General features: G+C 40.5%; 1 protein-coding gene across 1 annotated transcript; it reads right to left on the reverse strand.

Annotated features, from left to right (window-relative positions):
• Window positions 1–16937: 16937 nt before the first annotated feature.
• Window positions 16938–17879, reverse strand: LOC109080957 (olfactory receptor 146-like). Its single transcript, XM_042711509.1, has 2 exons — window positions 17534–17879; window positions 16938–17404 (listed from the first exon to the last, which is right to left on the reverse strand). Exons 1-2 carry the CDS (start codon window positions 17877–17879, stop codon window positions 16938–16940), a joined length of 813 nt encoding a protein of 270 aa, XP_042567443.1.
• Between the last annotated feature and the right edge of the window lie 54210 nt (window positions 17880–72089).

Here is a 72089-nt window from a genome sequence, read left to right on the forward strand (position 1 = left end):
TGAACATAATTTATTTTCATCATCAATTATCATAGTAGAACAGCTTTCTCAAGCAGTTTGTTATGCATTTTGGAAACAGGAGATGAGCCCCTGGTCTAATGCGCCACCTGGCTTAAGAAATAGGCTTACTTTTAGTCAATATTTGGGTAGCACACATATTCTTAATGCCTTCAGCAGAATTCAAATGAGCCATTTTAATCTAGATTAATCTAGATTAATTCCAAGATTACAGTGAGATTAATCTAGATTAAAAAAATGAATCTATGCCCACCACTAGTATATTGTTACACTTGGAGTAAGACTGGAGTAATGATGCTGAAAATTTAGCTTTGATCACAGGAATAAATGACATTTTTAAATATATTCAAATAGAAAGCAGTTATTTTAAGTAGTAAAAATATTTCACAATATTACTGCTTTAGAAAATGCAACTTCCTGTATTTTGGATCAAATAAATGCAGGTTCATGTGTCATGTTGAAATATATAAATGAACGTCACATACCTGGCATTTCCAAAATGTATATTGTTTATGTGCTCTGAAGGACATACTTTTTTGAAGAGACGTTGAAGAGATGGGAGTGTGTGCCTCGCTTGGTCTTAGCTGTGTTCCAGGGCTGCTTATTTGCATTGGCTCGCTTTGCAACAGGTTATTATTTATCTGAAATAAAAAAAGAAAGCATGCTGTTTACGCAAATAAACTGCATTATTAACATAATTATGATGGTCACTGATACTATTAGTAATTTATAGGAAAAAAAAGAACACAATTACCACATAGCACATTTATTGTCAGTGATATTTACAGCTTACTTGATACACTTTTTTTTCAGACACTTGCAAACACCAATGACGGGGTATAACACATTAAAAATATTTACACCAGAGCAGATATTCATGAACAGAAGCTTAGTTACATTCTTGAAAACACAAGCATGCTTTGTATGAAGGCCTACACAGTATACAGTTATAAACATATATGGCTATATTCGTGAACAGAGAATAGCCTATCACAGTAAAGTTTTGTCTAATCATTCTTACTGACATTAAGCTACCAACATTATAACTCATATTACTTTTATATCGTATTGCTGTCTATGTTATAGAACAAAAAAAAAAGAACAAAAAAAAAACATCCTGGCATCGTCAAACATTGAGATGATGTAAATGAAACTTCATAATGTTTCACCTGATTATACATTTAGTCAGGAATTATAGTCTGGAAAAAGTCTAACTAGTAAAATGTTTACAAGTTATATGAAAACGAATACAAGTAGATTAATAATAAAAAAGACTTACTCATGTTTATCTCTGCTGCGTCAAGCCGCTTCGTTCTTCTTTCTGAGGTAATCCAAATCTTATTCCTCTCAGCGGTCTTATTGAGGTGAATTATGTCTTATTCCTCTCAGCGAGAAGCGAACAGTAACATTTAAAAAAACGTGAAGTACAGTCTTGCTGCTTTGTTTGCTCTGATGAGGGCGGTTACCCACAAGTTTCAAGTGGATGATTATAAACTCACGCTTGGTGCGTGAGCGTGGTTGCATTAGATATAATGAAGGGAGACGTGAAAGACGGACATCATGTAGTTTTCATATGGATTACTTTATCACAGAATATTTGTTTTTGGTAGCACTTGCCTAGTTTAAAAGTAGACATGTCAAGCTTTCTATAGATATATCTCTCATGTCTCTGTGTTGAGTATTTTCTGAGTTACAGTTCATTTTAATGACGTGTTTAGAAATGAAGATCACCGCAGACCAAGGCTGCAGACAGCGCACCTTGTTTGTTTTCTTTATTTTATTTTTGATATTATGTGTGGATACAAATAAAAGTAGACCCTTTACAGATACAACCTATACATATCCGATTGATGTATTGCTGTTATCTGTACGATCAAAACTGAAAGTGTAAGTTAAGTTCTTTTCAGGGGTTATCAGGAGAAAATGCCTCAACACGCGTATACACGGGCATCGACTCCAGAGGGTTAACCACTGATTTCTAGTGGTGTCCTCTTTTGGAAGGCCAAACAAAGTAGTTCGCTTTCACAACGAAACACACAGAGACTCCACAATATGGCAGCAGAGAGCCGTTTTAGGGGGGTGTGGTTGGTTCTTAACTTTTATAAAGAATATCTCTTTGGATTTGAGACTTTAGTCTTTGCAACTGTACAGACCTTCTTTATGCACCAAGAGCTTGTAACACTCCAAAGAGAAAGGAAAAAATTAAATCACATCATATGACCCCTTTAATCTAGATTTAAACTGACAGAGTGTATCTGCCTCCCGAACAGTGTTAGGTAGATTATTCCAGAGTTTGGGCGTTAAATATGAAAAGGATCTGCCACAAGCAGTTGATTTTGATATTCTAGATATTATCAAATTTCCAGAGTTTTGAGAGCACAGCGGATGTGAAGGACTATTCTACGATAAGTGCATGCTAAAGTACTGAGGTGCTAAACCATTCAGGGCTTAATAAGTAATTAGTAGGATTTTAAAATCTATATGATGTTTAATAGGGAGCCAGTGCAGTGTTGCAGAACCGGGCTAATATGCACACACTTCCTGGTAAGAACTCTAGCTGCTGCATTTTGGACCAGCTGGAGTATGTTTATTAAGCGTGCAGAACAACCACCCGCATTACAATAATCTAACATTGAGGTCATGAATGCATGAATTAGCATTTTTGCATTTGACATTGATAGCCATTTCAAGTCAGATGGTCACTGCAGTCACCCGGATCCAGTATGTATCCAGCCCAGATGGTGGATTAGCACCTAGAAAGGACCTCTACAGCCCTGAAAGACAGCGGAGACCAGGACTAGAGCCCCAGAGACAGATCCCCTGTAAAGACCTTGTCTCAGACGACCACTGGGACAAGACCACAGGAAACAGATGATTCTTCTGCACAACCTGACTTTGCTGCAGCCTGGAATTGAACTGCTGGTTTCATCTGGTCAGAGGAGGCCTCTGCCCCCCAACTGAGCCTGGTTTCTCCCAAGGTTTTTTCTCCATTCTGTCACCGATGGAGTTTTGGTTCCTTGCCGCTGTCGCCTCTGGCTTGCTTAGTTGGGGACACTTCATTTACAGCGATATCGTTGACTTGATTGCAAACTATTGCACAGATACCATTTAAACTGAACTGAGCTGCATGATGACATCACTGAATTCAATGATGAACTGCCTTTAACTGTCATTTTGTATTATTGACACACTGTTTTCCTAATTAATGTTGTTCAGTTGCTTTGACGCAATTGTTTTGTTTAAAGCACTATATAAATAAAGATGACTTGACTTGACAGCATAGTTCGCAATTTAGATATATTTTTGAGATGGAAAAATGCAGTTTTACAAATGCTAGAAAAGTAGCTTTCGAAGGAAAGTTTGCTATCAAATAGCATACCTAGGGGCAGCTGTGGCCTAATGGTTAGAGATTTGGACTTGTAACCAGAAGGTCGCAGGTTCGAATCTCGGTGCTGGCAGGAGTTGTAGGTGGGAGGGAGTAAATGAACAGTGCTCTCTTCCACCCTCAATACCCATGGCTTAAGTGCCCTTGAGGCACTGAACCCCCAGTTGCTCCCCGGGCGCTGGATATAGCTGCCCACTGCTCCGGGTGTGTGTTCACGGTGTGTTCACTTCTCACTGCTGTGTGTGTGCACTTGGATGGGTTAAATGCAGAGGACCAATTTCGAGTATGGGTTACCATACTTGACAAATGTCACGACTTTCAATAGGTTCCTAACTGATGATGAAGAATTGACAGAGCAGCCATCAAGTGTAGACATTGTTCTAGGTTATTACATGCCAAGGTTTTAGCTCCAATAATTTAGTAGTAAGAAATTACTTGTCATCCAGTTTTTTTATATCGACTATGCATTCTGTTAGTTTTTCAAATTGGTATGTTTAACCGGGCCGTGAATAAATATAGAGCTGAGTGTCATCAGCATAACATTGAAAGCCAACACCATTTTTCCTGATGATATCTCCAAAGGGTAACATGTAATGCGTGAAAAGTAATGGCCCTAGTACTGAGCCTTGATGTACTCCATACTGCACTTGTGATCGATATGATACCTCTTTATTCACTGCTACGAATTGATGACGGTCAGATAAGTACGATTTGAATCATGCTAATGCACTTCCACTAAAGCCAACAAAGTTTTCTAGTCTATTCAAAAGAATGTTGTGGTCGATCCAGATAAGATCCAGTAGCACTAATAGAGAGATACAACCATGATTATATGATGAGAGCAGGTCATTTGTAACTCGAATGAGAGCAGTTTCAGTACTATTCTATGGTCTAAATCCTGACTGGAAATCCTCACAGATACCATTTTTCTCTAAGAAGGAATATAGTTGTGAGGATACTACCTTTTCTAGTATCTTTGACAGAAAAGGGAGATTCGAGATCGTTCTGTAATTAACTAGATCTTTGGGGTCAAGTTGTGTTTTTTTTTTTTTTTTATGAAAGGCTTAATAACAGCCAGTTTGAAGGTTTCGGGGACATATCCTAATGACAATGAGGAATTAATAATAGTCAGAAGAGGATTTATGACTTCTGGAAGCACCTCTTTTAGGGGCATACATATTGTTGGTTTAGATGATTTAACGAGTTTATAAAATTCTTCCTCTCCTATAGTAGAATAAGTGGAATTGTTCTTCAGGGATAGTGCAGTGGCACTTGATCCTTCAGAAATCATTCTAACGTGCTGATTTGCTGCTCAAGAAACATTTCTGATTATTGTCAATGATGAAAACAGTTGTGCTGCCTAATATTTTTGTGTACACTACAGTTCAAACGGTTGGGTACACTAAGATTTGTTTTTGTTTTTCTTTGAGAAGACATTAATAGCAAGGATGCATTCAATTAATTAAAAGTGACAGTAAAGACTTTTATAATGTTATAAAAGATTTTTTTTACTTTTTAAAAAAAAAAAAAAAAAACCTTTATTTAACGTTTTGAACTTTGTATTCATAAAATGAAAAAACAAAAAAACAAAAAAAAAACAACCACAATTTACACACAAATGTTAAGTAGCACAACCGTTTTCAACATTGATAATAATCAGTAATGTTTCTTGAGCAGCAAATCAGCATATTAGAATGATTTCTGAAGGATCATGTCATTCAGAAGACTGGAATAATGATGCTGAAAATTCGGCTTTGATCACATGAATGAAATACATTTTGAAGTGTATTAAAAATAGAATAAAAAAACGTTATTTTAAATTAAAATAATATTAACAATATTACAGTTTAATATTGTAATTTTGATCAAATAAATATAGCCTTGGTGAGCAGAAGAGATTTAAGAAAAAACATTTAAAAAGATTCCAGATTTTTGACAGGTTGTAGACATTAGCAACATTAACAAGGTAATTCTCTCTTTCAGATGCCAGAGAAGGATGATGACAGTACAGGCTCAGGATGATGAAGAGGAGGAAGAACATGTTTGACATTATTTTCTCATACCCTTTTCATGTGTTATAACGAAAACAATAAACCTGACTACAGTAATATGGTAAATTATATTAAAAGTTTCCAGTTTGCAAGGAATCTGGAGTCTCTGACTCTGCACTTGAGGAACTCTGCTGAAGAAGACCAAGTTCTGAGGAGGAGGCTCCTCATTCTACAGCAAAACACTGTATCAACCCTCCATGAAAAGATCAAGAGTGAAGTGTGACCCTCCCGTCCTTCCTGCAGAAGAGCCTGCCTCCTGCTGCTGGGGTTAGAAAGACACTCTCCCTCCTCTCTCACAGCTGTCCAGCACCTAACTCTGCTCCTCAGCACTGTCTGAAAGAGTCTTCTCCACAGCTGGGACACAGTCACGAATTAGAAATCTCAGATTCTCCTGAGAAAATCAACATGCTCATTGTCTTGAACTAAAATGGTGTATGTTTTTTGGGGTGGGCCAAATAATGCAGGAGAGATGCTGTAAATTTCTACATTGTTCTATTTACACATCTTTAATTTTTATTAATGTTGTTATTTTCTTTATTTCTGTTATCGTCTGAGAAGCTCAAGAACTGTAGTTCTTTGGTAATTGTAATATGAGACCCTGTCTGTGAAAACCCAGCTAAAGTAATTTTTTAGTGATAATGAAGTAATGACTGAATTGTTTCAATTTTTATCATGTCTTTATTTTTTGCATAAATTATGAGGAAAGTACTGATAATTAGTAATAATTTTCACTGATAAAATCATTATTTAACTATACCCATCCTTAATGAGAAACTTAAACTTTTCTAGTAATAATAATAAAACATTTCAATCAGTGGTTACATTATTCATTGATTAAATTATGTAATCTATGTATTGATTTGTTCAATTATCTGTGCTCATGACTTAGTAACACTTTACATGGTTAAAGAATAGGTGTTTTGTTCAAAATGTATTGGTTTAGTATTTGTAGAAGGTAACACTGAATAAATTCCGATTAATAAATGAATGCAGTGTGTTTTTGCCCATTTTCTATTAGAATTTAATTTTTTTGTATTGGTTTGCATTGCAGCTACTATTGAATGTACTCACTAAATATCCCCTGTAACAGTTAAAACCATTCAAATTTAGTGTTTATTTTTTTCACAGCCAGGGCTGGTTCTAGACAATTTGAGGCCCTAGGCAAAATTCATGTTGGAGGCCCCCCACCCCGAATAAAAAGCACTTGAAACAAATACGATCCCTAACCTTTTTGTTTATACAACATTTAATTTTAAATTTTTGATATTTTTACTTATACAGTACAACATTTTGGACACATTACTATTTTTAATGTTTTTAAATAAAGTCTCTTATGTAAGGAAGCCAATTCCCGCAACTTTGAGAAAAAAACTGAATTCTGTAAGTCATACTTTCTCATAATTTTGACCTAATTTGTCATATTAATGAGATACTCACATAGTTATGAATTAATATATTATAATATTCAGAGGAAAAAAATTCATACATAATGAGAAACTTTCTCGAAATAATGAGAAATTTTCTCATAATGACTTAACATCTCGTAATAATGAGGAACTTTCTCATAATGACTTAGCATCTCATAATAACGAGAAACTTTCTCAAAATAATGAGTAACTTTCTCGTAATAATGAGAAACATCTAGGTTATGTATATAACCCTCATTCCCTGAAGGGGGAATGGAGACATTATGTCAGAAAGAGACTGGTGCTTGCCAAGGGAAAGACACATGCTATGAAGAGACATACTGTGGAAATACACACATGGGATTGCCCAGAAAGGGGAATCACAACACATGTAGGCACCTAGTCCCACACAGGGCTGACCGATAGGGCATGCACGCAAGTGCTGGACATCAACAGTGCTGGAGGAACCCAGGGTTCTGAACTTAGAAACTCACCTGAGGGGAATAGCACACACATCCAGTCTGTGGAGAGGAATGGTGCAGCAAGCAGATTGACACAGAGAAGGTCCTTACTGGCCCGAAGGGGCGAGTACCCGGGAGGACACGGGCTCTACACGAAGATTATAAAATCTCACAAATGTGTTAGGTGTCGCCCAGCCCGCAGCTCTACAGATGTCTGTTAGCGAGGCACCATGCGCCAGCGCCCAGGAGGAGGCTACACTCCTAGTTAAGTGAGCTATCACCCCTAGGGGGCATGGCAGGTCTTGAGCCTGATAAGCCAGGACAATAGCATCCACTATCCAGTGGGATAACCTCTGCTTGGAGACATCCTTTCTCTTCTGCTGGCCTCCGTAACAAACAAAGAACTGGTCTGAGGTCCTAAAGCACTGAGTTCTGTCTACGTAAGTGTGGAGCGCACGTACTGGACAGAGCAGCGCCAGGGCTGGGTATGCTTCCTCCGGGGGCAGAGCTTGCAAGTTCACCACCAGATTTCTAAAAGTAGTGGTGGGAACTTTTGGCGCATATCCAGGCTGGGTTCTCAAGATAACTTGAGAGATGGCCGGCCTGAATTCCAGGCACGCTTCGTCAACTGAAAATGCCTGCAGGTCCCCGACCCTCTTAACCGAAGCCAAAGCTGTCAGGAGCGCAGTCTTGGCTCTAGGCGAGGTGATGGTAGCTACCACCTGAGGTGGCAAGGTACTTAAACCTTCCGTGACCCGTCCAGAACCCACATATGTAGGTTCCAAAGATCGGGATGCGGGTGCCAGAGGGTTCCCCGTCTCTGAGAAAGAAGGGCTTTTCTCAGCGGAATTGGCCAGGGAGGGGCTGTCGCGAGGGGTACAAGTTCGGGGAATCAGGTCCGGCCGGGCCAAAAAGGTGCAACCATGAGGACCTAGGGCTGTGCAATTAATCGCATTCGATTGTCGTGCGCATCTCGTCAGTAAAGCCGGTCCCGTGATTAGTATTAAATCACCATCACCTGCTTTCAGATTGAGTGGCTTTCACTACACAGAGTAGTACACTGACAATTAGGCAAAATCGCCCTCATAATCGCAGATGAATCGTATTCGATTTCAAGCGTGATATCGCCCAGTTTGTCAGTGTACTACGGCTCTGTGTAGTGAAAGGCGCTCAATCTGAAAGCAGGTGATGGTGATTTAATACTAATCACGGGACCGGCTTTACTGACGAGATGCACACGACAATCGAATGTGATTAACTGCACAGCCCTATGAGGACAATGTCTGTGCAAGAAGGCTCACTGGGGTAAACGCATACTTGCGTAGGCCCAGCGGTCAGCTGTGCGCCAGAGCGTCCGTGCCAAGGTCAGGGAGTAAAACAACTGGCAGTGGGAATTTTCTGGAGAGGCAAACGGTCTACGTGAGCGTCTCCGAAGTGTTCCCAAATCAGCTGAACCAACTGGGGGTGGAGTCTCCATTCCCCGGGTCGAGACTGCTGACGTGAAAGATGGTCGGCTGCACGATTGAGCCTGCCCAGGATGTGAATGGCACGAAGCGACCTCAGATGCTTCTGACTCCACAAGAGGAGATAGCGAGCAAGTAGCGACATGCAGCAGGAGCGTAGACCGCCCTGACGGTTGATGTACGCTACGGTCGCAGTGTTGTCCAGAACATGCTTGTCCTTCAGCAGGGCCCTGAAGCGGTGCAGAGCAAGCCGTACTGCTAGCATCTTAAGGCAATTGACATGCCACTGAAGTCGGGGTCCTGTCCAGGAACTTGATGCAGCATACCCGTTACACATGGCACCCCAGCGCATGGCAGAGGCATCTGTTGACACCACAACATGTCTGGACACTGGTTCTAGGGGAACACCAGCCTGTAGAAACGAGAGGTCCAACCACGGGGTGAAGGTTCAGAGGCAGGCCGGAGTGACAGTCACTCGGAGCTTGCCCTGTTGCCATGCCCATCTTGGGACTCGGTCGTGAAGCCAGTGCTGAAGCGGTCTCATATGGAGCAACCCGAGCGGTATGACTGCCGCTGCGGATGCCATATGTCCCAGGAGCCTCTGAAACAGTTTCAGTGGAACTGCACTCTTGCCCTCAAATTGACTCAGGCAATTCAGCAGTGACTGTGCGCACTCGTTCGTAAGCTGCGCGAACATGGCGACCGAGTCTATTTCCATATCGAGAAAAGAGATCCTCTGAACAGGGGAGAGTTTGCTCTTTTCCCAGTTGACCCGAAGACCCAGACGGTCGAGGTGTCTGAGCACCAGATCCCTGTGCTCGCACGACCGCACTCGAGAGTGAGCTAGAATTAGCCAGTCGTCGAGGTAGTTGAGGATATCGAAACCTGGGGGGATGCCGGGCGAACTGAATCACGTAGCCGAGCCTGATCATTCGGATGAGCCAGCGGGACGGCCTGGGGAGCTCTAGCCAGGCTCCCAGAAACTGATCCAGCGGGGTCAAGGGAACTACAAGCGTACACAAAGTGGGGCAGTGAAGCAGAACAGACAGCCCCGGCATGGGAGGCATAGCATCCCTAACCGGGGCTGAGTGCAAGCACTCATCTGATTCCAAGTGGCAAAGAGGGCATGAGAAGGCAATGCGTTCTCGAGCCGGCTCTGCTTGGGAGCTGGCAAGGGGAGAGGGGAATGAGAGTGGCGTGGAAGCACGTCGCCAACTGTCATCCGGGGCCTCTTGGGACCTGAAGGCAGAGGAAACAGCTCTTTTAATGAAGGTTTGGGTACAAAAAGAAAACGAGAACAAAGGTCCTGCTACCATCTCCTGATGAGCTGACTGCTTCTGGGCGACTGAGAACTGCTGGGCAAAATTCTCCACCGCGTCGCCGAAAAGGTCAGCATGGGAGACCGGGGAGTTGAGGAGCTGAGTCCGATCAGACTCCCTCATGTCTGCCAGGTTTAGCCATAGGTGGCGCTCCTGGACCACCAAAGTGGACATCACCTGCCCCAAGGAGCGCACAATAACCTTTGTTGCCGGAGAGTGAGTTCGGTAGCAGTGCGCGCCTCCTGCAAAACCACTGGGTCAGTACTGCCCCCGTGCAGCTCTTTGAGCACCTTGGCCTGGTAGACCTGAAGGATGGCCATGGCATGCAGGGCAGAAGCGGCCTGACCCGCAGCTCTGTAAGCCTTGAAAGCTTAAAGCACTGCTGGGCCCAAGTGAGGATTGCGGAAGGGAAGGAGCTCCAGCCAGCGCCCCACTCAACTCCTCACTTTATGGTGAAAAATGGCCTGCTTTACTGTGTTGCACAGCGTAGGGGAGAGGAAAAAACGCTACTGGTTGTCCCACGCACCAAGACGGAAGCGGTGATGGAGATAGCTCATGCACACCCTATGGCAGGCCACCTAGGGGCCTAGAACACGATCCAGCACCTCCGCGACAGTTTCCACTGGCCAAGCCTGGTGGTTGAAGTCAAACGTTTCTGTCAGGCCTGCCCAACCTGCCAACGGACCTCACCACGCTCCCCTCCCCCCAGCTCGCTGATACCGCTGCCCATCATTGAGGTGCCCTTCGAGCGGATCGGGATGGATCTGGTAGGGCCGGTGCCGAAGTCCGCCCGGGGCCACGAACACATCCTTGTCAACGTGGATTACACCACCCGCTACCCTGAGGCCACCCCCCTCCATAAGGCCACCACGAAAGCCATCACCCAGGAGCTGTTTCTGCTGTGTAGCCGGGTCGGCATCCCATCCCAGAAACTGACTGACCAGGGCACCCTGTTTATGTCCCAGATGATGGCTGACCTTTGCAAGCTCCTAAAGGTGCAACAGCTCCGCACCACAGTGTACCACCCCCAGACGAACGATTCAATCAGACCCTGAAGCAAATGCTGCGACGAGTGGCTGCCGAAGACAAGCGGGACTGGGACAAAATGCTGCCATATGTACTCTTCGGTATCCGGGAGGTCCCTCAAGCATCCACTGGGTTCACCCCGTTTGAACTCCTCTTCGGCCGACAGCCCATCGGCCTGCTTGACGTCGCCAAAGAAGCCTGGGAGCAACAACCGGTGGTACACCGAACCACGGTAGAGCATGTGCGGGAGATGCGAGAGCGGATCGACCGAGTCATGCCCATCATCCGGGAACACCTTGCCAAGGCCCAACAGGACCAGCAATGGCATTACAACCGAGCGGCCCAACCACGGGAGTTCCAGCGAGGAGACCACATTATGGTCCTGGTTCCCTCGGCCACCTGCAAGTTCCTGGCCACTTGGCAGGGGCCGTACACCATCACCTACCGTGTGCGGCAGCCAGGAAGAAGAAAAGAGGATCAGTTGTACTATTGTGAATCTCCTGAAGCGCTGGGTCGGGACCGGGCCCCAGCTCTCTGCCTTCACCAACTCACCTCCCGTGGTTGTGGACATGGACCCCCAACTCTCGGCTGCCCAGAAGACGGAGCTGCAACACCTGGTCAGTCAGCTTTCTGATGAGTTCTCCCCCCAGCCTGGGCGGACCCACATTCTGGAGCATGACGTCCGCACACCACCTGGAGTCATCATCCGGCAGCGGCCTTATCGTGTCCCGGAGGCTCGGCGACACGCCATCAAGGAAGAGGTACAGGAGATGCTGAGGTTAGGGTCATCGAACCATCACGCAGCCCATGGTCCAGCCCCATCGTCATGGTTCCAAAGCCCAACGGCACCTTCCGCTTCTGTAACGACCAAGGGCTTCTGGCAAGTCCCCCTAACGGAACAGGCCAAGCCAAAGATGGCCTTCTCAACCCCAAGTGCCTTCGGACTGCACGGGGCCCCAGCCACCTTCCAGCACCTAATGGACGTCCTCCTGCGGCCGCACCAGACCTACATGTCATTATAGACTTGGGAAGACCATCTGGAGCGGCTGCGGAAGGTGCTCTTGGAACTACGCCGGGCTGGCCTGACCGCCAACCCCCGGAAATGTCACCTGGCCCTCGCCGAAGCAAAGTACCTGGGCTACCAGGTGGGTCGCGGCCTGATCAGACCTCAAGAGAAGAAGGTGACAGCTATCCTCTCTGCGCCATGACCTGCCTCCAAGACTCAGGTACGGGCCTTTTTGGGGTTGGCGGGCTATTACCGCTGCTTTATCCCTAACTTCTCCTCCTTAGCTTCTTCCCCTGGCAGACCTGACCAGGAAGGGGCAGCCGGAGAAGATCCTTTGGAGCCCTGAGCGACCGTCGAAAGGGAGGCATTGGCCATCAAGTGGACAGTCCTGGAGCTCCGTTATTACCTCCTCGGCCGCCACTTCACCCTAGTTACCGACCACGCTCCTCTGCGGTGGATGGCCCGAGAGAAGGACACGAACGTCAGGGTGACTCGGTGGTTCCTCGCGCTCCAGGACTTCAACTTCACCGTGCAACACCGGGCGGGGACGGCCAACGCGAACGCCGATGGTCTCTTCAGGATATGGACAGCTTTCGCAGGTCTGTCAGGGTCCACTCCCCGCCCTCCCCCTATCTCCCCGCTTCTCCACAGGAACAGGACGAAGCTTGGAGAGGGGAGTGTGACACGTGTCCCTGCTCGTCACGGGCTGAGCGGCCACACCTGTGTCCCATCAAGCTACAGCTTTATAAACCGGGCAAACAAACATAGAGGTGAGACATGTCTCCACGAGACTCTGCTAATCCTACCTTCTATTGTGCCCGCAGAGAGCAGTGTGTGACCGCCAGCCCCATCACGGAAGGAGAGCACGGACCCACACAGCACAGCACACTACAAGAAGAGGAGAGAGAGAGAGAAGCCGAGCACCAAGCACCAAAACACCTCACGTTAGCCCTTTGTTTCCCCTCACCTCACCAATAAAATCCACCCTTCGGGGAACTTACCTGCATCCCCGTGTCGTGTGCTTCTTCACCCCGTCACAATATCTATGCTTCAGCATCCCACACCACTTCTTGCAGGACATGTGAATGTGAAAAAATGCTTAATGTGGCTTAAAGTACAATTACAAATTCAGGCTACAATATTACTGATCATGCATACAGGCAAGCATAAGAGCCCAGAATTTGAACACAACACCCAAAGTTGCACGTTAAGCGTTTTCCTACAGAAAACCATTATAGAAAATCCATAAGCGTTGCTGTTTTGTGTTGCATTCATATTTTGGGTCCACCTGAATTCCTGTACATACAGTATGCATGATCATTAAGTTGTCTACTGAATTTGGTTCAACCTTGTCTTTTTACTTAAAGCCAGGTTAAGCATTTTTCACGTTATGTGTTTGTCCTGCAAGATGTGGGATGCTGAAGACCAAGCAGTTGCCGTGGTAACGAACAACCATGCTTTGTGCTTTTGAAATGAGATTGCTTACTGTATGAACAATGTATGCATATACCAGAACCATATCAGCCTGCAGCCCAAGACTGGTCGCCCACTGAAGCTAAGCAGGGTTGAGCCTGCTCAGTACCTGGATGGGAGACCTCCTGGTAAAAACTAGGTTGCTGTTGGAAGAGGTGTTAGTGAGGCCAGCAGGGGGTGCTCACTCTGTGGTCTGCGTAGTTCCTATAATGCCCCAGTATAGTGATGGGGACACTATTCTGTCAAAAAAAGCACTGTCTTTTGGATGAGATGTTAAACTGAGGTCCTGACTCTCTGTGGTCATTAAAAATTCCATGGCACTTCTCGAAAAGAGTATCCCCGGTGTCCTGGCCAAATTCCCTCCACTGGCCCTTGTCAATTGTGGCCTCCTAATAATCCCCATCCACTTGATTGGCTCTGTCTCTCGCTCCTCTCCACCTATAGCTGGTGCTGGCACTGGTGAGCGCACTGGCACTGTTGTACTGTGGCTGCCGTCACACCAACCAGGTGGATGCTGCACACTGGTGGTGGTTGAGGAGAGACCCTCCACATGATTGTAAAGCACTTTGGGTGTACAGCAATACACAATAAAGCGGTATATAAATGTATCATTCATTCATGTGATGCATGAAAGTGATAGCTAATAAAACTTATAAATAATTAAAATAAACATCTATAAATTAAGTTTATATGTGTAATGGCTTTCATTTCTTCATAAAATGCATGTATTTCTTAACTGTAATATTAGTCTGGAATATTTTTTTTTTAAGCCATAACAAATATTTTTTTTGAAGTCTTTGAAGCCATAACTATCTGGCAGAGTAACTTGGTAAATGCTACAAATTAACAAATGACTAACTGAAGATAATTTATCTGAAATCACTATTAAATGACAGATTATATCATTATACACTTTAGATTACAGAACAAAGTAATGCTTGTGGTGTTCTGTAATGAGTAGTCCACTGAAGGCGAGCGTAGATGAACCCAAGTGCAGTTTATTTACAAAGTGCAATCCAAAATCCAAACATAATCCAAACAATAAACACAGACTTGACTTGAACAGACTTGATTCACCAACAGCAGGTACATATGTTAACATTAATACACGACAAGGCACAATGGCAAAAACCTGACTACTTATAACAGACAAAGATGGACACATGACATGAACAAACCAATGAGCAAACAGACACATGACTAAGACAACTAATGAGTAAACAGAACTGATAAATCACATGACAAGACAAATATACCAATCAGAACATGACACATACACAAGGCAGAGATACATGAGGGCAAGGGAAGCATGACAAACAGCATAAATCAAACTACAAAATAAAAGACATGAAAACAAGAACATGAAACAAAACCCCAAAACAGACATTACCTGTTCCTGCATGTCTTTGACCAACAGATGTCTAGCGTCCCATCAATCTTGCATTGCGCGTGCATGGATTAAGTCATTGTTTTGAGAAAGTTCCTCATTATTATGAGAACGTTTCTCATTGTTATGAAAAACTAAGTCATTATTATGAGAAAGTTTCTCATTATTAAGAGAAACTAAAGCATGTGTTATACTTTCTGCGTGCGTGAGTCCGCTAGGGTCCGCTATGGTATGTGTGACATAAAAATCGTCATTGGAGAGTGTGCGAGGACATCCGCGTGCCTCACATTTTTTACTTAGGCTACTGCACATACGCCGGCTGTGTGAAGAAGCCCGTTGCTACTCGTACCTGTACAATCCGTTGATAAAACAATATAAAGGCAGCCAGATGTGTGATAACTCTGGGCAATTGTTGTTCACATGTTTGTGTACTGTTCAGGCCGATCTACTGTGCATGTATGGAACATGTTCACGGAGTGGACCAACTGCATACGCTTTCGGTAGTATAAATACAAGTAGTCTGCATCTGCACTGTCCGTCTACATGTCCGGATTGCTCACGTAGAAAGTATAACACAGGCTTAGGTCGTTATTATGAGAAACTAAGTCATTATTATGAGAAACTAAGTCATTATTATGAAAAAGGTTCTCATTATTATGAGAAACTAAGTCATTATTATAAGAAACTAAGTCATTATTATGAAAAAGGTTCTCATTATTACGAAAAACTAAGTCATTATTTTAAGAAACTAAGTCATCAGTATGAGAAACTAAATCATTATTATGAGAAAGTTTCTCATTATTAATAATTTAGAGGTCGATATTGCATACATACAATATGGCATAACATTTGAAAGCACAACTGAATGTTTAAATTTAAACTAACGAATTTAAACAAAAAATTTACTGCAACATGACATGACATACATGTAGCTTGTGACTGCATGAAAATGATTTTTTTTTTTAATGAAAGAGAACAAATAGCCTAGAGTATGGGCTGCTTTTAGTGCTTGAATTTATTTTTCAATAATGAGGTCCATGTTAGAAGTCACAAGTGCGTGTTTTGCACTTTAATATATTTTAATGTTATAAAATAAAACAAAGCAAAGAACAAGTGTCTTATCATTTATTATAAAATGTAGCATTACATCTCTTTGTTGTCTGCGACAAACAGTTGTTCTGCCATGGTACAAGTCCTTGTGGAGTTAGAAATAATGCCAACTTCTGCTGTTCCGTTGTCATCTCTTTTTTGTAGTTTTAAATAAATTATCTGTTCTTTGATATTTATTAACTGCCGTCACGGCTGATGCTTCTCCGACAAGCTGCTTCTTCTTCAACTTTTGCCGTGGTCTGCGGGTTATACAAGCAACATGACCATGGACACTGCAGACTAGCAGTATGCATGTGTACTGCATGTCGACACGGACAACGATGCAGAAGTACAAATGAAAACCGACGCACATCAGAAGTATAAATCAGCCTTATAACTCAAAAGAGAATTGTGCTGCAGCCCATGTTGCCCATTAGGATAATGTGGCCCTGGTGATGCTTATGTATTACATATTATTTACATATTATGTATTATTTATTATCTTAATATTCCTCTTATTAAGCAACCAAATGAACATTACAAACCAAATAACAAAAAACACAGTGATTAGTCATCAGGTGGAGTGTTTATATATGTTATACATAATATATATATATATATATATATATATATATATATATATATATATATATATATATATATATATATTAATCAACTTAAATTAAGTAGTTTAATGGCTGGTAAGAAATAATCATAGTAAATTCATTTGTTATTTGCAGGTGTGACAAAATTTAAATCTGTGCCCTAACTCAGCAAAAAAATATGGTTTCAACTTAAATTTTGTTGCTACATTTTTTTTATTAATTTTTTTGCAACATGCCTCAAAAATAAGTCACAACATATTAACTTTTTTTCCCCACCACAGTTTAACAATCTTTTGTCTTATCTCTTTAGTTTGTAAACCGTATACTATAGGATTTAGTCCTGGTGGTACTATATGAAACATTATACTAGCTAGCTTCCTGTGTTCAGCGTATTCAGGAAAACGATGGAGAAAAATCATGATGGCGCAAGAAACAAACATTATTAAATAAACAGCTATGTGACTGCCACATGTTTTTATGGCTTTACTGTTGAGTGCTTTGTTTTTGCTTATTATACATACAGCAACAATCCTGATATATGTTATAAACATCAATGTCAATGATATGCTGAGTGCTGCCACAGAATAAATAATTCCAAACATGTTATTAATGGACACATTTTCACAGGACAATTTATAAAGTGAAGCGTTGTCACAGAAAGGGTTTTCAATTTTAGATCTGCAGTGAGACAGGTGTACACTGAGACCTATCATAATTGCCACTACAATTACAGGCAGCGCCCAGGCTATTGCTGATAATTTAACCACCATTTTATTGGTCATTATAGTTGTGTATAGCAATGGATTGCATATAGCCACTTGTCTGTCATAAGCCATGGTTACTAGTGCAGTGTGGCTTGCTGTTGCAAATACATGAACAAAATATGCTTGAATAACACACTCCACATATGTTATATAGCGCTCTGAGGTCTGCCTAAAAATGTCCTGCATTAAGCGTGGTAAAATGACAGTTGTCCCTATTATATCATTCACTGGAAGGTTACAGAACAGAAAATGCATAGGATGATGTAGGTTCTTCTCCATTGCAATCAGTATTATTAGTCCAATGTTACATCCCATTGCAAAGATGTAAAACAAGAAAAGCAAGATAAAAACAAGATAGGAGGCCTGAGGTGTAACTTTCAGTCCCTCCACAAGAAGAATGTTATTTGTAAATGTTCGGTTATCCATTAGTTGTTGCACATAAAACCTGCAAACAGTAAAACTCAGACTGTCATTAAATGTCTTAAATGTCTACATCTTAAATATCTTCATTATACTATAAGGAATATAAATGGACTATGTTGACAGATATTTGTGTTTTAGCAGTAAAACCTAGTTCAGTATTTCATTTTTTTGCATATAACATATGATTTTCATATGCTTTATTTGCATATAAATCTATGTATGCTGCATATTTACAAAATAACATATTATACATGGTTTGCTTTTCCCTATCATTTTCAGAGTCAACATAAATAAGCACTTTTCAAAGCATGCAGTCAGTTAAACTTATAGCACTACATAGTAATTTAAAAAACAAAAGAACCTGGAATCATATTTTTTTGCTATGAAGTTATGTAATGTCTGGTATTTGCTTTTCTAACAAAACAGAACATAATTGTACCAGAAGTATTTGAATATTACCTCAGATCAAGTTGTCTAGTAAAGAGTTACAGCCAAATCTGTGAATCACGAGTGTTACTGTAAGTACATAAATATCAACTTGCTCTTCTCTAAAGAAATCTTTGCTCATCCTTGCCTTTTAATAACTGATCCAAAGGTGTTTTCTGTACTGTCATCACCCAAGAGGGGAAACTAATTAATTTTGCTTGATGATGTGACCATAGCTAGAGATATTGTAGTATTGGTTGGCTTTTTGCTCTTGTTATCTGTAGGTGCGTAGGTGTGTGACTTTTTGTTGTTGTCAGTATGGCAAGGGCATACCATTTGCCCTGATAAGAATGATCCAGTTAGCCAATGCTAGTTAATGAAGGTACACCTACTGAGGCCCAAATCAGCAGGTTGTAGCCACCTTCAAAATTCTAGTTTTATGGGACTTGTATGTTAGAGGATAGACTGTCACACTAGCAGTTAGAGGTAATTCCACATGCTTATGGGTCTAAAGGGCATATTTCCTTGCATCTATCCACCTTCATTTTACAAAGGCTCTTTCAACATCTTTTGCAGCATTAAGTGGTGTATCAGTTTTAATTTTAATAATAATAATAATAATAATAATAATAATAATAATATTAGCATCAACAATAATAATAATAATAAAAACTGTAAGGCAGCCATATTGGCACTGAATATTACTTTCTCCATATGACAGAATTAATCTAACTCCCCTACTGATGGTTTATGCTGCAGTATTCTTTAGTAGCAGTAACACAAGCAGTATAGTATAATTATTCCTGCTTCCAATGTATGAAATTCAAGAACTGGTAAAACACTCTTATTTCTTCTCATTTAATAAAGCACCCCAACTACGGCACCACTGAACTAATTCAGAATTTCACATCTACTTATATATTCAGAAGTGACAGAGTTAAAATAGAGGGAAAACATGTTTTTTTTTAAAAATCTGTTACTGTTGCTATGTCTGACAAGCTTTTGGTTACAGCCATGGCGCTCCCACTGTCAGTTTGTGCACTCCCTGGAGAAATAGGGAATAATTTCTGGAAAATTTACAAGTTGATTTTAGACAGGAGCAGACAGATAGGTCAGAAATATGCATTCGAGGGATATATTCAGAATGTGAACATTACTTGAAATGAAGTAAACAAAATAAAGATTGAAGCTATAGCCTATAGGTCACAGGGAAAAACTGAAATACCGCATCATCAGACTGAGGATAACAGCATTAAGGAGCAACACTGTTCCTGTAAAGCTGAGTATATAGCTCTCTATTTACTATTACAATCATTAATGTCACATTCAGTACATCATCCTAGCTAGCATTAGCTAACTACCATAACATTATTAGAAAGTGAAAGTGAAGTGACATACAGCCACGTATGGTGACCCATACTCAGAATTCATGCTTTGCATTTAACCCATCCAAACTGCACACACACAGCAGTGAATACACACCCACCGTGAACACACACCCGGAGCAGTGGGCAGCCATTTATGCTGCAGCACCCGGGGAACAGTTGGGGGTTCGGTGCCTTGCTCAAGGGCACCTCAGTCGTGTGCTATAACGACATAATGTCTGGTTAGCTCCACAGGTTTCTCCGCCAGTGCCATTGGTCTTTTCTATACCCTGGACTTCTGTAAAGCCCAAAATATCAGTAGTGTGTCAGCCCAGTCCTCCACAAGCCTGCCACAACAATGGCATAAGCCAAGAGGCAGAAAAATAACACCGCTGCCAGTAACAGCTATTGTGGTGGTGAAGGTGAAGACAAACCAAAAATAGAAACCAGTCTTCTGTCACTACAGCAGTGACAGGTGAGTTGTTTTTAATACTTTATAAATACCAAATATAATGGGAACTCACATTCAAGCTTTTGCTTCAGAGCCAAGCACATCTAGTCTGCTGGTTTCACCGGTGTGCTTTCAAGGCGAGACAGCAGGTGTTGGTGTGATGGCGCGGTTTAGCGGTTCATCAAAGAGCTTCCTGCCTTCTTCTCTCCATTCTCCTGAGTACTTCAGCACCTCTGAAAGAGCTTTTTCTAAAAGAGTTTACGGGTTGTGTTTGCGTCTTTTTAAGGATGTCATTCCGCATGTGTGTTTCTGGGTGCGGTCAATATGATGGCCATGATCGCTGTGTCACGTATCTGGGCTTTCAGCATGCTGATACTGCGTTCGTGGATGACTCATGTTCTCATTGCGGGGACATGACCATCTCTGCATCAAGATCAAGACTCAATTACCATAAGAGGTATAGAGTCCCTTCTGCCACACCCCAATCTAGTTCCTCTTCTCATAAGAGGGCTACTTTGGCTGGTGGTGATGGTGTTTTGAGGGTTACCGTGTGGGCTTCCCCAATGATCCAGCCTCTTCGGGCCACACCCCCTCACAAACGCCACAGCCGGTTGACTTTCCAAAGGAGTTTGCTGGAACCTCTCAGCAGGATCCTAGCATCTCATTCGGGGGTCAGGACTAGGACCAGATGTCGATCGCTGCATCACAAGGTGGGCTTGAGTCATTGGGAGAGGAGGATTCGGCTGCATTGCCTCCCTCTGGGATGACAGCGTTGCCCAATTCTAATCCCGAGTTGACAGCCATGCATTCCAGGGCGGCCAAGAGAATCGGGCTCGAGTGGAGTGCTCCACCCAGTCCCGAACGCTCGAGGCTGGATAATTGGTTCCTGGGGGCTGCACGTGCCAATTGTCTGCACCCCCTTCCAGTTCCTTTCTTCCTGGAAGAACATCAGGAAGTTACCAGTTCGTGGAAGGAACCTTTAACTGCCCGGTGCTACCTCCGACTTCACTGCCCTTGATGGCGGGGCGGCCAAAGGGTATGCAGGGATACCCCCAGTAGAGCTCTCTGTTGCGATGCAATTGTGTCCTCAGAGCATCTCCACTCCCGTCCAAGGCCTGTGAGTTCTCATCCACACTTGTGGCCAAGGCTTACAAAGCTGCGGGTCAGGCTGTTTCCGCTTTGCATGCCATGGCCACCATTCAGGTCTACCAGGCCAAGGTGCTCACGAGGACAGTGCTGACTCAGAGGTCTTACAGGAGGCGCGCACTGCTACCGACCTTGCCCTCCAGGCGACGAAGGTAACTGCACGCTTCCTGGGTCAGGTGATGTCCACTTTGGTGGTCCAGGAGCGCCACCTATGGCTGAACCTGGCAGACATGAACAACCATCAATCACTTAATTAACCCTCGCATTGAGTCCCTCATTGAGGTTAAAATTATATTAGACACACCAGTTCAGCTCAGAATCTGGAGGTAAGTTACTTGTGTTGCCTGTCAGGGATTTCCCTTTGCTGTCTTCGAAAAGGGGGCTTCCCGAGGTTGCTGATTGGCTGGAAGTTCAGTGGTCGCTTGTAGTGATGTCTTGGGAAGCCAATGGTTGGGCGTTGGCTGAAGATGCAGAGTTGTGGACTGGCTGAAGTTTTGAGATGGGCACTCGAGGTCGGACTTGGAGACACAGCGTTACAAAACTTAACTCAGAACACAAAACTCTCAACGGAAAAGAAAATAAACTAAAATAAAAGATTAGAAGTAAAGTTTGACGAGACTAGGTGGCATTTCTTCTCATTGTGTCTAAGTAGCAGCGGGTGTGCAGGCCGAAGCACACTGGAATGGCGCTCAGAGAATGCAAAAAGTAATGGCAAAAAGCATGGCTGAAAGTGATGACTAAAAGCGAACAGCTAAAAAGCTACAAGCATGGCTACAAGCCATGACCAAAAAGCTAAAGAGCTAAAAGGCTAAAAGCAGGCATTACTAAAAGCAAAAGCTAAAAGCAAAGTTTGATGGTGTCCTGAGTATTTAAATTGGGCTGTTGGACACCTCCCAAATGGTATCCTAACCAATTAGATATTGTCTTTGCTCGGGGCATTGTATATTTCTCCTCCCCAATTCATAAATCAATATGTGATCTTATCAGTCACATGGTCCGAATTTTCCCGCTCTTGCAGAGTATAATTTTCTAATCCAAAGAGCTTGTGATCGTGATTACCATCATGGATTTACATGTGATGGTCATGACCATCAATGACCATCAATCAGCATCTCTTTGACCATCAATTTTCTTTTGTTTAATGTTGAAAGCTGTTTTGTAAAAGAGTTGCTTGGTTAGGCTTGCTTCTGGCTGCGCTAGGATTTGATTTACAACATCCTGTGTCTTAAGCCCTTCTGTGGAATTCGGCTCCTCATGTTTCAACCATGCTCCCGATCAAATATTTAATTGTTTGATTCGGGTCTGATACCCTACATGGGAAAAAAGCAAACTCTCCCCTGTGCAGAGGATCTCTTTTCTCGGTATGGAAATTGACTCGGTCGCCATGTTCGCGCAGCTTACAAGCGAGTGCGCACAGTCACTGCTGAATTGTCTGAGTCAATTCAAGGGCAAGAGAGCAGCTCCACTGAAACTATTTCAGAGGCTCCTAGGGGATATGGCATCCACAGCGGCAGTCATACCGCTCGTGTTGCTTCAAATGAGACTGCTTCCGCACTGGCTTCATAGCCGAGTCCCGAGATGGGCATGGCAACAGGGCATGCTCTGAGTGACCGTCACTCCGGCCTGCCTCCAAACCTTCACCCCGTGGTTGGACCTCTCATTTCTACGGGCTGGTGTTCCCCTAAAACCGGTGTCCAGACATGTTGTCGTGTCAACAGATGCCTCTGCCACGGGCTGGGGTGCCATGTGTAACAGCATGCTGCATCAGGCTCCTGGACATGACCCCGACTTCAGTGGCATGCCAATTGCCCTTGAGTTGCTAGCAGTACGGCTTGCTCTGCACCGCTTCAGGGCCCTGCTGAGGGACAAGCACGTTCTGGTCCATATGGACAACATTGCAACCGTAGCGTACATCAACTGTCAGGGCGGTCTACGCTCCCGTCGCATTCCGCAACTCGCTCGCCATCTCCCCTTGTGGAGTCAGAAGCATCTGAGGTCGCTTCTTGCCATTCACTCAATCGTGCAGCCGACGAGCTTTCACATCAGCAGTCTCGCTGACGTGAAATAAGATAAGGTCTTATCTTATTAAAAATTTCATGTGTTTCACATAAGTCACTATCTGCTCTGAGAGTGCAAGATTTGGTTGTTCGGCGCATGCTGTTGAGTGCGACGCTCAAGAGATGTGCTGAGGGGTTACGTCATTTATTCTTGTTTGTCTATTTTTTCTTCATTACAAATCTTGTTTGTTTTTATTTTGTATCATTGCATGTAAAAAAAATAACTTTGTTATGCATATGAAAAATGTGAAACTGCAATCTTCATCGCAATCTGTCCCTAACACCTGTGTATTTCCCAAATCCAAAATAGCCTATAAAACACGTTCATAGACGGATACTTTTCTGATGTCTGGACTCTACTTGGGATTTAGAAAAACATAAAGAGATGGTTCAATATATCAGTAATTAATTCATTATGTGAGAATTTATATTTCAGGTTTTGACTGCGAATGTCATGTCCTTAATGCTGGAATTGCCCAATAATGAAACTAAAAATGATTAGGCCTACATGATGTCTCTGAACAGAGTCTTATTACTGTACTATATTTTTAGGGCCCGAGCACCGATGCTGTGAGGACCCTATTGTATCTGCTTTGTTTATTAGGGCCCGAGCACCGAGGTGTGAGGACCCTCTTGAAATTGCTTCGTTTATTATTATTAGGGCCCGAGCACCGATGGTGCGATGACCCTCTTGGAATTGCTTCGTTTATTCATCTTCTTCTCTGCAATGAATCGCATTTTTGAGTGCCTAAACATGCTCTAAAACTCACGAAACTTTGCACACGCATCAGAACTGGCGAAAATTTACATCTGATATAGGTTTCAGAAGTGGATGTGGCAAAATGGCTCGATAGCACCACCTGTTAAATTTCAACGGAGTGCGCCTCGGGCTACGTTTCATGTATATGCATGAAAATCGGTACATATGTGTAAAACACCATTACCTACAAAAAAGTCTCTTGGGACAAAATCCAAAACCCAACAGGAAGTAAGTTATTTTGAATTTCCTGTACGATTTTTGTGCAGTTTTTGACATTTCCATGCCTCGTACTTTGACGAACTCCTCCTACAGTTTTAATCGGATTATCTTCAAATTTGTGACGTTAAATTGCGAAGATTTTGAGTTTTAGTCAAGGGGTGTGTCCCTGGCGGCCTGACAAAGTATGATGTTTCGCCGTGAAACAGGAAGTCGCTGTAACTCAGGCAAGCAATGTCCGATCTGCCCCAAACTTCACATGTATGATAGGTGTTCTGTCCTGAACAAACACCCATGACCAAATTCAGTTATAGTCGTAGCACCACCTGCTGGCAACAGGAAGTGGCATGGTTGACACTGTAATGGACTCCTAGGAACATATTAAAAAGTGTGAAAAACTGTTAAATAGGCTGGCAACATTCTAGAAACATACTAAAACATGCTAGCAACACTTAGCTAAGTGCTTAAGCATGCTACGAATGCAGTGAAAAAGGAAGTTGCAGTAACTCAGGCAAGCAATGTCCAATCTGCCCCAAATTGAACAAGTTTGATAAGAGTCATGTCCTGAACACATCAACATGCCCAAATTCAGTTATAGTCACAGCGCCACCTGCTGGTAAAAGTAAGTGACATGGTTAACACTGTTATGGACTCCTAGGAACATTTTAAAAAGTGTCAGCAATTGCTAAATACACTGGCAACATGTTAGAAACGTACTAATACATGCTAGCAACACTTAGCTAAGTGCTAAAGCATGCTACTAATGCAGTGATAAAGGAAGTTTTTGTAACTCAGGCAAGCAATGTCCAATCTGCCCCAAATTGAACAAGTTTGATTAGAATCCTGGCCTGAAGACATGTACATGCTCATATATGGTTTTAGATATAGTGCCACCCACTGGCAACAGGAAGTGACATCTTTTACACTTAACACTGTTATGGACTCCTAGGAACATATTAAAAAGTGTCAACAAGTGTTAAATAGGCTGGCAAGATGCTAGAAACATACTAAAACATGCTAGCAACACTTACCTAAGTGCTAAAGCATGCTACTAATGCACTGAAAGAGGAAGTTGCTGTAACTCAGGCAAACAATGTCCGATCTGCCCCAAACTTCACACATTTGACAAGAGTCCTTTCCTGAACACAACAACATGCCCGTATTCAGTTATAGTCATAGCGCCACCTGTTGGCAACAGGAAGTGTCATGTGTAACATTGTTATGGACTGCTTGCAAAATAATAAAAAGCATCAACAAGTGTTAAATAGGCTGGCAAAATTCTAGAAGCATGCAAAAACAAGCTAGCAACACTTAGCTCAGTGTTAAAGCATGCTATTAATGCAGTGTTGCAGAAAATTACTGTAACTCATGCATATAATGTCCAATCTGCCTCAAACTTCACAAGTTTGATTAGAGTCCTGGCCTGAAGATATCTACATACTCATATTTGGTTATAGTTATGTAACACTGTTATGGACTCATAAAAAAACAATATTTACACTTATGCACTATTAGCAACACAGTAAAATATGCCATTGTGTGCTAATCATGCTAGATATATTCTCAAACATGCTAACAACACTTACTATGTGCTAAAGGATGCTATTAATACTATGAAACAGGAAGTTGTTGTAACTCAGGCAAGCAATGTCCGATCTGCCCCAAACTTCACACGTTTTATAAGAGTCCTGGTCTGAAGACATCTAGATGCATATATTTGGTTATAGTTATAGGGCCACCTACTGGCAACAGGAAGTGACATCTCTTACACTGGTATGCACTCTTAGCAACACAGTAAAATATGCCATTGTGTGCTAATCATGCTAGAAACATTCTCAAACATGCTAGCAACACTTACTAAGTGCTAAAAGCATGCTATTAATACTATCAAAGAGGAAGTTGTTGTAACTCATACATACAATTCCCAATCTGCCCCAAACTTCACACATTTTATAAGAGTCCCGGCCTGAACACATCAACATGCCCATATTCGGTTATAGTCATAGCGCCACCCACTGGCAACAGGAAGTGTCATGTTAAACACTGTTATGGACTCCTAGCAACATATTACAAAGTGTCAGGAAGTGCTAAATATACTGGCAACATGTTAGAAACATACTAAAACATGTTAGTAGCACTTAGCTAAGTGTTAAAACATGCCACTAATGCAGTGATAAAGGAAGTTGCTGTAATTCAGGCAAGCAATGTCCGATCTGCTCCAAACTTCACATGTTTGACAAGAGTCCTGTCCTGAACATATCAACATGCCCAAATTCAGTTATAGTCATAGCGCCAACTGCTGGTAACAGGAAGTGACATGGTTAACACTGTTATGGACTCCTAGGAACATATTAAAAAGTGTCAACAAGTGCTAAATAGGCTGGTAACAAACTAGAAACATACTAAATCATGCTAGCAACACTTAGCTAAGTGCTAAAGCATGCTACTAATGCAATGATAAAGGAAGTTGCTGTAACTCATGCAAGCAATGTCAGATCTGCCCCAAACTTCACACGTTTGACAAAAGTCGTGTCCTGAACACATCAACATGCCCATATTCGGTTATAGTCATAGCACCATCTGCTGGCAACAGTAAGTGACATGTTGAACACTGTTATGGACTCCTAGGAACATATTAAAAAGTGTCAGCAAGTGCTAAATACACTGGCAACATGCTAGAAACATACTAAAACATGCTAGTAACACTTAGCTAAATGCTAAAGCATCCTATTAATGCAGTGAAACAGGAAGTTACTGTAATTCATGCATACAATGCTCAAATCTGCCCCAAATTGAACAAGTTTGATAAGAGTTCTGTCCTGAACACATCAACATGCCCGTATTCGATTAAAGTCATAGCGCCACCTGCTGGCAAACAGGAAGTGTCATGTTTAACACTGTTATGGACTCCTAGCAACATATTAAAAACTGTCAGGAAGTGCTAAATATACTGCCAACATGTTAGAAACATACTAAAACATGCTAGTAGCACTTAGCTAAGTGCTAAAGCATGCTACTAATGCAGTGAAAAAGGAAGTTGCTGTAACTCAGGCTAGCGATGTCCGATCTGCCCCAACATTCACAGATTTGACAAGAGTCCTGTCCTGAACACATCAACATGCCCGTATTCGGTTATAGTCATAGCACCACCTGCTGGCAACAGGAAGTGTCATGTGTAACACTGTTATGGACTGCTTGCAAGATAATAAAAAGTATCAACAAGTGCATACAACAACATAGGCTGGCAAAATTCTAGAAGCATGCTAAAACATGCTAGCAACACTTAGCTCAGTGTTAAAGCATGCTATTAATGCAGTGTTGCAGAACATTACTGTAACTCATGCATACAATGTCCAATCTGCCTCAAACTTCACAAGTTTGATTAGAGTCCCGGCCTGAAGATATATACATGCTCATATTTGGTTATAGTTATAGCGCCACCTACTGACAACAGGAAGTGACATGTTTTACACTAATGCAATATTAGCAACACAGTAAAATATGCCATTGTGTGCTAATCATGCTAGAAATATTCTCAAACATGCTAGCAACACTTACTATGTGCTAAAGGATGCTATTAATCCTATGAAACAGGAAGTTGTTGTAACTCATGCATACAATGCCCAATCTGCCCCAAACTTCACAGTTCTGGCCTGAACACATCTAAAGGCCAATATTCAATTATAACTATAGCGCCACCTGCAACAGGAAATGACTTATTTTAAACTAACTTAAACATGAAATGTCTGATCTCCCTAAACTTTGCATGTTTGATAAGATTCCTGGTCTCAACAGATCTTAAGGCCAATATTTCAGTTATAATCATACCGTCACCTGCTGGCGACAGGAAATTACTTGTATTAAACTAACTTAAACATGCAATATCCGGTCTGCCCAAAGTTTATGTGTTTGATATGGGTCCTGGCCTGAACTCATCTTTAGGCCAATATTTATTTATAGTCTTTGGGCCACCTGCTGGCAACAGGAAATTACTTCTTTTACACTAACTTACACATGCAATGTCTGATTTGCCCGGACCTTTGCATGTTTGGTAAAAGTCCTGGCCTGCAGACATTTACATGCTAATATTCAGATATAATCATAGCGCCACCTGTTGGCAGCAGGAAATGTGGCACAAATATTTACCATTTCAAAAGCATATGGTCCAACATTCACTGATCTCCTATGGCCACCGGGTGTTGGTGAGCACGGGTGCGAGGGCCCTTTCATCGCTGCTTGCAGCTTTAATTAGGGCTGAAGCCCGGAGGGGCAAAGAGCCCTATTGTTTTCCTAAGGATTATTCTTCTTATTATTTTTTTTTTAAACCTTCCGGGGGTTTTGGGGGGCCTTAACATACTCAAAAACTCTTGAAAATTGGCACACATGTTGGAATCTGCGGCCATCAGGACCTCATTGAGCATAGACCTCATTGAGCCGAACAACTTTCACACTATATGTTATAGGCTCCGCCCACAGGACGTCAGCTATTCAGGGCTGTTTAAAAAAAGCATGCTCTGGAATTTGATATACTCCTCTGAGGACTTTCAACCGTTTGCCTCGAAACTTGGTGAACATGATCTCAAGACATTGGGGATGCAAAATTGCCAGGGGATTTTTGATATCTTGGACGGTTTGCCCGTGGCGAGGCATTGAAATTAGGGCAAAAAATGAGAAACAGGAAATGTCTAATAACATCCACATACATCGCCTGAGTTTGATCAAACTTCATCCGATTATTCGTTGTATGATGCAGATCGCATATATGTTACTATTAGGAGTCAAAGTTATAGCGCCAACAACTGGCAGCAGGAAGTGTGTCATTTTCAAAATGCTTTGAATTCAGCATCTTATTTTCACTCTGTTTGCTTCAAACTTAATCAGAATAATGACAAAACACGGCTGATGTAAATCTGTTGTGGGGAAATTGATATCTAATATTGTGTTGCCATGGCAATGTGTCAAAATTGAATATTCTGTTCTGGTGATTTTGAGGCAGATAACATGCTCAGAATTACATGAAACTTAAAACACATATCAGTATTAATGACAGATAGAACATGGCAAAAGTTCATAAAAGGGCGTGGAGGGGGCACTCTATAGAGCCACCTTTTGTCAAAAAAGGGGGGTTAGTTTTAGCTACAGACACCAAACTCGGTACATATATTGTTCTTATCAAGACGGACAACTTTCTAATTCACAGTCATCAGCTACGACCAACAGGAAGTCGGGTATTTTGATTTGAATATGGATTTTTGGAAAAATATAGCTGGGAATGAATGTATACTGCTCAGAGAAAAATTACACTATGCACACCAAACATTGTCTACATGATGCCAAAACATTGAGGAACTTAAATTGCGAAGGAATTTTGGATAGCTTGAATTTTTATTTCTAAATTACATCTTCAAAAAACATCAAAAACATTAAAAAACAAATATCTTGTATTTTTAAATTGCAGCTTCCAAACACTTCAAAACTATTTTTCATACAGAGAACATATCATTCTGAGGAAATATGCATAGTTTCACAAATTTACAACACTGTATGGATAACAGAAAATTAAAAAAACTCTCAGACATCTGATCTCACTCTGAGGCCACTCTCTCTGTGTGAGGGAAGGGAGGGACTGAGTGACTGACTTTGTTGTTGGTGACTGAGTGTGTGTGTGTGTGTGGTGGGGGGGGTGTTGAGGGCCTGGCTGATAGAGATAGAGAGAGAGAGAAAGAGAGAGAGAGATAACATCTCTTTAATCACCAGAAAAAAAAATCAGTAATTGTGTGTTGTTGTTTTTTCTTTTCATCACTACAGCTTAAGAAATCTCTTAGTCCTTATCCTTTTCTGTCAGTTTTAGGGACCAAAAAAAAAAAAAAAAAAAAACCTAGTACAATTTGTAGGGCTCTGACAACACATTTTACTATAATTAGGTTAGTAATTATGTTAATTACAACATAAAAAGATACAAAAATATACATACACATGGATTTTTTTTTATTCTGCAAATAATAATTTGAAAGTCATTTGGTACTGACCTAAGACAGACATCCTGTAACATGACATTTATCTGAATTTACACAATCTCATGGATATAAAAGCTGGAATGCAGGCAAAAATATTTTACAAATGCTTATAGGTCAATAAAATCGTTAAAAATGCTTTTTCGCCGAGTGCATAATAATTAGGCACATTGATATTCTAATGATATTTTTTTTCCAAGCACATTTTACCAATTCCAAATCACATCAATCTTAATAAATACTATACATTTGGTATTTAATCATTTATGAGTGATTTATAATTGTCCTTGAAGGCTGGAAGTGAAAAACTCCTTATATTCAGGAGTGCTGAATTATAAGGCATGTTTTCTTGTCATGCATTGGTCATAGAGCTAACTGTAGCGGTGCCTCAGGTGTTGAAATAGATTTGTTATACATTATACAGGTTCACACGTACTCCGTCTGCAGTGCGTATACAGTATGTGTATGCGGTGCAAGCAGCGAGAGCGAGTTATTGTAACGTGAAAGCACATTAAAATAATGCGCGATCGCGAATCTCTCTGTTCGCATGCAGATTTCCTCTGCTTTGTCACGAAACCAGAAACCAAAAATAATAATAATAATAATAATAATAAAAAACCTAATAATTCTGCACACCTGAATATAAGGAGTTTTTCTCTTCCAGCCTTCATGGACAATTATATATCACTCATAAATGATTAAATACAAAATTAATGGTAGTTATTAAGATTGATGTCGTTTGGAATTGGTAAAATGTGCTTAGAAAATAATCACAGTATCAACATGCCTAATAATTATGTACTCGGTGTAAATCAATAAAGGTCTTAGTAACACTTCATAATAAAGTCTCATTTGTTAACATTAGTAAATGCATTAACTAACATGAGCAATATATTTTCACAGAATTTATTAATGTTTGGTAATGTTAGTTCACAGTGCATTAACTAATGTTAACAGATTATTTTTTTAAATTATTTTTAAGTTTTAAATATTAACTGACATTGACATGCTATATAATTATTGTTCATGTTCATTTATATAGTCAATGTTAATAATTGAAACCTTATTAAAAAGTGCTACTAAAATTTGATATATTGTTCTGTGTGTGTGTCTTTCACAGTCTTGATGGTTTGGATTATCCCTTTAATTGCCGAATCCTTTAAAACCAGACTGCCAGAGAGTTACTGTAAATGCATGTGCCAGGTGGGCAAAGTTTTCCCGATGCCACAGGGGTGGCGTTTGCACTGATGGCTTGAGCCTGCCATCGCTGCTTGCAGCTATATTTAGGGCCCGAGCCAATGGGCGCAGGGCCCTATTGATCCCCTAAGGATTATTCTTATTATTATTTTTTTTTTAAACTTCTGGGGGTTTTTGTAGGCCTTAACATACTCAAAAACTCTTGAAAATTGGCCCACACATTGGAACCTGCGGCCATCAGGATGCTGCCGAGGCTGGGACCCGGGCGTGGCACAGGGGCTCTACGGCGCCCCCTGGAACACAGTCAGAAATCTTGAACCATAGCTCACACATACTTGCATGTATTTAAATGAAACTTTGTACACTTATAGATCTCATTGAGCCAAACAACTTTCGCGCTCTATGTCATAGGCTCTGCCCAACAGGAAGTCAGCTATTCAGGGCTGTTTAAAAAAAGCATGCTCTGGAATTTGAAATACTCCTCTGAGGACTTTCAACCGTTTGCCTCGAAACTCGGTGAACTTGATTTCAAGACATTGGGGATGAAAAATTGCCAGGGGATTTTTGATATCTCGTACAGTTTGCCCGTGGGGAGGCGTTGAAATTAGGGCAAAAAATGACAAGCAGAAAATGTCTAATAACATCCTCATACAGTCCTTGATTTTGATCAAACTTCATTGGTTTGTTTGCTGTATGATGCCGATCGCATATATGTGACTATTAGGAGCCAAACTTATAGCGCCACCAACTGGCAGCAGGAAGTGTGTCATTTACAAAATGCTTTGAATTCAGCATCTTATTTTTACTCGATTTGCTTTAAACTTCATCAGAATAATGACAAAACACGGCCGATGTAAATCTGTTGTGGGGATATTGATATCTAATATAATGTTGCCATGGCAATGTGTCAAATTTGAATATTCTGTTCTGGTGATTTTGAGGCTGATAACATGCTCAGAATTACATGAAACTCAAAACACATATCAGTCCTAATGATATATAGACAATGGCAAAAGCTCATAAAAGGGCGTGGAGGAGGCACTCTATAGCGCCACCTTTTGTCAAAAATGGGGGGGTAAGTTTTAGCTACAGACGCCAAACTCGGTACATTAAATGTTCTTATCAAGACGGACAACTTTCTAATTTACAGTCATCAGGTACGACCAACAGGAAGTCGGCTATTTTGGTTTAAATGTGGATTTTTGGAAAAATATTGCTGTGATTTAATGCATACTGCTCAGAGGAGAAGTACGCTATACACACCAAACTTTTTCTACATGATGCCAAAACACTGAGGAACTTAAATGGCGAATGGATTTTGGAGAGGTTGAACGGTTTGCAGTGGTGATTTTTTGAAATTACAGTAAAAAGGGAAACATTAATTGTCTTGTATTTTTAAACTGCAGCTTGCAAACACTTCAAAACAATTTTTCATACATAGAACAAGTCATTCTGAGGAAATATGCATAGTTTCACGATTTTACAACACTGTATGGATAACAGAAGATTAAAAAACTGTCAGACATCTGATCTCACTCTGAGGCCACTCTCTCTGTGTGAGGGAGGGGGGGTTGTGGGCCTGGCTGAGAGAGAGAGAGAGAGAGAGAGAGAGAGAGAGAGAGAGGGACAGAGAGAGACAGAGAGAGAGTTAACATCTCTTTAATCACCAGGAAAATTCAAGTAATTGTGTGTTTTTCTTGTTGTTGTTTTTTTTTGTAGGGCTCAGACAACATGATTTTATATTATTAGGTTAAAAATTATGTTAATTGCAACATAAAAAGATTAAAAAAAAACAAACATGGACTTTACAAATGCTTAAAGATCAATAAAATCATTAAAAATGCTTTTTTGCCGAGTGCATAATAATTAGTCACATTGATATTCTGGTGATATTTTTTTCCAAGCACATTTTACCAATTCCAAACACATCAATCTTAAAAAAAATACTATACATTTGTTATTTAATCATTTATGAGTGATATATAATTGTCCTTGAAGGCTGGAAGTGAAAAACTCCTTATATTCAGGAGTGTCTGAATTATTAGGCATGTTTTCTTGCCATGCTTTGGTCATAGGTCATAGAGCTCATTGTAGCGGTGCCTCAGGTGTTGAAATAGATTTGTTATACATTATACAGGTTCACACGTACTCCGTCTGCAGTGCGTATACAGTATGTGTATGCGGTGCAGAAGCAGCAGTGAGAGCGCGTTATTGTAACACGAAAGAACATTAAAATAATGCGCGAGCGCGAATCTATCCACTCGCATGCAGATTTCCTTTGCTTTGTCACAAAACCAGACACGCGTGCTCAGATACACGCTCCTCTTGCCCGGAGAGAATGCGCGCCCTTAAAACGTGTTTCCTCTGCTCTAACTGTGTCATGTGAACTCACAACTCTCTCTATGCTCATGCGTTAGATATTCATTTTTTTTCGCACCTTTCTATTTCTAACCTTTTTTGTTCACATCTTTTACAGTGTGCAGTGTGAAAGCCCTGATCCATTAACATGGGCTCGGAAAAAAATACGCATTACAGACAGAGTGTGTGAACCTGGAGTTTTGTAGTAATATGCCCAGTCTGTTCTGTTCTCGCGCTCCTTTTAGGCGCTCTTCATTCTGACTGGTTCAGATAGCAACACCAAACGTGCAGCGTGTAATACCAATCATGACCACCACTAGATGGAGCTATAGGATTACTTTTAAATAATTGTTGTAGAAACGTGTATAGAGCGTTTAAATTATTTATAAAAAAATTTCAAAGAAAAATAATATGTATTTTAAAAAGCTAATGAATTTTACTGTAAATATAGTTTTATATAATAATTTCACAAACGTTTATAGATCGTTAAAAGGATTTTAAAAAATGGTTATAGATCATGAAAAGTGTTGGCAACAATAAGCTCTTTTTGGTTTACATTAGTTAATGCATTAACTAACATGAAGTAACAATGAATATTCTATTTTTCAGATCATTAATTAATCTTTTTTTATGTTAGTTAATCCTATCATTAAAATATTAATGTTCATGTTATTTCACAATACAAAAACTATCTTAAAATAAAACTGTAAATAAAAAATGTATTAGTAAATAATGTATTAAAATATTTTAACTAAGCTTTAATTAACATTAATATTAATATATATATATTGTGCTTTCACACAGGATGCGTTTGCAGTCCGCTACTGATCCGCGGCTGTTTAGTCCACAAACACAACATTTGTTCATTATTCTATATTTCAAACCATATTAAAAAAATAAATAAAATGTGACTCTTATCACAGAACAGTAACAGTCTTTCATAATCATAGACATTAGTTTAAACTTAATAAATAAAAACAACATATTATTCATGCATTTGACTTCTAGGTTTGTATAATAAGCTGCTCAAGCAAGCGGCAAAACATTTAAACACAACAATTAGCCTACTTTTCTTGTTGGGATATCGCAAATATTTAAAATTAAAGCATCGCTGACAGAAACAGTCGACTTTCGTGCCTTTTGCATTTAAATCTTTATTACAAGCAATCCCACGGTTCTTAATGAACTTTGTTTTTCTGCTTCCATAAAAGTGCATAGGCCTATATCATGTTGCCTCTTTTATCTAAAGGTGCTCTTTTTCTTGTTTTAAACCTAGCCAAAACCCATGTGTTGTGTGTGAAAAACAGTAGGCTTTAATTAGTATACATTTATTGTGAAATTACTGCATTTCCGTGTCAATCTATGTTAATTTTTACCGCAAACAATTCGCTGTCATGCGCTGCAGATGCACCGCTCCTGGAATGCACTGACGGACCACAACCGCGTGAACGTGGGAATCCGTTAAGATGGGTGCGTAAAAAAAAAAAAATGCAACGCATACGCACTGCAGACAGAGTATGTGTGAAACAGGCGTAAGGTTGTTTGCAACTTGTGCAATGCGGAATTAGTTTACTGTAGGAGTTCTTCCAGTCTCAAGTACCACCTAAACGCAAAGCATCCCTTAGCTAATGCAGAAGATGCCAGGCCAAGCAATGTAGCGCAGGGGAAGAGTCATCGTCAACACTACTATGTTTGAGTGCAGCACAGCTCTATCAGTACTAACAAGTACATCTTATTGAACATAATTTGAATGCCTTCGGCAGAATTGAAATGAGCCATTTTAATCTAGATTAATCTAGATTAATTCCAAGATTACAGTGAGATTAATCTAGATTAAAAAAATTAATCTATGCCCACCATTAATATATATATACAGAGGTGCGAGGACCCTCTTGGAATTGCTTCGTTTATTATTATTATTATTATTAGGGCCCGAGCACCGATGGTGTGAGGACCCTATTGTATCTGCTTTGTTTATTAGGGCCCGAGCACCGATGGTGTGAGGACCCTCTTGTATCTGCTTCGTTTCTTCTTCTTCTTCTTCTTTTTCTTCTTCTCCAAAATGAATCGCATTTTTGAGGGCCTAAACATGCTCGAAAAGTCCTGAAACTTTGCACACGCATCAGACCTGGTGAAAATTTACGGCTGATATAGGTTTCAGAAGAGGGTGTGGCAAAATGGCTCGACAGCGCCACCTATCCTAAAAAAATCAACAGCCCTCGAACTTCACATGTTTGATAAGAGTCCTGGCCTGAACACATCTGAAGGCCAATATTCCATCGGGTGTGGCAAAATGCCTCGATAGCGCCATATTTACGTATTCGTATTACGTAATACATATTCAACGGAGTGTGCCTCGAACTACGTTTCACGTACATGTAGAAAAATTGGTACACACATGTAACACACCAATACCTACAAAAAAGTCTCTTGGTACGAAATTCGAATCCCAACAGTTATTTTGAATTTTCTCTGCAAAATTTGTGTCGTTGTTGCCATTTTCAGGGGTTGTACTTCAACGAACTCCTCCTTTTTTCAGATCAACACCAAACTTTGTCAGTGTAATCTAAAGGCATATGCGATGTTAAATTGTGAAGATCTTGAGGTTTCGTTTAAGGCCGTGTCTGTGGCGGCCATACAAGTTTCGATGTTTCGCCATGAGAAAGGATGTTGTTATAACTCAGACATACAATGTCCAATCTTCCCCAAACATCACATGTTTGATAAGACTCCTGACTTGAACATATCTACATGCCCATATTCAGATATCGCTATAGCGCCACCTGCTGGCAACAGGAAGTGACAAGTTTTACGCCGTAACAAACTACTCCTAGAAATTTTATGACATTATATAATTTTTTTTGGTCAGTCTAATCTAAAGGCCTTTGCGATGTTAAATTGTGAACATCTTGAGGTTTCATTAAAGGGTGTGGCCATGGCGCCGTGACAAAGTTCGATGTCTTGCCATGGGAATAGAAGTTGTTGTAACTCAGGCATAAGATGTCCGATCTTCCCCAAACTTCACATGTTCGAGAAGAGTCTTGGCCTGAACACATCTGAAGGTCATTATTCCACTATAATCATAGCGCCACCTGCTGACAACAGAAAATGACTTGTTTTACACTAACTTAAACATGCAATGTCCAATCTGCACCAAACTTAAAATATTTGGAAAGAGTCATGGCCTGAAGATATCTAAAGGCCAATGTTCAGTTATAATCATAGCGCCACCTGTGTGCAATAGGACACAACATGCTTTATACTAACTCAAACATTCCATGTTCAATCTGAACTAAATTTCATATGCTTGATAAAAGTGCTGGACTGAAGAAATCTACATGACAAAATCCAGTTATAGTCATAGCGCCACCAGCTGGCAGCAGGAAGATTGACACATATAAATTACTTTGACATATTACTCTTATATTTACCACATTAAACGCATATTTCTCGCCGTTCGATGTTTTACAAAAGCCACCCGGTGGTGGTGAGCCCGGTGGCGAGGGCCCGTTCATCGCTGCTTGCAGTTTTAATTAGGGCCCGAGCACTGCAGTGCGAGGACCCTCTTGGAATTGCTCCGTTTCTTCTTCTTCTTCTTCTTCTTCTTCTCCGCAATGAGTCGCATTTTTGAGGGCCTAAACATGCTCCAAAAACTCACGAAACTTTGCAAACGCATCAGAACTGGCGAAAATTTACATCTGATATAGGTTTCAGAAGTGGGTGTGGCAAAATGGCTCGATAGCGCCACCTATTAAATTTCAACGGAGTGCGCCTCGAGCTACGATTCACGTGCATGCATGAAAATTGGTACACACGTGTAGCACACCATTATCTACAAAAAAGTCTCTTGGTACAAAATCCAAAACCCAACAGGAAGTAAGTTATTTTGAATTTCCTGTAGGATTTTTGTGCAATTTTTGCCATTTCCATGCCTCGTACTTTGACGAACTCCTCCTACAGTTTTAATCGGATTGTCTTCAAATTTGTTGAGGGTCATCATAAGACCTTTATGATGTTAAATTGCGAAGGTTTTGAGTTTTCGTCAAGGAGTGTGTCCCTGGCGGCCTGACAAAGTTTGATGTTTTCGCCGTGAAACAGGAAGTTGCTGTAACTCAGGCAAGCAATGTCCGATCTGCCCCAAACTTCACATGTGTGATAGGTGTTCTGTCCTGAACAAACACTCATGACCAAATTCAGTTATAGTCATAGTGCTACCTGCTGGCAACAGGAAGTGACATGGTTAAAACTGTTATGGACTCCTAGGAACATATTAAAAAATTGTCAACAAGTGTTAAATAGGCTGGAAACATGCTAGAAACATACTAAAACATGCTAGCAACACTTAGCTAAGTGCTAAAGCATGCTACTAATGCAGTGAAAAAGGAAGCTGCTGTAACTCAGGCCAGCAATGTCCGATCTGCCCCAAACTTCACATGTGTGATAGGTGTTCTGTCCTGAACAAACACTCATGACCAAATTCAGTTATGTCATAGCGCCACCTGCTGGCAACAGGAAGTGACATGGTTAAAACTGTTATGGACTCCTAGAACATATAAAAAAGTGTCAACAACTGTTAAATAGGCTGGAAACATGTAAATACTTAGCTAAACTCTAGGAACATATAAAAAAGTGTCAACAACTAGGCATTACTAGTAGCACTTAGCTAAGTGCTAAAGCATGCTACTAATGCAGTGAAAAAGGAAGTTGCTGTAACTCAGGCTAGCAATATCCGATCTGCCCCAAACTTCACTCCAAATCCAAACATGCCCGTATTTGATTATAGTCATAGCGCCACCTGATGGCAACAGGAAGTGGCATGTTTAACACTGTTTTGGACTCCTTGCAAAATAATAAAAATCATCAACATGTGTTAAATAGGCTGGCAAAATTCTAGAAGCATGCTTAAACATGTTAGCAACACTTAGCTCAGTGTTAAAGCATGCTATTAATGCAGTGAAGTAGAACATTACTGTAACTCCTACATACTATGTCCAATCTGCCTCAAGCTTCACAAGTTTGATTAGAGTCCTGGCCTGAAGAGATCTACATGCTCATATTTGGTTATAGTTATAGTGCCACCTACTGACAACAGGAAGTGACATGTCTTTATACTTTTATGCTCTATTAGCAACACCGTAAAATATGCCATTGTGTGCTAATCATGCTAGAAATATTCTCAAACATGCTAGCAACACTTACTATGTGCTAAAGGATGCTATTAATACTATGAAACAGGAAAGTTGTTGTAACTCATGCATACAATGCCCAATCTGCCCCAAATTTCACACGTTTTATAAGAGCCCTAGCCTGAACACATCTAAAGGCCAATATTCAATTATAATTATAGTACCACCTGCTAGCAACAGGAAATGACTTATTTTAAACTAACTTAAACATGAAATGTCTGATCTGCCCTAAACTTCACATGTTTGATAAGATTCCTAGTCTCAACAGATTTTAAGGCCAATATTTCAGTTATAATCCTACCGCCACCTGCTGGCGACATGAAATTACTTGTTACTAACTTAAACATGCAATATCTGGTCTGCCCAAAGTTCTTGTGTTTGATATGGGTCCTGGCCTGAACTCATCTTTAGGCCAATATTTGTTTATAGTCTTAGCGCCACCTGCTGGCAACAGGAAATTACTTCTTTTACACTAACTTAAACATGCAATGTCTGATCTGCCCGAAACTTTGCATGTTTAGTAAAAGTCCTGGTCTGAAGACATTTACATGCCGATATTTAGTTATAATCATAGCGCCACCAGTTGGCAGCAGGAAATGTGGCACAAATATTTACCTATTTATAAGCATATGGCCCAACATTCGCTGTTCTCCTATGGCCACCGGTTGGTGGTGAGCCCGGGTGCGAGGGCCCTTTCATCGCTGCTTGCAGCTTTAATTAGGGCTCCTCGCACTGCAGTGCGAGGACCCTCTAAAAATTACTTCCAACATATCTTCTTCTTCTTCTTCTTCTCCGCAATGAGACGCATTTTTGAGGCCCTAAACATGCTCCAAAACTCACGAAACTTTGCACACGCATCAGAACTGGCGAAAATTTACATCTGACATAGGTTTCAGAAGTGGGTGTGGCAAAATGGCTCGATAGCGCCACCTATTAAATTTCAACGGAGTGCGCCTCGAGCTACGTTTCACCTACATGCATAAAAATTGGTACACACGTGTAGCACACCATTATCTACAAAAAAGTATCTTGGTACAAAATCCAAAACCCAACAGGAAGTAAGTTATTTTGAATTTCCTGTAGGATTTTTGTGCAGTTTTTGCCATTTCCATGGCTCGTACTTCGACGAATTCCTCCTACAGTTTTAATCGGATTGTCTTCAAATTTGGTGAGAGTCATCATAATACATTTGTGATGTTAAATTGCGAAGATCTTAAATTTTCGTCAAGGGGTGTGTCCCTGGCGGCCTGACAAAGTTTGATGTTTCGCCGTGAAACAGGAAGTTGCTGTAACTCAGGCAAGCAATGTCCGATCTGCCCCAAACTTCACATGTGTGATAGGTGTTCTATCCTGAACAAACACCCATGACCAAATTCAGTTATAGTCATAGCGCCACCTGCTGGCAACAGGAAGTGACATGGTTAAAACTGTTATGGACTCCTAGGAACATATTAAAAAGTGTCAACAAGTGTTAAATAGGCTGGAAACTTGCTAGAAACATACTAAAGCATGCTAGCAACACTTACCTAAGTGCTAAAGCATGCTACTAATGCAGTGAAAAAGGAAGTTGCTGTAACTCAGGCCAGCAATATCCGATCTGCCCCAAACTTCAAACGTTTGACAAGAGTCCTGTCCTGAACACATCAACATGCCCGTATTCGGTTATAGTCATAGCGCCACCTACTGGCAACAGGAAGTGTCTTGTTAACACACTGTTAAGACACTTATGGACTCCTTGCAAAATAATAAAAAGCATCAACATGTGTTAAATAGGCTGGCAAAATTCTAGAAGCATGTTAAAAACATGCTAGCAACACTTAGCTGAGTGTTAAAGCATGCTATTAATGCAGTGAAATAGAACATTACTGTAACTCAAGCATACATTGTCCAATCTGCCTCAAACTTCACAAGTTTGATAAGAGTCCTGGCCTGAAGGCATCTACATGTTCATATTTGGTTACAGCTATAGCGCCACCTACTGGCAACAGGAAGTCACATGTTTTTCACTGAAATGCAATATTAGCAAACAAAAAAGTATGCCATTGTGTGCTAAAAATGCTAGAAATATTCTCAAACATGCTAACAACATTAACTAAGTGCTAAAGCATGCTATTAATCCTATGAAACAGGAAGTTGTTGTAACTCAGGCAAGCAATGTCCGATCTGCCCCAAACTTCATACGTTTGATAGGTGTTATGCCCTGAACAAACACCCATTCCCAAATTCAGTTATAGACATAGCGCAACTGCTTGTAACAGGAAGTGACATGGTTAACACTGTACTCCTAGGAACATATTAAAAAATGTCAACAAGTGTTAACAGGCTGGCAACATGCTAGAAACATCCTGCTAGTAGCACTTAGCTAAAAAGTGTCAATGCTGTAAAAAAGGAAATTGTTAACTAGGCAAGCTGATCAAAACTTCAAACGTGACTAGAAACACTGTTGGTTGTAACAGGCCAATCGGGTTAGATATAATCATAGCCACATGTCCTAGTAGCACTTAGCTCAAAGTGCTAAAGCTGGGCAACAATGCTAGCTACTTAACATGCCGTAAAAAAGGAAATTGCTGTAACTCAGGCAAGCAATGATCAATCTGCCCCCCAAACTTCAAACGTTTGACAAGAGTCCTGTCCGGAACACATCAACATGCCCTTATTCGGGTTATAGTCATAGCGCCACCTACTGGCAACAGGAAGTGTCATGTTTAACACTGTTATGGACTCCTAGGAACATATTAAAAAGTGTCAACAAGTGTTAAATAGGCTGGCAACATGCTAGAAACATACTTATACATGCCAGTAGCACTTAGCTAAGTGCTAAAGCATGCTACTAATGCAATGAAAAAGGAAGTTGCTGTAACTCAGGCTAGCAATATCCGATCTGCACCAAACTTCACACGTTTCACAAGAGTCCTGTCCTGAACACATCAACATGCCCGTATTCGATTATAGTCATAGCGCCACCTGATGGCAACAGGAAGTCGCATGTTTAACACTGTTATGGACTCCTTGCAAAATAATAAAAAGCATCAACGTGTTAAATAGGCTGGCAAAATTCTAGAAGTATGCTTAAACATGCTAGCAACACTTAGCTCCGTGTTAAAGCATGCTATTAATGCAGTGAAGTAGAACATTACTGTAGCTCGTGCATACAATGTCCAATCTGCCTCAAGCTTCACAAGTTTGATTAGAGTCCTGGCCTGAAGATATCTACATGCTCATATTTGGTTATAGTTATAGTGCCACAGACTGACAACAGGAAGTGACGTTTTAATACTTTTATGCACTATTAACAACACCGTAAATTATGCCATTGTGTGCTAATCATGCTAGAAATATTCTCAAACATGCTATCAACACTTACTATGTGCTAAAGGATGCTATTAATACAATGAAACAGGAAGTTGTTGTAACTCATGCATACAATGCCCAATCTGCCCCAAATTTCACACGTTTTATAAGAGTCCTGGCCTGAACACATCTAAAGGCCAATATTCAATTATAATTATAGCGCCACCTGCTGGCACCAGGAAATGACTTATTTTAAACTAACTTAAACATGAAATGTCTGATCTGCCCTAAACTTCACATGTTTGATAATATTCCTAGTCTTAACAGATTTTAAAGGCCAATATTTCAGTTATAATCATACTGCCACCTGCTGGCGACAGGAAATTACTTATTTTAAAACTAACTTAAACATGCAACAAACGTTCTCCCCAAACCTATTGCCACCGATATGTGTCCAGCCCTGAACTCATCTTTAGGCCAATAATTGTTTATAGTCTTAGCGCCACCTGCTGGCAACAGGAAATTACTTCTTTTACACTAACTTAAACATGCAATGTCTGATCTGCCCGAAACTTTGCATGTTTGGTAAGAGTCCTGGCCTGAAGACATTTACATGCCCATATTCAGTTATAATCATAGCGCCCCCAGTTGGCAGCAGGAAATGTGGCATAAATATTTACCTTTTTATAAGCATATGGCCCAAAGTTCGCTGTTCTCCTTTGGCCACCCGTTGGTGGGTGAGCCCTGGTGCGAGGGCCCCTTTCATCGCTGCTTGCAGCTTTAATTAGGGCCCGAGCACCGATGGTGTGAGGACCCTCTTGTATCTGCTTCGTTTATTATTAGGGCCCGAGCACTGCAGTGCGAGGACCCTCTTGGAATTGCTCCGTTTATTCTTCTTCTTCTTCTTCTTCTTCTTCTTCTTCTCCGCAATGAGACGCATTTTTGAGGCCCTAAACATGCTCCAAAACTCACGAAAACTTTGCACACGCATCAAAACTGGCGAAAATTTACATCTGATATAGGTTTCAGAAGTGGGTGTGGCAAAATGGCTCGATAGCGCCACCTATTAAATTTCAACGGACTGCGCCTCGAGCTACGTTTCACATACATGCATGAAAACACATTGGTACACACGTGTAGCACACCATTATCTACAAAAAAGTCTCTTGGTACAAAATCCAAAACCCAACAGGAAGTAAGTTATTTTGAATTTCCTGTAGGATTTTTGTGCAGTTTTTGCCATTTCCATGCCTTGACTTTGACGACCTCCTCCTACAGTTTTAATCGGATTGTCTTCAGATTTGGTGAGGGTCATCATAAGACCTTTGTGACGTTAAATTGCGAAGGTTTTGAGTTTTCGTCAAGGGGTGTGTCCCTGGCGGCCTGACAAAGTTTGATGTTTTGCCGTGAAACAGGAAGTTGCTGTAACTCAGGCAAGCAATGTCCGATCTGCCCCAAACTTCAAACGTTTGACAAGAGTCCTGTCCTGAACACATCAACATGCCCGTATTCGGTTATAGTCATGGCGCCACCTATGTGGCAACAGGAAGTGTCTTGTTTAAAAAAGGACTGTTATGGACTCCTTGCAAAATAATTGTCTATTAAAAAGCATCAACATGTGTTAAATAGGCTGGCAAAATTCTAGAAGCATGTTTAAACATGCTAGCAACACTTAGCTCAGTGTTTAAAGCATGCTATTAATGCAGTGAAATAGAACATTACTGTAACTCAAGCATACAATGTCCAATCTGCCTCAAAACTTCACAAGTTTGATTAGAGTCCTGGCCTGAAGGCATCTACATGTTCATATTTGGTTATAGCTATAGCGCCACCTACTGGCAACAGGAAGTGACATGTTTTTTCAATGATATGCACTATTAGCAAACAAAAAAGTATGCCATTGTGTGCTAAAAATGCTAGAAATATTCTCAAACATGCTAACAACATTAACTAAGTGCTAAAGCATGCTATTAATCCTATGAAACAGGAAGTTGTTGTAACTCAGGCAAGCAATGTCCGATCTGCCCCAAACTTCATACGTTTGATAGGTGTTATGCCCTGAACAAACACCCATTCCCAAATTCAGTTATAGACATAGCGCCACCTGCTTGTAACAACAGGAAGTGACATGGTTAACACTGTAATGGACTCCTAGGAACATATTAAAAAGTGTCAACAAGTGTTAAATAGGCTGGCAACATGCTAGAAACATACTTATACATGCTAGTAGCACTTAGGTAAGTGCTAAAGCATGCTACTAATGCCGTAAAAAAGGAAATTGCTGTAACTCAGCCAAGCAATGATCAATCTGCCCCAAACTTCAAACGTTTGACAAGAGTCCTGTCTGGAACACATCAACATGCCCTTATTTGGGTTATAGTCATAGCGCCACCTACTGGCAACAGGAAGTGTCATGTTTAACACTGTTATGGACTCCTGGCAACATATTAAAAAGTGTCAGGAAGTACTTAATACACTGGCAACATTTTAAAAACATACTAAAACATGCTAGTAGCACTTAGCTAAGTGCTAAAGCATGCTACTAATGCAGTGAAAAAGGAAGTTGCTGTAACTCAGGCTAGCAATATCCGATCTGCCCCAAACTTCACACATTTCACAAGAGTCCTGTCCTGAACACATCAACATGCCTGTATTTGATTATAGTCATAGCGCCACCTGATGGCAACAGGAAGTGGCATGTTTAACACTCTTATGGACTCCTTGCAAAATAATAAAAAGCATCAACATGTTTTAAATAGGCTGGCAAAATTCTAGAAGCATGTTTAAACATGCTAGCAACACTTAGCTCAGTGTTAAAGCATGCTATTAATGCAGTGAAGTAGAACATTACTGTAACTCGTGCATACTATGTCCAATCTGCCTCAAACTTCACAAGTTTGATTAGAATCCTGGCCTGAAGATATCTACATGCTCATATTTGGTTATAGTTATAGTGCCACCTACTGACAACAGGAAGTGACATGTTTTAATACTTTTATGCACTATTATCAACACCGTAAAATATGCCATTGTGTGCTAATCATGCAAGAAATATTCTCAAACATGCTAGCAAAACTTACTATGTGCTAAAGGATGCTATTATTGCTATGAAACAGGAAGTTATTGTAACTCTTGCATACAATGCCCAATCTGCCCCAAACTTCACACATTTTATAAGAGTCCTGGCCTGAAACTCATCTTTAGGCCAATATTTGTTTATAGTCTTAGTGCCACCTGCTGGCAACAGGAAATGACTTCTTTTAAAACTAACTAAAACGTGCAATGTCTGATCTGCCCGAAACTTTGCATGTTTGGTAAAAGTCCTGGTCTGAATACATTTACATGCCGATATTCAGTTATGATCATAGCGCCTCCTGTTGGCAGTAGGAAATGTGGCACAAATATTTACCATTTTAAACGCATATGGTCCAACGTTCGCTGATCTCCTATGGCCACCGGGTGGTGGTGAGCCCGGGTGCGAGAGCCCTTTCCATCGCCCCCTTCATCTTCAAATATTAGGGCCCGAGCACCGATGGTGTGAGGACCCTATTGTATCTGCTTTGTTTATTATTATTAGGGCCCGAGCCAATGGGCGCAGGGCCCTCTTGTTTTTCTAAGGATTATTATTAGGGCCCGAGCACCGATGGTGTGAGGACCCTCTTGTATCTGCTTTGTTTATTATTATTATACTTCTTCTTCTTCTTCTTCTTCTTCTTCTCCAAAATGAATCGCATTTTTGAGGGCCTAAACATGCTCGAAAAGTCCTGAAACTTTTCACACGCGTCAGACTTGGTGAAAATTTACGTCTGATATAGGTTTTAGAAGAGGGTGTGGCAAAATGGCTCGACAGCGCCACCTATCGTAAAAAAATCATCAACAGCCCTCGAGCTGTGTGTTTCACGTACATGCACGAAAATTGGCACACATATGTAAAGCATCAGTACCTACAAAAAAGACTCTTGGAGCAATATACGAAACCCAACAGGAAGTCGGTTATTTTTAATTTTATGATCAAATTTTGCATCATTTTTGTCATTTGCATGCCTTGTATTTTAACGAACTCCTCCTAGAGATTTATTCAGATCAACACCAAATTTGGTATGCCTAATCTAAAGGGCCTTTGCGATGTTAAATTGCGAAGATCTTGAGTTTTCGTTGAAGGGCGTGTCCGTGGCGGCCTGACGAATTTCGATGATTCGCCATGAAAAATGAAGTTGCTATAACTCAGACATACAATGTCCAATCTGCCACAAACTTCACATGTTTGATAAGACTCCTGACCTGAACAGATTGATATGCCCATATTCAGTTATAGTCATAGCGCCACCTACTGGCAACAGGAAGTGACATATTTTACGCTGTAACAAACTACCCCGAGAAATTTTATGACATCAATGTTTTTTTTTCAGTCACTCTATTCTAAAGGCCTGTGCGATGTTAAATTGTGAAGATCTTGAGTTTTCGTTAAAGGGCGTGTCCATGGCGCCGTCACAAAGTTCGATGTCTCGCCATGGGAATAAAAGTTATTGTAACTCAGGCATAAAATGTCCGATCTTGCCCAAACTTCACATGTTTGATAAGAGTCCTGGCCTGAACACATCTGAAGGCCAATATTCCATTGGGTGTGGCAAAATGCCTCGATAGCGCCACCTATACATTTTCAACGGAGTGCGCCTCGATCTACGTTTCACGTACATGTACAAAAATCGGTACACACATGTAACACACCAATACCTACAAAAAAAGTCTCTTGGTACGAAATTCGAATCCAAACAGGAAGTCGGTTATTTTGAATTATCTCTGCAAAAATTTGTGTAATTTTTGCCATTTTCAGGTGTTGTACTTTAACAAACTCCTCCTAAAGATTTATTCAGATCAACACCAAACTTTGTCAGTGTAATCTAAAGGCCTTTGCGATGTTAAATTGCGAAGATCTTGAGGTTTCGTTTAAGGGCGTGTCTGTGGCGGCCTTACAAATTTCGATGTTTCGCCATAAGAAAGGAAGTTGCTATAACTCAGACATACAATGACCAATCTGCCCCAAACTTCACATGTTTGAGAAGACTCCTGACCTGAATATATCTACATGCCAATATTCAGATATCGCTATAGCGCCACCTGCTGGCAACAGGAAGTGACATGTTTTACGCCTTAACAAACTACTCCTAGAAATTTTATGACATTTTATCATTTTTTTTTGGTCAGTTTAATCTAAAGGCCTTTGCGATGTTAAATTATGAACATCTTGAGGTTTCATTAAAGGGTGTGGGACATGGCGCCGTGACAAAGTTTCGATGTCTCGCCATGGGAATAGAAGTTGTTGTAACTCAGGCATAAGATGTCCGATCTTCCCCAAACTTCACATGTTCGAAAAGAGTCTTGGCCTGAACACATCTGAAGGTCATTATTCCACTATAATCATAGCGCCACCTGCTGACAACAGAAAATGGCTTGTTTTACACTAACTTAAACATGCAATGTCCAATCTGCACCAAACTTCAAATATTTGATAGAGTCATGGCCTGAAGATATCTAAAGGCCAATGTTCAGTTATAATCATAGCGCCACCTGTTGACAATAGGACACAACATGCTTTATACTAACTCAAACATTCCATGTTCAATCTGCCCTAAATTTCATATGCTTGATAAAAGTGCTGGACTGAAGAAATCTACATGACAAAATCCAGTTATAGTCATAGCGCCACCAGCTGGCAGCAGGAAGATTGACACATATAAATGACTTTGACATATTACTCTTATATTTACCACATTAAACGCATATTTCTCGCCATTCGATGTTTTACAAAAGCCACCCGGTGGTGGTGAGCCCGGGTGCGAGGGCCCGTTCATCGCTGCTTGCAGCTTTAATTAGGGCCCGAGCACTGCAGTGCGAGGACCCTCTTGGAATTGCTGCTCCGTCGCATTTTTGAGTTTCTTCTTCTTCTTCTTCTTCTTCTTCTTCTCCGCAATGAGTCGCATTTTTGAGGGCCTAAAACATGCTCCAAAACTCACGAAACTTTGCACACGCATCAGAACTGGCGAAAATTTACATCTGATATAGGTTTCAGAAGTGGGTGTGGCAAAATGGCTCGATAGCGCCACCTATGAAATTTAAACGGAGTGCGCCACGAGCTACGTTTCACGTGCATGCATGAAAATTGGTACACACGTGTAGCACACCATTATCTACAAAAAAGTCTCTTGGTACAAAATCCAAAACCCAACAGGAATAAAGTTATTTTGAATTTCCTGTAGGATTTTTGTGCAGTTTTTGCCATTTCCATGCCTCGTACTTTGACGAACTCCCTCCTACAGTTTTAATCGGATTGTCTTCAAATTTGGTGAGGGTCATCATAAGACCTTTGTGATGTTAAATTGCGAAGGTTTTGAGTTTTCGTCAAGGGGTGTGTGTCCCTGGCGGCCTGACAAAGTTTGATGTTTCGCCGTGAAACAGGAAGTTGCTGTAACTCAGGCAAGCAATGTCCGATCTGCCCCAAACTTCACATGTGTGATAGGTGTTCTGTCCTGAACAAACACTCATGACCAAATTCAGTTATAGTCATAGCGCCACCTGCTGGCAACAGGAAGTGACATGGTTAAAACTGTTATGGACTCCTAGGAACATATTAAAAAGTGTCAACAAGTGTTAAATAGGCTGGAAACATGCTAGAAAACATACTAAAACATGCTAGCAACACTTAGCTAAGTGCTAAAGCATGCTACTAATGCAGTGAAAAAGGAAGTTGCTGTAACTCAGGCCAGCAATGTCCGATCTGCCCCAAACTTCAAACGTTTGACAAGAGTCCTGTCCTGAACACATCAACATGCCCGTATTCGGTTATAGTCATAGCGCCACCTACTGGCAACAGGAAGTGTCTTGTTAAACACTGTTAGACACTTATGGACTCCTTGCAAAATAATAAAAAGCATCAACATGTGTTAAATAGGCTGGCAAAATTCTAGAAGCATGTTAAAACATGCTAGCAACACTTAGCTGAGTGTTAAAGCATGCTATTAATGCAGTGAAATAGAACATTACTGTAACTCAAGCATACATTGTCCAATCTGCCTCAAACTTCACAAGTTTGATAAGAGTCCTGGCCTGAAGGCATCTACATGTTCATATTTGGTTACAGCTATAGCGCCACCTACTGGCAACAGGAAGTGACATGTTTTTCACTGAAATGCAATATTAGTAAACAAAAAAGTATGCCATTGTGTGCTAAACATGCTAGAAATATTCTCAAACATGCTAACAACATTAACTAAGTGCTAAAGCATGCTATTAATCCTATGAAACAGGAAGTTGTTGTAACTCAGGCAAGCAATGTCCGATCTGCCCCAAACTTCATACGTTTGATAGGTGTTATGCCCTGAACAAACACCCATTCCCAAATTCAGTTATAGACATAGCGCCACCTGCTTGTAACAGGAAGTGACATGGTTAACACTGTAATGGACTCCTAGGAACATATTAAAAAAGTGTCAACAAGTGTTAAATAGGCTGGCAACATGCTAGAAACATACTTATACATGCTAGTAGCCATTAGCTAAGTGCTAAAGCATGCTACTAATGCTGTAAAAAAGGAAATTGCTGTAACTCAGGCAAGCAATGATCAATCTGCCCCAAACTTCAAACGTTTGACAAGAGTCCTGTCCGGAACACATCAACATGCCCTTATTCGGGTTATAGTCATAGCGCCACCTACTGGCAACAGGAAGTGTCATGTTTAACACTGTTATGGACTCCTGCCACATATTAAAAAAACTTCAGGAAGTGTTAAATACACTGGCAACATGTTAAAAAACATACTAAAACATGCTAGTAGCACTTAGCTAAGTGCTAAAGCATGCTACTAATGCAGTGAAAAAGGAAGTTGCTGTAACTTAGGCTAGCAATATCCGATCTGCCCCAAACTTCACACATTTCACAAAAGTCATGTCCTGAACACATCAACATGCCTGTTTTTAATTATAGTCATAGCGCCACCTGATGGCAACAGGAAGTGGCATGTTTAACACTGTTATGGACTCCTTGCAAAATAATAAAAAGCATCAACATGTGTTAAATAGGCTGGCAAAATTCTAGAAGCATGTTTAAACATGCTAGCAACACTTAGCTCAGTGTTAAAGCATGCTATTAATGCAGTGAAGTAGAACATTACTGTAACTCGTGCATACTATGTCCAATCTGCCTCAAGCTTCACAAGTTTGATTAGAGTCCTGGCCTGAAGGCATCTACATGTTCATATTTGGTTATAGCTATAGCGCCACCTACTGGCAACAGGAAGTGACATGTTTTTCACTGATATGCCCAATTAGCAAACAAAAAAATATGCCATTGTGTGCTAAAAAAGGCTAGAAATGTTATTCTCAAACATGCTAACAACATTAACTAAGTGCTAAAGCATGCTTTTAATCCTATGAAAAAGGAAGTTGTTGTAACTCAGGCAAGCAATGTCCGATCTGCCCCAAACTTCATACGTTTGATAGTGTGTTATGCCCTGAACAAACACCCATTCCCAAATTCAGTTATAGACATAGCGCCACCTGCTTGTAACAGGAAGTGACATGGTTAAACACTGTAATGGACTCCTAGGAACATATTAAAAAGTGTAAACAAGTGTTAAATAGGCTGGCAACATGCTAGAAACATACTTATACATGCTAGTAGCACTTAGCTAAGTGATAAAGCATGCTACTAATGCCGTAAAAAAGGAAATTGCTCTAACTCAGGCAAGCAATGATCAATCTGCCCCAAACTACAAACGTTTGACAAGAGTCCTGTCCGGAACACATCAACATGCCCTTATTTGGGTTATAGTCATCCACAACCTACTGGCAACAGGAGTGCCATGTTTAACACTGTTATGGACTCCTGGCAACATATTAAAAAGTGTCAGGAAGTGCTAAATATACAAACATGTTAAAAACCTACTAAAACATGCTAGTAGCACTTAGATAAGTGCTAAAGCATGCTACTAATGCAGTGAAAAAGGAAGTTGCTGTAACTCAGGCTAGCAATATGGATCTGCCCCAAACTTCACACATTTCACAAGAGTCCTGTCCTGAACACATCAACATGCCTGTATTTGATTATAGTCATAGCGCCACCTGATGGCAACAGGAAGTGGATGTTTAACACTCTTATGGACTCCTTGCAAAATAATAAAAAGCATCAACATGTGTTAAATAGGCTGGCAAAATTCTAGAAGCATGTTTAAACATGCTAGCAACACTTAGCTCAGTGTTAAAGCATGCTATTAATGCAGTGAAGTAGAACATTACTGTAACTCGTGCATACTATGTCCAGTCTGCCTCAAACTTCACAAGTTTGATTAGAGTCCTGGCCTGAAGATATCTACATGCTCATATTTGGTTATAGTTATAATGCCACCTACTGACAACAGGAAGTGACATGTTTTAATACTTTTATGCACTATTATCAACACCGTAAAATATGCCATTGTGTGCTAAATCATGCAAGAAATATTCTCTAACATGCTAGCAAAACTTACTATGTGCTAAAGGATGCTATTATTGCTATGAAACAGGAAGTTATTGTAACTCTTGCATACAATGCCCAATCTGCCCCAAACTTCACACATTTTATAAGAGTCCTGGCCTGAACTCATCTTTAGGCCAATATTTGTTTATAGTCTTAGTGCCACCTGCTGGCAACAGGAAATTACTTCTTTTACACTAACTTAAACGTGCAATGTCTGATCTGCCCGAAACTTTGCATGTTTGGTAAAAGTCCTGGTCTGAAGACATTTACATGCCGATATTCAGTTATGATCATAGCACAACCTGTTGGCAGCAGGAAATGTGGCACAAATATTTACCATTTTAAACGCATATGGTCCAACGTTCGCTGATCTCCTATGGTGGAGGTGAGCCCGGGTGCGAGGGCCCTTTCATCGCTGCTTGCAGCTTTAATTATTATTATTATTCTTCTTCTTCTTTTTCTTCTTCTCCAAAATGAATCGCATTTTTGAGGGCCTAAACATGCTCGAAAAGTCCTGAAACTTTGCACACGCGTCAGACCTGGTGAAAATTTACGTCTGATATAGGTTTCAGAAGAGGGTGTGGCAAAATGGCTCGACAGCGCCACCTATCGTAAAAAAATCAACAGCCCTCGAGCTGTGTTTCACGTACATGCACGAAAATTGGCACACATATGTAAAGCATCAATACCTACAAAAAAGACTCTTGGAGCAATATCCGAAACCCAACAGGAAGTTGGTTATTTTTAATTTTATGAGCAAATTTTGCATCATTTTTGTCATTTGCATGCCTTGTATTTTAACGAACTCCTCCTAGAGATTTATTCAGATCAACACCAAATTTGGTATGCCTAATCTAAAGACCTTTGCGATGTTAAATTGCGAAGATCTTGAGTTTTCTTTGAAGGGCGTGTCCGTGGCGGCCTGACGAATTTCGATGATTCGCCATGAAAAATGAAGTTGCTATAACTCAGACATACAATGTCCAATCTGCCACAAACTGCACATGTTTGATAAGACTCCTGACCTGAACAGATTGATATGCCCATATTCAGTTATAGTCATAGCGCCACCTACTGGCAACAGGAAGTGACATATTTTACGCTGTAACAAACTACCCCGAGACATTTTATGACATCAATGTTTTTTTTTCAGTCACTCTATTCTAAAGGCCTGTGCGATGTTAAATTGTGAAGATCTTGAGTTTTCGTTAAAGGGCGTGTCCATGGCGCCGTCACAAAGTTCGATGTCTCGCCATGGGAATAAAAGTTATTGTAACTCAGGCATAAAATGTCCGATCTTGCCCAAACATCACATGTTTGATAAGAGTCCTGGCCTGAACACATCTGAAGGCCAATATTCCATTGGGTGTGGCAAAATGCCTCGATAGCGCCACCTATACATTTTCAACGGAGTGCGCCTCGAGCTACGTTTCACGTACATGTACAAAAATCGGTACACACATGTAACACACCAATACCTACAAAAAAGTCTCTTGGTACGAAATTCGAATTCAAACAGGAAGTCGGTTATTTTGAATTTTCTCTGCAAAATTTGTGTCGTTTTTGCCATTTTCAGGGGTTGTACTTTAACGAACTCCTCCTAGAGATTTATTCAGATCAACAGCAAACTTTGTCAGTGTAATCTAAAGGCCTTTGCGATGTTAAATTGCGAAGATCTTGAGGTTTCGTTTAAGGGCGTGTCTGTGGCGGCCTTACAAATTTCGATGTTTCGCCATAAGAAAGGAAGTTGCTGTAACTCAGACATACAATGTCCAATCTGCCCCAAACTTCACATGTTTGAGAAGACTCCTGACCTGAACATATCTACATGCCAATATTCAGATATCGCTATAGCGCCACCTGCTGGCAACAGGAAGTGACATGTTTTACGCCTTAACAAACTACTCCTAGAAATTTTATGACATTTTATAATTTTTTTTGGTCAGTCTAATCTAAAGGCCTTTGCGATGTTAAATTGTGAACATCTTGAGGTTTCATTAAAGGGTGTGGCCATGGCGCCGTGACAAAGTTCGATGTCTCGCAACGGGAATAGAAGTTGTTGTAACTCAGGCATAAGATGTCCGATCTTCCCCAAACTTCACATGTTCGAAAATAGTCTTGGCCTGAACACATCTGAAGGTCATTATTCCACGATAATCATAGCGCCACCTGCTGACAACAGAAAATGGCTTGTTTTACACTAACTTAAACATGCAATGTCCAATCTGCACCAAACTTCAAATATTTGATAAGTCATGGCCTGAAGATATCTAAAGGCCAATGTTCAGTTATAATCATAGCGCCACCTGTTGGCAATAGGACACAACATGCTTTATACTAACTCAAACATTCCATGTTCAATCTGAACTAAATTTCATATGCTTGATAAAAGTGCTGGACTGAAGAAATCTACATGACAAAATCCAGTTATAGTCATAGCGCCACCAGCTGGCAGCAGGAAGATTGACACATATAAATGACTTTGACATATTACTCTTATATTTACCACATTAAAAGCATATTTCTCGCCGTTCGATGTTTTACAAAAGCCACCCGGTGGTGGTGAGCCCGGGTGCGAGGGCCCGTTCATCGCTGCTTGCAGCTTTAATTAGGGCCCGAGCACTGCAGTGCGAGGACCCTCTTGGAATTGCTCAGTTTCTTCTTCTTCTTCTTCTTCTTCTTCTTCTTCTCCGCAATGAGTCGCATTTTTGAGGGCCTAAACATGCTCCAAAACTCACGAAACATTGCACACGCATCAGAACTGGCGAAAATTTACATCTGATATAGGTTTCAGAAGTGGGTGTGGCAAAATGGCTCGATAGCGCCACCTATTAAATTTCAACGGAGTGCGCCTCGAGCTACGTTTCACGTGCATGCATGAAAATTGGTACACTCGTGTAGCACACCATTATCTACAAAAAAGTCTCTTGGTACAAAATCCAAAACCCAACAGGAAGTTAAGTTATTTTGAATTTCCTGTAGGATTTTTGTGCAGTTTTTGCCATTTCCATGCCTCGTACTTTGACGAACTCCTCCTACAGTTTTAATCGGATTGGTCTTCAAATTTGGTGAGGGTCATCATAAGACCTTTGTGATGTTAAATTGCAAAGGTTTTGAGTTTTCGTCAAGGGGTGTGTCCCTGGCGGCCTGACAAAATTTGATGTTTCGCCGTGAAAACAGGAAGTCGCTGTAACTCAGGCAAGCAATGTCCGATCTGCCCCAAACTTCACATGTGTGATAGGTGTTCTGTCCTGAACAAACACTCATGACCAAATTCGGTTATAGTCATAGCGCCACCTGCTGGCAACAGGAAGTGACATGGTTAAAACTGTTATGGACTCCTAGGAACATATTAAAAAGTGTCAACAAGTGTTAAATAGGCTGGAAACATGCTAGAAACATACTAAAACATGCTAGCAACACTTAGCTAAGTGCTAAAGCATGCTACTAATGCAGTGAAAAATGAAGTTGCTGTAACTCAGGCCAGCAATGTCCGATCTGCCCCAAACTTCACATGTGTGATAGGTGTTCTGTCCTGAACAAACACTCATGACCAAATTCAGTTATGTCATAGCGCCACCTGCTGGCAACAGGAAGTGACATGGTTAAAACTGTTATGGACTCCTAGGAACATATAAAAAAGTGTCAACAACTGTTAAATAGGCTGGAAACATGTTAGAAACATACTAAAACATGCTAGTAGCACTTAGCTAAGTGCTAAAGCATGCTACTAATGCAGTGAAAAAGGAAGTTGCTGTAACTCAGGCTAGCAATATCTGATCTTCCCCAAACTTCACTCCAAATCCAAACATGCCCGTATTTGATTATAGTCATAGCGCCACCTGATGGCAACAGGAAGTTGCATGTTTAACACTGTTTTGGACTCCTTGCAAAATAATAAAAATCATCAACATGTGTTAAATAGGCTGGCAAAATTCTAGAAGCATGCTTAAACATGTTAGCAACACTTAGCTCAGTGTTAAAGCATGCTATTAATGCAGTGAAGTAGAACATTACTGTAACTCCTACATACTATGTCCAATCTGCCTCAAGCTTCACAAGTTTGATTAGAGTCCTGGCCTGAAGAGATCTACATGCTCATATTTGGTTATAGTTATAGTGCCACCTACTGACAACAGGAAGTGACATGTTTTTATACTTTTATGCTCTATTAGCAACACCGTAAAATATGCCATTGTGTGCTAATCATGCTAGAAATATTCTCAAACATGCTAGCAACACTTACTATGTGCTAAAGGATGCTATTAATACTATGAAACAGGAAGTTGTTGTAACTCATGCATACAATGCCCAATCTGCCCCAAATTTCAAACGTTTTATAAGAGCCCTAGCCTGAACACATCTAAAGGCCAATATTCAATTATAATTATAGTACCACCTGCTAGCAACAGGAAATGACTTATTTTAAACTAACTTAAACATGAAATGTCTGATCTGCCCTAAACTTCACATGTTTGATAAGATTCCTAGTCTCAACAGATTTTAAGGCCAATATTTCAGTTACAATCCTATCGCCACCTGCTGGCGACAGGAAATTACTTGTTTTAAACTAACTTAAACATGCAATATCTGGTCTGCCCAAAGTTCTTGTGTTTGATATGGGTCCTGGCCTGAACTCATCTTTAGGCCAATATTTGTCTATAGTCTTAGCGCCACCTGCTGGCAACAGGAAATTACTTCTTTTAAACTAACTTAAACATGCAATGTCTGATCTGCCTGAAACTTTGCATGTTTGGTAAAAGTCCTGGTCTGAAGACATTTTTCACGTACATGAATGAAAAATCGGTACACACATGTAACTCCCCAATACCTACAAAAAAGATTCTTGGAGCAAAATCCGAAACCCAACAGGAAGTCGGTTATTTTTAATTATATGAGCAAATTTTCTGTATTTTTTGCCATTTCCATGCGTTGTACTTTAACGAACTCCTCCTAGAGATTTATTCAGATCAACACCAAACTTGGTATGCCTAATCTAAAGGCCTTTGCGACGTTAAATTGCGAAGATCTTGAGTTTTCGTTGAAGGGGCGTGTCGGTGGCGGCCTGACGAATTTCGATGTTTCGCCATGAAAAAGGAAGTTGCTATAACTCAGACATATAATGTCCAATCTGCCCCAAACTTAACATGTTTGATAAGACTTCTACTCTGAACAGATCTACATGCCCATATTCAGTTATAGTCATAGCGCCACCTGCTGGCAACAGGAAGTGTCATGTTTTACGCTGTAACGAACTACTCCAAGAAATTTAATGACATCAACATTTTATTTCGGTCAGTCTAATCTACAGGCCTTTGCAATGTTAAATTGTGGAGATTTTGAGTTTTTGTTAAAGGGCGTGTCCATAGCGTGGTGACAAAATTTGATGTCTCGCCATGGGAATAAAAGATGTTATAACTCAGGCATAAAATGTCCGATCTTCCCCAAACTTCACATGTGTGATAAGAGTCCTGACCTGAACACATCTGAAGGCCAATATTCCATTATAATGATAGCGCCACCTGCTGGCAAGAGGAAGATTGGCACATATAAATGACTTTGACATATTCCACTTAAATTTACAACTTTAATTAAATGCATATTTCTCGCCGTTCGCCTTTTTACTAAAGCCATTCGCTGGCGGTGAGTCCGGGTGCGAGGGCCCGTTCATGCTGCTTGCAGCTTTAATTAGGGCCGAGCACCGATGGTGTGAGGACCCTTGGAATTGCTTTGTTTTATTTATTAATTATTATATTATTATTATTATTATTCTTCTCCAAAATAAATCGCATTTTTGAGGGCCTAACCTGCTCGAAAAAGTCATGAAACTTTTGCACACCACCTCAGAACTGGCGAAAAATTTACGTCTGATATGGGTTTCAGAAGTGGGTGTGGCAAAATGGCTTGACAGCGCCACCTATACACGTTCAACGGTGTGCGCCTCGAGCTACGTTTCACGTACATGTATGAAAATCGGTACACACATGTAACTCCCCAATACCTACAAAAAAGATTCTTGGAGCAAAATCCGAAACCCAACAGGAAGTCGGTTATTTTTAATTATATGAGCAAATTTTGTGTATTTTTTGCCATTTCCATGCGTTGTACTTTAACGAACTCCTCCTAGAGATTTATTCAGATCAACACCAAACTTGGTATGCCTAATCTAAAGGACTTTGCGATGTTAAAATTTGCGAAGATCTTGAGTTTTCGTTGAAGGGCGTGTCCGTGGCGGCCTGACGAAATTTCGATGATTCGCCATGAAAAAAGGAAGTTGCTATAACTCAGACATACAATGTCCAATCTGCCCCAAACTTCACATGTTTGATAAGACTCCGGACCTGAACAGATCTACATGCCCATATTCAGTAATTGTCATAGCGCCACCTATTGGCAACAGGAAATGACATATTTTACGCTGTGACGAACTACTCTAAGAAATTGAATGACAACAAATAGTTTTTTTCAGTCAGTCTAATCTAAAGGCCTGTGTCATGTTAAATTGTGAAGATCTTGAGTTTTCGTTAAAGGGTGTGTCCGTGGCGGCCTGACAAATTTCGATGATCGCCATGAAAAAGGAAGTTGCTATAACTCAGACATTCAGTGTCCAATCTGCCCCAAACCTTCACATGTTGGATAAGACTCCGGACCTGAACAGATCTACATGCCCATATTCAGTCATTGTCATAGTGCCACCTGCTGGCAACAGGAAGTGACATGTTTTACGCCGTAACAAACTACTCCTAGAAATTTAATGACATCAACATTTTATTTCGGTCAATCTAATCTAAAGGCCTTTGAGATGGTAAATTGTGAAGATCTTGAGTTTTCGTTAAGGGCGTGTCCATGGCGCTGTTAAAAGTTTGATGTCTCGCCATGGGAATAAAAGTTGTTGTAACTCAGTCATAAAATCTCAGATCTTCCTTAAACTTCATATGTTTGATAAGAGTCCTGGCCTGAACACAGACGAAGGCCAATATTCCATTGGTTGTGGGAAAACGGCTCGACAGCGCCACCTATACAATTTCAACGGAGTGCGTTTCGAGCTACGTTTCACGTACATGCACGAAAATTAGTACACATATGTAAAGCATCAGTACCTACAAAAAAGACTCTTGGAGCAATATCCGAAACCCAACAGGAAGTCGGTTATTTTTAATTTTATGAGCAAAATTTTGCATCATTTTTGTCATTTGCATGCCTTGTATTTCAACGAACTCCTCCTAGAGATTAATTCAGATCAACACCAAATTTGGTATGCCTAATCTAAAGGCCTTTGCGATGTTAAATTGCGAAGATCTTGAGTTTTCGTTGAAGAGCGTGTCCGTGGCGGCCTGACGAATTTCGATGTTTCGCCATGAAAAAGGAAGTTGCTATAACTCAGACATATAATGTCCAATCTCCCCCAAACTTAACATGTTTGATAAGACTTCTAATCTGAACAGATCTACATGCCCATATTCAGTTATAGTCATAGCGACACCTGCTGGCAACAGGACGTGTCATGTTTTACGCTGTTATGAACTACTCCAAGAAATTTAATGACATCAACATTTTATTTTGGTCAGTCTAATCTACAGGCCTTTGAAATGTTAAATTGTGGAGATTTTGAGTTTTTGTTAAAGGGCGTGTCCATAGCGTGGTGACAAAATCTGATGTCTCGCCATAGGAAGAGAAGTTGTTGTAACTCAGGCATAAAATGTCCAATCCTCCCCAAACCTCACATGTTCGATAAAAGTCCTGCCCTGAACACATCTGAAGGCCAATATTCCATTATAATGATAGCGCCACCTGCTGGCAACAGGAAGATTGGCACATATAAATGACTTTGACATATTCCACTTATATTTACAACTTTAATTAAATGCATATTTCTCACCGTTCGCCTTTTTTACTAAAGCCATTCGCTGGCGGTGAGCCCGGGTGCGAGGGCCCTTTCATCGCTGCTTGCAGCTTTAATTCTTCTTCTTCTTCTTCTTCTTCTTCTTCTTCTTCTTCTCCAAAATGAATCGCATTTTTGAGGGCCTAAACATGCTCGAAAAGTCCTGAAAACTTTGCACACGCGTCAGACCTGGTGAAAATTTACGTCTGATATAGGTTTCAGAAGAGGGTGTGGGAAAAAAATGGCTCGACAGCGCCACCTATCGTAAAAAAATCAACAGCCCTCGAGCTGTGTTTCACGTACATGCACGAAAATTGGCACACATATGTAAAGCATCAGTACCTACAAAAAAGACTCTTGGAGCAATATCCGAAACCCAACAGGAAGTCGGTTATTTTTAATTTTATGAGCAAATTTTGCATCATTTTTGTCATTTGCATGCCTTGTATATTAACGAACTCCTCCTAGAGATTTATTCAGATCAACACCAAATTTGGTATGCCTAATCTAAAGGCCTTTGCGATGTTAAATTGCGAAGATCTTGAGTTTTCGATGAAGGGCGTGTCCGTGGCGGCCTGACGAATTTCGATGATTCGCGATGAAAAATTAAGTTGCTATAACTCAGACATACAATGTCCAATCTGCCACAAACTTCACATGTTTGATAAGAATCCTGACCTGAACAGATTGATATGCCCATATTCAGTTATAGTCATAGCGCCACCTACTGGCAACAGGAAGTGACATATTTTACGCTGTCACAAACTACCCCTAGAAATTTTATGACACAATTTTTTTTTTTTCAGTCACTCTATTCTAAAGGCCTGTGCGATGTTAAATTGTGAAGATCTTGAGTTTTCGTTAAAGGGCGTGTCCATGGCGCCATCACAAAGTTCGATGTCTCGCCATGGGAATTAAAGTTATTGTAACTCAGGCATAAAATGTCCGATCTTGCCCAAACTTCACATGTTTGATAAGAGTCCTGGCCTGAACACATGTGAAGGCCAATATTCCATTGGGTGTGGCAAAAAATGCCTCGATAGGGCCACCTATACATTTTCAACGGAGTGCGCTTCGAGCTACGTCTCACGTACATGTACAAAAATCGGTACACACATGTAACGCACCAGTACCTACAAAAAAGTCTCTGGGTACAGAATTCGAATCCCAACAGGAAGTCAGTTATTTTGAATTTTCTCTGCAAAATTTGTGTCGTTTTTGCCATTTTTCAGGGGTTGTACTTTAACGAACTCCTCCTAGAGATTTATTCAGATCAACACCAAACTTTGTCAGTGTAATCTAAAGGCCTTTGCGATGTTAAATTGTGAAGATCTTGAGGTTTCGTATAAGGGCGTGTCTGTGGCGGCCTTACAAATTTCGATGTTTCGCCATGAGAAAGGAAGTTGCTATAACTCAAACATACAATATCCAATCTGCCCCAAACTTCACATGTTTGAGAAGACTCCTGACCTGAATATATCTACATGCCAATATTCAGATATCGCTATAGCACCACCTGCTGGCAACAGGAAGTGACATGTTTTACGCCGTAACAAACTACTCCTAGAAATTTTATGACATTTTATAATTTTTTATATTTTTTCAGTCTAATCTAAAGGCCTTTGTGATGTTAAATTGTGAACACCTTGAAGTTTCAGTAAAGTGTGTGGTCATGGCGCCGTGACAAAATTCGATGTCTCGCCATGGGAATAGAAGTTGTTGTAACTCAGGCATAAGATGTCCGATCTTCCCCAAACTTCCCATGTTCGAAAAGAGTCTTGGCCTGAACACATCTGATGGTCATTATTCCACTATAATCATAGCGCCACCTGCTGACAACAGAAAATGGCTTGTTTTACACTAACTTTATACTAACTCAAACATTCCATGTTCAATCTGCACTAAATTTCATATGCTTGATAAAAGTGCTGGACTGAAGAAATCTACATGACAAAATCCAGTTATAGTCCATAGCGCCACCAGCTGGCAGCAGGAAGATTGGCACATATAAATGACTTTGACATATTCCTCTTATATTTAACACATTAAAAGCATATTTCTCGCCGTTCGCTGTTTTACAAAAGCCACCCGGTGGTGGTGAGCCCAGGTGCGAAATCCAGTTAATCACTAATAACAACAAAATTACTTCTTCTTCTTCTTCTTCTTCTTCTTCTTCTTCTTCTTCTCCGCAATGAGTCGCATTTTTGAGGGCCTAAAACATGCTCAAAAACTCACGAAACTTTGCACACGCATCAGAACTGGCGAAAATTTACATCTGATATAGGTTTCAGAAGTGGGTGTGGCAAAATGGCTCGATAGCGCCACCTATTAAATTTCAACGGAGTGCGCCTCGAGCTACGTTTCACGTACATGCATGAAAATTGGTACACATGTGTAGCAAACCATTATCTACAAAAAAGTCTCTTAGTACAAAATCCAAAACCCAACAGGAAGTAAGTTATTTTGAATTTCCTGTATGATTTTTGTGCAGTTTTTGCCATTTCCATGCCTCGTACTTTAACGAACTCCTCCTACAGTTTTAATCGGATTGTCTTCAAATTTGGTGAGGGTCATCATAAGACCTTTGTGATGTTAAATTGCGAAGGTTTTGAGTTTTCGTCAAGGGTTGTGTCCCTGGCGGCCTGACAAAATTTGATGTTTCGCCGTGAAACAGGAAGTTGCTGTAACTCAGGCAAGCAATGTCCGATCTGCCCCAAACTTCACATGTGTGATAGGTGTTCTGTCCTGAACAAACACTCATGACCAAATTCAGTTATAGTCATAGCGCCACCTGCTGGCAACAGGAAGTGACATGGTTAAAACTGTTATGGACTCCTAGGAACATATTAAAAGTGTCAGCAATTGTTAAATAGGCTAGAAACATGCTAGAAACATACTTATACATGCTAGCAACACTTAGCCAAGTGCTAAAGCATGCTACTAATGCAGTGAAAAAAGGAAGTTGCTGTAACTCAGGCCAGCAATGTCCGATCTGCCCCAAACTTCAAACGTTTGACAAGAGTCCTGTCCTGAACACATCAACATGCTCATATTCGGTTATAGTCATGGCGCCACCTATTGGCAACAGGAAGTGTCCTGTTTAACACTGTTATGGACTCCTTGCAAAATAATAAAAAGTATCAACATGTGTTAAATAGGCTGGCAAAATTCTAGAAGCATACTAAAACATGCTAGCATCACTTAACTCAGTGTTAAAGCATGCTATTAATGCAGTGAAATAGAACATTACTGTAACTCAAGCATACAATGTCCAATCTGCCTTAAACTTCACAAGTTTGATTAGTGTCCTGGCCTGAAGACATCTACATCTTCCTATTTGGTTATAGCTATAGCACCACCTACTGGCAACAGGAAGTGACATGTTTTTCACTGATATGCACTATTAGCAAACAAAAAATATGCCATTGTGTGCTAAACATGCTAGAAATATTCTCAACCATGCTAACAACATTAACTTAGTGCTTAAGCATGCTATTAATACTATGAAACAGGAAGTTGTTGTAACTCAGGCAAGCAATGTCCGATCTGCCCCAAACTTCATATGTTTGATAGGTGTTATGCCCTGAACAAACACCCATTCCCAAATTCATTTATAGACATAGCGCCACCTGCTTGTAACAGGAAGTGACATGGTTAACACTGTAATGAACTCCTAGGAACATATTAAAAAGTGTCGACAAGTGTTAAATAGGCTGGCAACATGCTAGAAATATACTTATACATGCTAGTAGCACTTAGCTAAGTGCTAAAGCATGCTACTAATGCCGTAATAAATGAAATTGCTGTAACTCAGGCAAGCAATGATCAATCTGCCCCAAACTTCAAACGTTTGACAAGAGTCCTGTCCGGAACACATCAACATGCCCTTATTCAGGTTATAGTCATAGCGCCACCTACTGGCAACAGGAAGTGTCATGTTTAAACACTGTTATGGACTCCTAGGAACATATTAAAAAGTGTCAACAAGTGTTAAATAGGCTGGCAACATGCTAGAAAACATACTTATACATGCTAGTAGCACTTAGCTAAGTGCTAAAGCATGCTACTAATGCAGTGAAAAAGGAAGTTGCTGTAACTCACGCTAGCAATATCCGATCTGTCCCAAACTTCACACGTTTCACAAGAGTCCTGTCCTGAACACATCAACATGCCTGTATTTGATTATAGTCATAGCGCCACCTCATGGCAACAGGAAGTGGCATGTTTAACACTGTTGTGGACCTTGCAAAATAATAAAAAGCATCAACATGTGTTAAATAGGCTGGCAAAATTCTAGAGGCATGCTTAAACATGCTAGTAACACTTAGCTCAGTGTTAAAGCATGCAATTAATGCAGTGAAGTAGAACATTACTGTAACTCGTGCATACAATGTCCAATCTGCCTCAAGCTTCACAAGTTTGATTAGAGTCCTGGCCTGAAGATATCTACATGCTCATACTTGGTTATAGTTATAGTGCCACCTACTGACAACAGGAAGTGACATGTTTTAATACTTTAATGCACTATTAGCAACACAGTAAAATATACCATAGTGTGCTAATCATGCTAGAAATATTCTAAAACATGCTAGCAACACTTACTATGTGCTAAAGGATGCTATGAAACAGGAAGTTGTTGTAACTCATACATACAATGCCCAATCTGCCCCAAACTTCACACGTTTTATAAGAGTCCTGGCCTGAACACATCTAAAGTCCAATATTCAATTATAATTATAGCGCCACCTGCTGGCAACAGGAAATGACATATTTTAAACTAACTTAAACATGCAATATCCGGTCTGCCCAAAGTTCTTGTGTTTGATATGGATCCTGGCCTGAACTCATCTTTAGGCCAGTATTTGTTTATAGTCTTAGCGCCACCTGCAGGCAACAGGAAATTACTTCTTTTACACTAACTTAAACATGCAATGTCTGATCTGCCCGAAACTTTGCATGTTTGGTAAGAGTCCTGGCCTGAAGACATTAACATAGCGCCACCAGCTGGCAGCAGGAAATGTGGCACAAATATTTACCTTTTTATAAGCATATGGCCCAACGCTCGCTGTTCTCCTATGGCCACCGGTTGGTGGTGAGCCCAGGTGCGAGGGCCCGTTCATCGCTGCTTGCAGCTTTAATATTATTATTATTTAGGGCCCGAGCACCGATGGTGCGAGGACCCTCTTGGAATTGCTGTGTTTATTATTATTATTATTATTATTATTCTTCTCCAAAGTGAATCGCATTTTTGAGGGCCTAAACATACTCGAAAAAGTCATGAAACTCTGCACACACCTCAGAACTGGCGAAAATTTACGTCTGGTATGGGTTTCAGAAGTGGGTGTGGCAAAATGGCTCGACAGCGCCACCTATACACATTCATGTATGAAAATCGGTGCACACATGTAACTCACCAATACCTACAAAAAAGTCTCTTGGAGCAAAATCCGAAACCCAACAGGAAGTCGGATATTTTTAATTTTATTAGCAAAATTTGTGTAATTTTTGCCATTTCCATGCGTCGTATTTTAACGAACTCCTCCTAGAGATTTATTCAGATCAACCCCATATTTGGTATGCCTAATCTAAAGGCCTTTGCGATGTTAAATTGCGAAGATCTTGAGTTTTCGTCGAAGGCCATGTCCGTGGCGGGCTGACAAATTTCGATCATTCGCCATGAAAAAGGAAGTTGCTATAACTCAGACATACAATGTCCAATCTGCCCCAAACTTCACATGTTTGATAAGACTCCTGACCTGAAAAGATTGACATGCCCATATTCACTTATAGTCATAGCGCCACCTATTGGCAACAGGAAGTGACATATTTTACACTGTGATGAACTAATCCTAGAAATTTTATGACATCAATGTCTTTTTTGTTGTCAGTCTAATCTAAAGGCCTGTGCAATGTTAAATTTTGAAGATCTTGAGTTTTCGTTAAAAGGCGTGCCCATGGCGCCGTGACAAAGTTCGATGTCTCGCCATGGGAATAAAAGATGTTATAACTCAGGCATAAAACGTCCGATCTTCCCCAAACTTCACATGTTTGATAAGAGTCCTGGCCTGAACACATCTGAAGGCCAATATTCCATCAGGTGTGGCAAAATGCCTCGATAGCGCCACCTATACATGTTTAACGGAGTGCGCCTCGAGCTACGTTTCACGTACATGTACAAAAATTGGTACTCACATGTAACACACCAATACCTACATAAAACTCTCTTGGTACGAAATTCGAATCCCAACAGGAAGTCAGTTATTTTTGAATTTTCTCTGCAAAATATGTGTCGTTTGTGTCATTTTCAGGGGTTGTACTTCAACGAACTCCTCCTAGAGATTTATTCAGATCAACACCAAACTTTGTCAGTGTAATCTAAATGCCTTTGCGATGTTAAATTGCGAAGATCTTGAGGTTTCGTTTAAGGGCGTGTCTGTGGCGGCCCTACAAATTTCGATGTTTCGCCATGAGAAAGGAAGTTGCCATAACTCAGACATACAATGTCCAATATGCCCAAAACTTCACATGTTTGAGAAGACTCCTGACCTGAATATATCTACATGCCAATATTCAGATATCGCTATAGCGCCACCTGCTGGCAAAAGGAAATGACTTATTTTAAACTAACTTAAACATGAAATGTCTGATCTGCCCTAAACTTCACATGTTTGATAAGATTCCTGGTCTCAACAGATCTTAAGGCCAATATTTCAGTTATAATCATACCGCCACCTGCTGGGACAGGAAATTACTTGTTTTAAACTAACTTAAACATGCAATATCCGGTCTGCCCAAAGTTCATGTGTTTAATATGGGTCCTCGCCTGAACTCATCTTTAGGCCAATATTTATTTATAGTCTTAGCGCCACCTGCTGGCAACAGGAAATTTCTTCTTTTACACTAACTTAAACATGCAATGTCTGATCTGCTCGAAACTTTGCATGTTTGGTAAGAGTCCTGGCCTGAAGACATTTACATGCCGATGTTCTGTTATGATCATAGCGCCACCTGTTGGCAGCAGGAAATGTGGCACAAATATTTACCATTTTAAAAGCATATGGTCCAACGTTCACTGATCTCCTATGGCCACCGGGTGGTGTTGAGCACGAGTGCGAGGGCCCTTTCATTGCTGCTTGCAGCTTTAACTAGGGCCCGAGCCAATGGGAGCAGGGCCCTCTTGTTTTTCTAAGGATTATTATTTTTTTTAACCTTCCGGGGGTTTTTGGAGGCCTTAACATACTCAAAAACTTGTGAAAATTGGCACACACATTGGAACCTGCGGCCATCAGGACGCCGCAGAGTCTGGGACCCAGGCGTGGCACAGGGGCTCTACGGCGCCCCCTGGAACTCAGTCAGAAATCTTGAACCATAGCTCACACATACTCGCATGTATTTATATGAAACTCTGTACACTTATAGATCTCATTGAGCTGAACAACTTTCGCACGCTATGTCATAGGCTCCGCCCAACAGGAAGGGAGCTATTCAGGGCTGGTTTGAAAAAAAGCATGCTCTGGAATTTGAAATACTCCTCTGAGGTTTGCCACCCGTTCTCCACGAAACTCGGTGAACATGATCTCAAGAGATTGGGGATGAAAAATTGCCAGTGGATTTTTGATATCTCGAACGGTCTGTCAGTGGCGAGGCGTTGAAATTAGGGCAAAAAAATGAAAACAGGAAATGTCTAATAACATCCACATACATCGCCTGATTTAGATCAAACTTCATCGGATTGTTCGATGTATGATGCCGATCGCATATATGTGACTATTAGGAGTCAAAGTTATAGCGCCACCAACTGGCAGCAGGAAGTGTGTCATTTTCAAAATGCTTTGAACTCAGCATCTTATTTTCACTCGATTTGCTTCAAACTTCCTCAGAATAATGACAAAACATGGTCGATGTAAATCTGTTGTGGTGATATTGATATCTAATATAGTGTTGCTCTGGCAACGTGTCAATCTTGAATATTCTATTCTGGTGATTTTGAGGCAGATAAAATGCTCAGAATTACATGAAACTCAAAACACATATCAGTATTAATGATAGCTAGAAAATGGAAAAAGCACATGAAAGGGCGTGGAGGAGGCACTCTATAGCGCCACCTTTTGTCAAAAGTCGGGGGGGGTTAGTTTTAGCTACAGACACCAAACTCGGTACATATATTGGTCTTATCAAGACGGACAACTTTCTAATTTACAGTCATCAGCTACGACCAACAGGAAGTCAGCTATTTTGATGTGGATTTTTGGAAAAATATTGCTGTGAATTAATGCATACTACTCAGAGGAGAAGTACACTATACACACCAAACTTTTTCTACATGATGCCAAAACATTGAGGAACTTAAATTGCAAATGGATTTTGGATAGCTTGAATGGTTTTGCCATGGTGATTTTTTGAAATAACAGTAAAAAGGGAAACATTACTTGTCTTGTATTTTTAAATTGCAACTTGCAAACACTTCAAAACCATTTTTCATACAGAGTAGAAGTCATTCTGAGGAAAAATGCATAGTTTCACGACTTTACAACACTATGGATAACAGAAAATTAAAAAACTGTCAGACATCTGATCTCACTCTGAGACCACTCTCTCTGTGTGAGGGAAGGGGGGTGGGGGGGGGGCTGACAGAGAGAGAGAGAGAGAGAGAGAGACAGAGAGAGAGTTAACATCTCTTTAATCACCAGAAAAAAATAAATAAATCAGTAATTGTGTGTTGTTGTTGTTGTTTTTTTATCATTACAGCTTAAGAAATCTCTTAGGCCTTATCCTTTTCTGTCAGTTTTAGGGACAAAAAAACCTAGTACAATTTGTAGGGCACAGACAACATGATTTTAAAAACTAGGTTAAGAATTATGTTAATTGCAACATAAAAAGATATAAAAACAAAACGTAGACTTAGCTGTAATTCAGGCAAAAATATTTTACAAATGCTTATAAATCAATAAAATCATTAAAAATGCTTTTTCGTTGAGTGCATAATAATTAGTCACATTGATATTCTTATATTTTTTTTCCAAGCACATTTTACCAATTCCAAATCACATCAATCTTAATAAAAACTATACATTTGGTATTTAATCATTTATGAGTGATATATAATTGTCCTTGAAGACTGGAAGTGAAAAACTCCTTATATTCAGGAGTGCTGAATTATTAGGCATGTTTTCTTGCCATGCATTGGTCATAGAGCTCATTGTAGTGGTGCCTCGTGTTGAAATAGATTTCTTATACATTATACAGGTTCACACGTACTCCGTCTGCAGTGCGTATACAGCATGTGTATGCAGTGCAGAAGCAGCAGCGAGAGCGCGTTATTGTAACGCGAAAGCACATTAAAATAATACGCGAGCGCGAATCTATCCGCTCGCTCGCAGATTTCCTTTTCTTTGTCACAAAAACAGACACGCGTGCTCATATACATGCTGCTCTCGCTCGGGGAGAGCGCGCGCACTTAAAACGCGTCTCATCTTCTCAAACTGTGCCCTGCGAACTCACAACTCTCTCTATGCTCATGAGCTATATATTAATTCTTTTCGCAACTTTCTATTTCTAACCTTTTTTGTTCACATCCTTTACCGTGTGCAGTGTGAACGCTCTGATCCATTAACATGGGCTCGGAAAAAATACGCATTAACAGACAGCGTGTGAACCTGGATTTACGGAGGCATATGTTCTGTTCTCGCGCTCCATAGGCGCACTTCATTCTGACTTGTTCAGATAGCAACACCAAACGTGCAGTGTGTAATACCAATCATGACCACCACTAGATGGAGCTATAGGATTACTTTTAAATAATTGTTGTAGAAACGCGTATAGAGCATTTAAATCATTTATAAAAATCTTTCAAAGAAAAGTGCTATGTATTTTAAAAAGCTAATGAATTTGACGGCTAATATAGTTTTATATAATCATTTCACAAATGTTTATATATCATTAAAAGGATTTTTAAAAATGGTTATAGATCATGAAATGTGTTGGCAACATTTTATAATAAGCTCTCTTTGGTTTACATTAGTACATGCATTAACTAACATTAACTAACAATGAACAATCTATTTTTCAGATCATTTATTAATCTTTTTTATGTTAGTTAATCCTATCATTAAAAATATTAATGTTAATGTTATTTCACAGTACATAAACTATCTTAAAATAAAACTCTAAATAAAAAATGTATTAGTAAATAACGTATTAAAATATTTTTAACTAAGCTTTAATTAACATATGTGTGTGTGTGTTAAATGATATAGTTAAATAATATAGTCTTTAACATTAGTACAAGCTAAGTATTAACAACAGATTTTTACTGCATTTGTTTGTGTTAGTAAAAAAATAATATGTTAATTCATGGTAAAGTAACTGATGTACATTAACTATAAATTTTAATTAATAATGTAGTAATCCATTTTGAACATAATATTAACTAAGATTCATAAATGCTATATAAATGATTTACATGTTAACTTATATAATGTTAAAAACTAAATCCTTATTGAAAAGTGTTAGAATAATTTTAGAATAATATATATATATATATTGTTCTTTGTGTGTGTGTGTGTGTGTGTGTGTGAGAGAGAAAGACAGATAGAGAGAGACTCACATTAATAAATGCCATACAATTGTTGTTAATGTAATTTAATATGATTAATGTTAATAACTGAAACATTATTGGAAGTGTTACTTAAGTTTTATATGTTGTGTTGTGTGTGTGTCTCTTGATGGTTCGGATTAACCCTTTCATTGCTGTATGCCTTCATTCCAAACTGCTAAATCAGGTGTGTCCAATCCTGTTCCTGGTGATCAACTGTCCTGCAAAGTTCAGCTCCAACTCTAATCAGTCACACCTACCTTTAATTTTCAAGCAATCCTGCAGACATTAATTAGTTTCTTCAGGTGTGTTTGAGTAGGGTTGGAGCTAAACTTTACAGGACAGTCGATCGCCATTAACAGAGTTGGACACCCCTGAGCTAGACGGTTACTGTGTATGTGCCGCTGGGCACAGCTTTCCTGATGCCACCGGGGTGGCGTTTGCGCTGACGGCTCGGGCCCGCCATCGCTGCTTGCAGCTATATTTAGGGCCCGAGCACTGCAGTGCGAGGACCCTCTTGGAATTGCTCCGTTTATTATTATTAGGGCCCGAGCACTGCAGTGCGAGGACCCTCTTGGAATTGCTCCGTTTATTAGGGCCCGAGCACCGATGGTGCGAGGACCCTCTTGGAATTGCTGTGTTTATTATTATTATTATTATTATTATTATTATCATTATTATTATTCTTCACCAAAATGAATCGCATTTTTGAGGGCCTAAACATGCTCGAAAAGTCATGAAACTTTGCACACACCTCAGAACTGGCGAAAATTTACGTCTGACATGGGTTTCAGAAGTGGGTGTGGCAAAATGGCTCGACAGCGCCACCTATACACGTTCAATGGTGTGCGCCTCGAGCTACGTTTCACGTACATGTATGAAAATCGGTACACACATGTAACTCCCCAATACCTACAAAAAAGACTCTTGGAGCAAAATCCGAAACCCAACAGGAAGTCGGTTACTTTTAATTTTATGAGCAAAATTTGTGTAGTTTTTGCCATTTCCATGCGTTGTACTTTAACGAACTCCTCCTAGAGATTTATTCAGATCAACACCAAACTTGGTATGCCTAATCTAAAGGCCTTTGCGATGTTAAATTGCGAAGATCTTGAGTTTTTGTTGAAGGGCGTGTCCATGGCGGCCTGACGAATTTCGATGATTCGCCATGAAAAAGGAAGTTGCTATAACTCAGACATACAATGTCCAATCTGCCCCAAACTTCACATGTTTGATAATACTCCTGACCTGAACAGATCGACATGCCCATATTCAGTTATAGTCATAGCGCCACCTACTGGCAACAGGAAGTGACATATTTTACGCTGTGACGAACTACTGCTAGAAATTTAATGACATCAAATAGTTTTTTTCAGTCAGTCTAATCTAAAGGCCTGTGCGATGTTAAATTGTGAAGATCTTGAGTTTTCGTTAAAGGGCGTGTCCATGGCGGCCTGATAAATTTTGATGTTTCGCCATGAAAAAGGAAGTTGCTATAACTCAGACATTCAATGTCCAATCTGCCCCAAACTTCACATGTTGGATAAGACTTCTGACCTGAACAGATCAACATGCCCATATTCAGTTATAGTCATAGCGCCACCTACTGGCAACAGGAAGTGTCATGTTTTACGCTGTAACGAACTACTCTTAGAAATTTAATGACATCAACATTTTATTTTGGTCAATCTAATCTAAAGGCCTTTATGATGGTAAAGTGTGTAGATCTTAAGTTTTCGTCAAAGGACGTGTCCATGGCGC

Source organism: Cyprinus carpio, chromosome A21 (assembly GCF_018340385.1).
Source record: "Cyprinus carpio isolate SPL01 chromosome A21, ASM1834038v1, whole genome shotgun sequence".
NCBI lineage: Eukaryota > Metazoa > Chordata > Actinopteri > Cypriniformes > Cyprinidae > Cyprinus > Cyprinus carpio.

Excerpts from the sequence above, each read along its gene's own strand:
- LOC109080957 (XM_042711509.1), bottom strand. The coding sequence starts at position 17,879 with ATGGATAACCGAACATTTACAAATAACATTCTTCTTGTGGAGGGACTG. Across the intron at positions 17,405-17,533 it reads AACAGCAAGCCACACTGCAC|TTATGATAGGTCTCAGTGTA; the intron begins TAGTAACCATGG and ends TTGTAGTGGCAA.